This window comes from Miniopterus natalensis, chromosome 7 (assembly GCF_054644295.1).
Source record: "Miniopterus natalensis isolate mMinNat1 chromosome 7, mMinNat1.hap1, whole genome shotgun sequence".
NCBI classification, from domain to species: domain Eukaryota; kingdom Metazoa; phylum Chordata; class Mammalia; order Chiroptera; family Miniopteridae; genus Miniopterus; species Miniopterus natalensis.
Genome location: NC_142087.1, coordinates 16,542,728 through 16,613,867, shown reverse-complemented (window position 1 = coordinate 16,613,867; position 71,140 = coordinate 16,542,728). Strand labels below are relative to the sequence as shown.

The following is a 71,140-nucleotide window of genomic DNA, read 5'->3' as shown; positions in this document are numbered from 1 at the left end:
TGGCATAGGCTGTGAAGCACCTGCTACCAGGTTCCTCTGCCCCGTGCCCACCTCTGCCTAGGCCTGGCTCTCACCAAGCTCTTGGTATTTACCTCCCTGTGCATTAACCTGCCTCCAAGGCCCCCTCTAAGGGCAGGCCCTCCTCTAGGACAACTTCCAGGAAAATCTCTGCCTTGGACTTGGTGGCTCCTACCTGGGCACCATGGGTTGAAAAGAAGAACAAACTCGCCCAGCTGCCGGTCACTGTGTTTGCGGCGGGAAGAAAGCCTGGTGCTCAGCTGGTAGCGGCCAATGACGGCATCGGGCGGGCTGGTGATACTGATGGTCACTGTGTTCCCTTGCTGATCCTCCTTCACGGCTGTCCAGACATTTCCCACCTCCAGCTCCGACGTCTGGAACACAGCCTTGGTGCAGAGAGCCTCAGAAGCCTGGGGTCCTGGAGGAGAGGAGAGGGAATCAGGAGGCCCAGTCACCTCTAGGAAACCCAGCTCCCGAGAAGCAGGAAAGCTGCCTGCTTGGAAGTGAGGCCTTCGCTCTCTGAACTGCTGGGACACTGTTGCAGGGAAGGACCTGACCAAGACAAGGGTGGGCCAGCGGCAGAATGGGGTTCTCAGCTGTCCTGACTCCCACCTACCTCCTGGACCTCAGAGAAAGTGACAGGACTCTTTGAGACCAAAGTCTGCTTTTTGTCTGTCCAGGAAAGAAAAGTATGGGCTCCAAAATTGCCTGCTGATTTCCCATACCTTCCGGAGCTTCGGGATCCTTGGTGTTCCCAGGATTCCAGAGCTGCCATCTTATCTATCCCACTGTCTGCTGGAAGCACCTCCTAGCCATCCCCAGAAAGCTGTCATCAAAAGTTTCCAGGATTCAAGGCTCAGCCCACCTATAAGGATTTGTTTCCCACCAAGTCTGGGTTGATGACCACAGGGTCTCAGGTCACTGGTCACAAGACAGGTGCTTCTGACTGTGGACCAGTGGAGGTTGCTGGTGAGCTAGTTACCTGTCTCCACCGTGAAGATGAGGGTGTCCTTGCTGTCCAGGGGACGGTTCAGCTCCAGTATGAATGTGAACATCTGGCCCCTGCGAACCACGAGCTCTGGGCAGGGGTACTCCTGGGTGTGGTGGGCAGCACCATTCCTTGGCCACTGCCAGTCCACCTCGGTGACTCTGATCCCTGAGCAGGGAGAGGAGAGGGAGATGAGCCCAGCCCTTGGCACGCTTCTCATCCATGCCCTCCATCTGCTTCAGCCTGCCAGTCACGTGCTCCTGCAGCCACTATTTCTCCCATACAGTAGATTCTGGTTATTTGTGGTAGTTATGTTCTATAAGGTCTCCGTGAATGCTGAATTAGTGAGTGCTGGACACCGCTTCCAGGGAAAGTATAGGGCAGGTTCCTGGGAGCCTCTTGTCACAATTTTTTCATAGACCAATTAATACATAACCTTGTTTAGTGTATGTTTCTGTTAAAAGTCACCTTATTTAATATATTATTGTTTTGTTAACACTAAACTCATGGACGCCCGTACTATACTTCATGCCTGAATGAAGGTTATCCACACATGCTTTCTCCATAAGGCACATCGCAGCCTTCCTGTGCTTAGGAACACTACACAGCGCTTCAGCACTAGGCTGGGGGTCATTTAAACAGTGAATTTACCAACAAAAAAGACAAAAATGCAGAAAACGTGGCATTAAACGGACTGTAAAAGGACACTCATTTGTAGTACGAGAGCAGGAATAAGAAGACAGAGCTGCCATCCTGTCTTTCCACTTTGGTTGGGAGCATGCATGTTAGGAGATCCAGATCGTCTTCCATCAGTCTGCACGTGACTGTGAATGACCAGGAATGCACCAAGTGTATTGACTTGGAGTTAAAAATAAATTTTAGCAAGTAGGCCAATTTGCAAACACAGAATCTGCAAATATGGGGATTGACTGTATTTTTAAAAATCTATATTTTTTATTGATTTCAGAGAGAGGAAGGGAGGGGGGAGAGAGAGATAGAAACATCAATGGTGAGAGAGAGTCGTTGATCAGCTTCCTCCTGCCCCCCCCTCCTCCCCCCCCCCCCCCCCCAGGGATCGAGCCTGCAACCCAGACATGTGCCCTGACTGGGAATCAAACCACGATCTCCTGGATCACAGGTCGATGCTCAACCGCTGAGCCACACCAGCCGGGCTTGACTGTGTATTTTCTGTGCCAGGCTGGTGCTGGGATATACTGGTGAACAGGATAGATGTGGGCTTACCCTGGAGAGATACACAGTGAGGCTGTGTGGGTCAATGGTTATGAGCACAGCCTTTGGGATCAGCTTTTGTGGGTTCATAATCCTGACTTGGTCATCTACTGGTGAAACTACCTTCTGCTCGACCTCTCTGTGCTCCAATTTACCCATCTGGAGAGTGGGAATAATAATACCTCATGGAGGGAATGTGGAGGACAACTGCCTGTCATTTGGATCCTGAGAACAAGAGCTTTATATTCCAGCTGACACCAAATAAGTGACTCTACAAATACTAACATTTATCATTCTGAAACATGCTGTCAGGGCAAAGGACCTGGAGCTGAGAGAAAATGTAAAAGAGGGGCATGGCCTGGTCTGTAGGGCGACAAGCAAGGCTTGCTTGAGGAGGTGGTGTTTAGACTGTCTTGAACTGGACGGGGTATCTCCGGGGGAGAGGCGGGTGGTATATCCCAAGCATCCCCTCCCTCCACCCACTTCTATCTTCAGTGTTAATTCATTCAGGGGTCAGGCGTTGCGCTGGGTGCTGCAGGCTCTAGAGCCATGGAATATACGTTAGCCCTGCTACCAGGAGGTTAACAGTCCAGCAGAAGAGCAGATGTACCTTGATCATCTCAGAGCAAGCTTTGGAAAGTATCCTCATGGTATGGCACCTGGTTTTCCCCTGATCAAGTGATTCAAGAGACCAAGGTGGAAGCTGCAGTGCCTTTTATGACCTAACCTCAGAAGTTATATTCATGTCACTTCTACCGTATGCTATTGGTCAAGGCAGTTACAAAGGTCTACACAGGTTTACGGGGAGGCAAAGACCCCACCTCTTGATGAAAATGGGTCAATGTCACATTGTAAGAAGAACATGTGAGATGAGGTATATATTGATATGACCATCCTATAAAATGCAATCTGCCACACTTGAGAACCACTGAAGTAATATCATCGAGTACTCCCTGCCCAAAGGTACCTACCATGGGACTCTTGGCCCTGTTTTATTTGGTGCCTAGTATACAGTAAGTGCTCAGTAATTCTTGGCTGGACTATTAATAAAACTTCCTATGAGTCAAGCATTTTCTAAATATTTTATAAATATTAGCTCATTTAATCTTCATAAACCATGTGATGGAATACTATTATTATGCCAACTTCACAGATGGGGAAACTGAGGCTCCAAGTCACCCAGCCTGTAAGTGATGGCACTGGAAATTTGGCTCCTGAATCTGTGCTTGTTTGGAACCTCTAGGCTATGTTGCCATTACCTTTGACCCCACAGGAGTCAAAACCCCACAAGTCCCAGACTCTAAAAACACAACATGGGCTTGGTCCATGCACATCAGAGCAATGGCTCACCTGGACAATGTTTGGAGAGAGCTGGCCAAAATATTTGGCTTTTTAAAGATTCTAGAACCTTTGTATAACTTTTTGGGAAGGGAGTGGCAGATTGTATTTTCTAAAGATGCAGTAATATCTCTCATTCCATGTACTTTTCTTATGGTACTGATATACTTCCCACTGAATCTGGTAGGAATTGTGGCTAAAACAGAATGACACTTTGTGACTTCCAAGGCTGTATTGCTTCTGCCTGGTTCCCTTGAGTTGCTTGATCTTGGAACCCAGTGCCATGTCATAAAAAGAGCCAAATGGCCCATGGAGAGGGACCAGGACCTCCAACCCACAGCCCGATGAACTCCCAGCAGCAACTGGCGCCAACTTGGCAGCCAGAGGAGTGAGCCATCTTGCAAGCAAATCCTCCAGCCCCCAGTCACACTGCCCCACCTGACACCAAATGAAGTAGACACAAGCTGTCCCTGCTGAACTCTGCCCAAATGGCAGGTGCGTGAGTGAGAGAATGGTTGCTGTTGTAAGCCTCTAAGTGTTGTTGGGGTGGTTTGTTACACTGCAGTAGATAACTGTCACAGGGAGGGAGCCCTAATAATAACTGGAATGAGATTTTCCAACAAGCTGAGTGGATTCAGAACTCAAAGTTAGATTTAATTTGATTTAAGTAGTATCAGTAAATGTGACATATCTTTTGCATCCATGTTTGGGTTCTTAATTCATACGTGTTGAATTTTTCAACTTGAAATTCTGGTGTCTGCATAAATCTTTAGGACCCTTCTTCAAGAATAACATTCAGCCCTAGCTGGATTGCTCACTGGTTAGAGCGTTGGCCCATGGACTGAAGTGTCCTGGGTTCGATTCTGACCAAGGGCATGTACCTCGGTTACAGGCTTGATTCCCAGGCTGGTCGGAGGCAACCAACTGATGTGTCTCTCTCACATCAATATTTCTCTCCCTCTCTCTCTCTCTCTCTCTCTCTCCCCTTCCACTTTCTCTGAAAAAACAATGGAAAAAATATCCTCGGGTGAAGATTAAAAATAATAATAATAATAACATTCAGCTCTTCTTTCCAACATTAAAACTCAAACTTGGAGGCTGGGTAAGGCTATGCCAGGTAATGTGACAGCCACGCTACCCCCAAACATGATAATAAGAGTAATAAGATGAATAACTAACATATAATACTTACTATGAGCCAGACAATATCCTCTGATGTGGTACCTTTATCTAAGGAGTATCTCAGAAGGAAAAGAATGGGGTCCCTAAACTCTTGCCTTTTGAGGTTCGCTATCACTGGAAGCTTCTTGATCAAATGAAATGGTCTTGATGGAGGTCTGCTGCTGTTAACAACCAAGTTTATACCTCCACTCTGACTTCTCCTTTGAAATCCAAACAATGTATTCAACCATCTACCTGAAATCTCCATTTGGTGATCCTCTAGGTAAATCCAACCTAACATGCTGAACTCTTGATTTCCTCCCTCCCATGCCCAAGTCTCTGCTCTCCCCATCTTGGTGGATGGCATCCCATCTGTTCTGGGTCTCAGGGACAAACCAAGGAATCTTCTTTGATTCCCCTTTGCTCTCACACACCTTATCCAATCTATCATCAAGTTGACATGGTACCACCTCCAAAATCTGCCCCGAATCCATCCTACATCTCTTTCTGCTGCTACCCCAGGCCAAGCTACTGACGTCTCTGTCCTCTAGACTGCGAAAGGTTTCTAACTGGTCTCCACTTGTGAGAAGTGGGCTGCTGCTAGTCTCAATAACCAGGCCTGAGATTCTTGGAAAAGGCTAGTTCTGGCTTGGCCTGGGCTGGAAACGCTAGCCTGGCATCATGATTTGGGCATAATGACTGAACACATGAATAGGAACTTACACAGCTGATCTATGTGTCCCAAGCTTGGGAGCTCCTACAGCCTCCACTGTGGTGGGTGAGCAAGAACTGTGCAGAGCCCCTGTTCAACAGTGCCCCCAAGTGGCAAGAGCTGGAACAATGCCAGGGGATCCCCCCCCCATTGGCTTGCCAATTCTCACATTCGAAAGTAGGACTGAAGCCTTCCCACCAAGTTCTTGGGCAGGAACAGACCTCTCAAGTCCCAGAATTTTGATCTCTGGTAGCCTCTATTTAGTCTGAAAACACAGGCAGGAACTCCACTTGCCTTGTACATAGGACTGGCTAATCTAGTAACAGCAGCAGAGCTGGAAGGACGTTAGAAGCCCAGGTCTCCATTTTATTGACAGAAACTAAGGCCGAGAGATAGGAAGAAAGGGACTTCTTGTCTGAGGGCACAGTGAGGCTGAAGTCTATGAAGACAAGCCATGACCTATGTTGAGACAGGCCAGACCAGGATGCAATTTTTTTTTTTTTTTCCCAGGGGATGAGTCAGGAGCAGGGGATGAGGTTATTAAGTTGTAATTATCTCAACCTTGGCATGACCCAGGGGGTTACCAGAGGCGGGGGAGCGGTGTTAGGAGGTGAGGAGGGTTCATGTCCCGAGAATTCTGCCTTGGGTTCCTCTTTCCCTGTCATAGCCCAAACCAGTCCCCACCACCCTCTGGGCATCTGAAGCCTTATCACAGGGGGATAAGAGGGGTGGGATGAGTCAGAGCTGCCATTATCATCATTATCCCTGAATCTCAAAGACCATCTCCCTTGCAATTTCCTTCTGGGGTCAAGTTCTCAGGGGATACCTGATTATGGTTCTAGGTTGCATACCTGAGAGGCAGCTCATCCAACACCCAGATACTGAAAAATCCTTCTTTCTGCTAAACCAAGGTCTTTTTTCTTGCTCTATGTGCCCCCATATATCCCCACTCTGCCTTCTGTTACTGCCACAGAAGAAACACACCTGTTCCTTTTGCCCCTTGACAATCTTGCAGAGCTACTACCAAGAAACCCCAACCTGCCACCCCCACCAACTCTACACCTGCCTTATCCCAGGAGGTCACTGCTCTTGTCCCCATGTGACCTGTCCCCAGAGCTGCTCCTTTGGTGATCTAAGTCATCTGTGTTCATCAGCATCACACCCCCATGACCTGGCCTTTGTGGGCTGATAGTCAGGCCAGGATCCTGCAGGGGGAAAGCAACTGTTCTGGTGATTACAGCCAATTCTGCCCTAGCCAGCATCCTCCCCAGCCCTCATGGGGATTGATGGGCACCAGGGAGGGGAGCCGATATATAGGGCAGTTCAAGGCCAGGGTCCAGACCCCTACCAAGATAAACCCAATACCACCTCCTCCATGTGCTCAGCTTGAGTTCTGCTCTCTGAGACTATCTGATTGACCCCAAGCAATCATCAAGGAAGCCTGTTTATAGTTCATTGCTTATATGTCTCTCTCCTCCACTGGACTATGAGCCTCCTGAAGGCAAGGCCTGGGTCTCATTCTTTCTGGGTTGTTAGAACCTGACTTGGGTGGCTCAGGACCTAGGGCATAGTAGATGCTCAGTGAACAATGATTGCATGAATGAATAAATGATCCTCCCTGCCCCTTGGCTGGGATGAGAGTGTGAAAAGGGGAGCTGATGCTCACCAGCTTCTGGGCACACCCTCAAGGATCAGCGCTCACTCCCCAGCCACCCCACACACCCATAATCTCTCTCTCTCTCAAACTGTCACATTCTGAAACCTGCCCTTCCTTCCTGACTTCCCTCCTCCCACAGTCATGGGTCAGGGAGGTGGCAGAGTGTGTGGCCTTGAGTCCAGACAGGCTGACCTGCCACTGGCTCCCTGTGGGACCCAGGCTAAGTGGTTTCTCTCTGAGCCTCAGTTTTTTTATCTATGAAATGACCCAGGATTTTTAGGGGTTGGACAATCTGTGGTTTGTCCAATCTAGTGCTTCTGATACCCCCAGGACTCCTCTCAGCCCCTGCCCACAACACCTGTCTCCCCTCCAGACTGCTGACTCTGTTGTCACTCTGCACCTCAGTGGGCACCAGGGGAGGGCTGGAAGAGGCAGTGTCCCATCTGGGGACCCTCTGGTTGACAGGGCACCTGAGGCCCTGAGGACAGAATAGATGACATGTTGTCAGTCCCTGGGTCCCCACCGTGGGATATGTGGGGTGAGCTCCCAGCCCTGAACTCAAGAATCCCAGGCCTGAGGCTATGCCCCCCGGATATAGGGAGAGAGGGTTACTGTAAGAGCATTCTCTCCACCTACCTGTCACCCCAAAGCCTCTTGGTCCCCCCAGCTTTGCTACCCTCTGTCCCGTCTCTCTCCCACCTTCCTCTCTTGGCCTTCCTTTCCACTCTGCACAGCAATTAGGAGCCGGTTTTCAGAAGCACACATGAATTCAAATGCAGACTTTGCCACTTGTTGGCTGTGTGATCTGAGGCACGTGACCAAACCTCTCTGAACTTCAGTCTCCTGGTGAAAATGGGGGTGATGATAGTAGCTACCTCCTTGAGTTGTGAGGATTAAACAAAATAATTCATATACAGTACTGGCACCTATTAGGTACTCAGTAAATGTGTGTGTTATTAATCATATTATTGTCATCAGTATTTGCACAAGAACTCCTGGCTGCCGTTCCAGTGTTCTGCCAATCACTGCTATCCTGAATCTCCCACTTACTGGCTGTGTGGCTCTGGATAAGTTAATGGACCTCTCTGAGGTTCAGATTTCCTTCCCTGAAAAGTGGAAATAATAATACCTCCTTCCTAGTTTTGGGGAAGACGAGGTAATAACTATGAGTAGGGTAATGAGAAAATATATCCCCAAATCTGAAAATTCTGAGAGTGAGAGGAGAAGCCACTAATGAGCACTCTAGCACAGCAAGCTCCATGCAGGGTGAGTGGGCTCCTTACTTGCAACGTACTTAACACAGCACAGGGTCCACAGTGACGAGGTAAAAAAGACGGGCTTTTCCATTGTGGCCACTTCATCTCCCCTAATCTCCCCCCTTCTCACTGGTTCTCCCTCCCAATTCCCACACACATTGTTTTTCTTTCTACTCCACTCTTTTCACCTCTTGCTTAAAAATACTGATTGGCCCCAACAACCTCAGAACATTTTTAGCTCATCCAGTTCAATCCATCCTATTACATTGCTATAGAGGAACTTGAGCGAGGCTCAGCCAAGGGAAGAGACTTTTCCAACTGCACGGCAGTCAGCATGTCATTTTCTCTGCTCAAGAGCCATCAAATCCACAACCATTAGTCCAGCGTTCAAGGTCCTTCACAGTCTGGCCCTGCCTACCATTCGTTCCTCCCCACCCCCCAATCCCTGACAACAACTTCTCTCCAGCTCACTTGTTCAACAGCTGCCCCCAGAGATCAGCCTAAGAAAGAATCCTAGTTGGAGGAAAGGGTCTATGTGCAGAAGATTGCCTCCCACCGCCAGCCCTAGCTCACCCCAGCTGGTCCTCCTCCTGCCCTTCACCAAAGAGCTGATGATGCTCTCCTCCCCAGATCTCTGTCCCAGCCCAGGAATGGCACCCAGTGGGACTGAACCCAGGAGGTTTTGCTGAAGCCAGCAACATCCCTTAGACTCTAGACTCCACGTAATTGGTTTTTAATGGGCCCTATTATGACCCTGTCCTTAATGTACATCATGGGCACCTGACCTCCATAGCTAAATGATTAATTGGGGAGTTGCCTGGGGCCACTGCCCAATCTCCCTTTTCTTCCTGCTCCTGTCGGAAGCTGCTGGCCTCTCTTTTACCAGTAGGAAGTGGCCCATCAACTCAAACCCAATGTCCCAGCCAGAGCCAACACCGCAGAGAATATTCTTGATTCTTAGAATTTCTGAGCCAAAAGATTATTGTAATTCAACAATGGCAAAAGGGTCTCATATCAATGACTAACACTGATCAAATGGTAGGGACTACTTGAGCTATGTTGAGTATTCCAGGGCCACATCCAGGCTCTGTGGGAAAGAGCTCTGGGGTCAACTAGTGATGTCTGCATGGACAGTATGAGGGACGGGGAGAGGGAGAGCAGCAGGCAGGCCACAGTTTCCACCCAGGACCCAATGTCTGTCGTCCATGCACAGTTTGCATAGCAGGCTTTGTCTACTGCTCTGAGAGGGAGGTCCCCAAGAAGCCAAGAAGTCCCAGAAGACTGGGGAACGGAATTCAGCCTAATAGTTTATATCCTAGGTATGATGGACCTAATACTGATATTTTACAGGTGGAGAAATTGAGATTCAGAGAGAGGAACGATCACCCAGCAAATTAGCAACAGACCTGACATTGGACCCCTCATCACTGACTTTTCTCCTTGAAGGATCCTTTCTCAGCAATTAAACTTGGTCAAGTTTAAGGCTGATAGGGAAGAAGACGTCTAGGTGAGCCCTGAAAGAAGCAAAGCTAGCCCCTGTAAAGCAGGGCTAATAGTGAGAGGCCACCCCAGCTCTCGAAACTGTAGTATGGGGAGTGAGCTGGGGTGGCGAGGCCTGGTCTCAGGGAGCAGACCCATCCCAAAAGCCAGAAGGGCCCAGGAAGGCCTGTGGGGAGGGCCTGGCCCCAGACCTGGTCTGGAGTCGGCTCTTTCTCTTTGGGCCTCCATGCTCTCATGAACATGAGGGGACAGCTCAGGGATCACGCAGCTCTACAATTTTAAGAATCAATGATCAAAGTTTCATTGCACAAACCCCCCTTTTTTGAAGCTCCTCCAGGAGCCCTTGCACCCCGAAACCCACTCACCTGCCATGCCAGGGCCGGCCGACTCCTTGCTTCCTCTGCACAGCACTGTGTGGACCGTCAGGACAGTGTGTCAAGCGAGCAGCCTGCCAGACCCAGGTTAACGAGGGAGGCCTTGGAACCCTCCTGAGCAGGACAGCAGGATTCAAGAGGAGGCGTGGTCCTTTTCACCCCAGCAGCAACACCTACGAGACACCTAGTCACCCAATAATTGCCCTGGCTTGTACCTCGAAGGTGTGCAGTGTGGGAGTGGCTTCAGCCAAGAAGCCTTCCAAATTCTCTGTGGGAGAAACTAAGGCCCAGAAAAATCACACGCCTGGCAAGGAGAAGAGGAAGGAGAGGAAAGCAGGAGGGAACGGGGTTTACCGTCAGCCTTTTCCGCCCCTCACAACGTGGTTACAAGACGCAGAGCTGGCAAGAGGACCCGGTCTCATGTCATTCAGTCTGGGGCTGTCTTCTCCCCAGCTGGGTGGGATGAGAAAGTTCCAGGGACCACCGCTCTTCTCTTCTGTGTGGGCTCCAGAGGCATCTGGGGGGCAAAGGCCCACGATCCACCCCCAGGGACATGCCCCCACAATGCCACACAATGCCACACCCTGCCACACACCTGTACACACCCACCAGCAAGCTCAGCCTTCGTGGAGGAGCCCTGAGTTTCAGAACAAACTTTAGAGCCACACACACCTGAATTTGAAGACCAGCTCCTGCCCCTGGTTACCCTGTGCCTTGGGCTATGTGTGTGGTGCTCCCTGGGCCTTAGTGAAAGGATGCTTCGGGAACCTGGCTTGCCTGCCTCTCCCTGCTGTACTTTGGGAGGTGGACCATTCCTGAACTTGTCCCTCTGCCTGGGTCAGATCTACCCTGGAAATTGGGAGGAGACCCTCAGCCTGAGTTTTTGCAGTGTCTTCTGGCTTTTGGACTTGCAGGGCCTCCCTGTGACAACCCAACTGCCAGGAGTGATGTCAACCTAGGCTCTTGGGAGGAGGTGAATGAGAATGGGAAGGGAGCAGTTCTCTGGTTCAAGGATGAGGCTAATCTTCCCTGATCTGTGAGCAGGCTCCAGCTGGGATTTAGCAGCCACAGGTACCCTGTGATCTTGGACAAGACCTCTCCTCTCTCAGAACCCTGCTTCTCCACCTGTAGACGAGAGGGACTGAACTAAAGTATTCTTAAGGGCCATTACAGCTCCATGTCTAAGATTCCAGGGTTCAAAGACTCTGGACTTCAAAGCTTCTAAAATCTTATGAGCAATGAAATAGAATTTTATTTTCATGGGAGCTGGGAGGGAAATTTCTCTTTGTTGGAAGGGCCTTGAGGGGATGGCTTGGGCCCTCAGAATCTGGGTGGGGCTGGGCTAGCCAGGAAAGGGGGAGTGGGAGGGTGTGAACTCCCTGAGACAAGGGCAGGGGGGGTGGGCTATCGCTCTCTGTGAGCACCCAAACATTCGGGAAAGTGTATAAAAACCCCAAAGTGTTTGGTGTGGTTGGGTTTCTTATAGAAAGTGGTGAAGGGGTTGAGCTGTACTTGTCAGTGCGATGCAGGGCAAACATCGTTAATGGCCAGCCCAGGCCCTACCAAAGCTGCTTTTCTGCCTGTGCAGGGTCGGGCTCCTCCCCACTAATGACGGTTTACTCAGGGACCTTTTATCTTTCATTTTGGGTTTGTCTGGACTGGGGCTCCCAGCACACAGGACATTCAAAAGCACCTCCCCCCTCAACAACCCAAACAACAGTTCATACTCAGCTTCAGGGCAGAGCAGTGTAGCCTGGCTGTAGAGGCCTGGGATGAAGGCCAAGAAAGTGGGCTTGGTTATCTCTGGGTTAAACTGGCTGTGTGACCCTCTGCAAGTCACTTACCTTCTCTGGGCCTTGGAGCCCACATCTGTGAAATAAGGGTGCGGTTGAGTCTTACCAGTTCCAACAGTTTCTGATTCTAAATGATCAGGCTAGAGATGGCAGACAGGACCCAAAGAGTGGGGCAGTTCAGTACCTAGGCCAGTGCCTGGCATACAGTGGGTGCTTCACAAATTAAAATCCACACCTGTGGGATAAACAGATGCTTTAAAAATAGTTTGTTTTCTAACTGTAAAGATAATACATACTCTTGTAGAAAACCCAAGCAACACAGATAAAGCATGCATGCATATGTGAATTAATTTACACAATAAATCCCTTTGTATGGAGAAGAGAATTTGTAACTTGACCTTTTTCTTAACCACATGCTGTGCTTATAGTGTGCTCTATTCCAAATCACAGGGCATGGACACACACTGTTGTCACTGGTGGCATCTTGTGTGCATTTACATGATTTAGCTAACCCTTCCCAAATCAATGGGAAGTTAAGTTGTTTCCAGTTTTTTGTCCTTATAAAGAAATGTAATGTGCCCTGGCTGGTGAGCTCAGTTGTCTGGGCATCGTCCCACGCACTGAGAGGTTGCGGGTTCAATTTCCTGTCAGAGTACCTGCCGAAGTTTTGGGCTTGATCCCCAGGAGGGGGCTTGCAGGAGGTAGCTGATGGGTGTTTCTCTCTCTCCCTCTCCCTTCCTCTCTCTCTAAAAAAAAAAAAAGAAGAAGAAATGTAATGCTATTTTTACAGGTATTTTTGTGCACTTCCCATTTCAGGCTCCTTCACTGAAGAAGCCTTGCGGGCTTCCGACCTCTCTGTGCTCCCACCTGCTCCTTAGGTTTGGTGGAGAGGACGTCATGCTCAGGTGCCCTGTCCTTCTGGTGGGGTGAATGCAGACAAAACAGGGGCAGTGAAGGATGAGGGAGGGGCCTTCTCCAGGGCAAAGCAGCAGAGGCCTGGCCCGGACGCCTGCCCTTCAAGCAGTGATAGATTATTCACATGCTTAATAAGACCAGCAGAATGTGGGCGCCAACAACAACTAAAAAGAATAACTTACAATTAAAAAATCACAGCGATCACCTCGGGAAAAATAACAATTTTGTTGGGTTCGTTTAATTTCAAATTTACTCCTGCTCAATTATAGGGATTGTGACTTTTTCAGGACTCGAGGCATCTATCCGGCAGTGTCGGAGGCAGAGCTGTGAGTCGATGCGTGCGAGGTCTACGGACCAGCAACATCAGCACCGCATGGGAGCTGGTTAGAAATGCAGGCTCCTGGGCCTGCTGCAGACCCCTGCCCCAGAACCTGCCTTTGAACAGCTCCTCCAATGAATCCCATGCAGACTGAAGTTTGAAAAGCTCTATCCAGAGCAGCCTATCCAGAGCAGTTCTCAAAGGGAGCCCCAGGGTCCTTCAGACTCTTAAGGAATCTGTGAGGTCAAAACTATTGTGATAATACTCTTAAGGTTTTTTGGGCCCTTTTCAACTCAGTCTCTCATGAGTGTACAGTGGAGTTTCCCAGAGGCTCCCTGATACATGATGTTGGGAAAAATTTGATGCAAAAGCAGATAGGAGAACACAGCTGCTTTTCTATTAAGCCTTCTATATAGTTAATGACATTTGTTAAAAAAAGTAAAGCAGCCCTGGCGGGTGTGGCTCCGTGGTTAGAGCATTGGCCCATGCACTGAAGGGTCGCAGGTTGGATCCCAGCCCTGGGTCAGGGCGTGTACAGCAGGCAACCAATCAATGTGTCTCTCTCACATTTCTCTCTCTTGCTCTCTCTCCCCCCCATCTCCTCTTCCCTCCCTCCCTCCCTCCCTCCCTCCCTCCCTCCCTCCCTCCCTCCCTCCCTCCCATTCTCTCTAAAAATCAATGAAAAAAATATCCTTGTGTGAGGATTAATAACACAACAAAAAAAGTAAAACAGTGTCACTCTTATTAATATTATTTTTAGTTTTGGAAAATACAGTTATACTTTTTATAGATACTTGTTACTTGTGTTAAGATGCAATGGGTTTATTAGTTTTTAAATGAGTTAATGAATAAACATTTTTAAGTTTCTCAGTGTTAATATCCAAATTGGTAAATGTTCGTAGATATAACCATGGAAGCAAGCACTCTTTGGGATTCTCAATAATTTTTACGTGTGTAAAGAGGTCCTGAGACCAAAATGTTTGAGAACTGCTGGTTTAGCATATGCTTCCCCTTTTGGATTGTAGTTCTGTCCCTCAGGAGAAAATCATAAACTGAAAAGCACAGGAGAGGGGACCTAAGGCCGTGGCCTCGGTAAAGATGGGCCATGGGCCGGGAAAACTGAGGCGCAGGGGGAAGCCACAGATCTGGTGCTGCCTATGGGTGAATATCAAGGTCTGAGCAGCCAGCTAGACGTGTGTGTGCTTAGGCTGGGAGGCACCCACATTGTCTGGGAATTCACCCTCACAGGACAGTGAGTCAGAAGGAGCCACCAGAGTTAGACCTGGACTGGTCTGGTGGCAGGCAGTCTCTTCTCTCTGGGCCTCCATCAACCGGGCTGTAAAATGGGTGATACTGCTTCCCTCCACCCTTGGGCAAAGTCACAGGGCAACTAATAAAAGACTGTGAAGCTCTAATTCATCTCCACATCACCTCATACTCAGAATAATAACCACAGTGACATAGTCAGAGTTCAGACTCCGGGAGGGGATTGCTTCCCAGCCAGAAGGCACATTGCACTTCTACCATCACCAGCAAACCTTGTCATTGTCCACTGTCTGCTGGCCAGAAGCTGTGGGGCAAGCCAGCAGGTTAAAGATGGCCTCACCCTGCCCCCAGTGTCCAGGTGTTGCCCTGTTCATCCACCTACCCATCTGCCAAACATCATCAGGACCCAGAAGCTGCTATGAAGCTACAAAGCATTTAGAACTTACTGTAGTCTTGCTTTGGGTGTTCATGATCCTCTCATCTACTTATACATTCCTTCTTCATTCATTCACTTCTTCCAAAATTCATTCAACAAATATTTCTTTATGCTTACTAAAGGGCAAATCACTGTGGAGCCTACAGAGACATCAGTAGTTGTTACACTTTTTCTATCAATGTCTAAATATTGTGGGGGAGCAAAATTCGCCACCCTAAAATGTGTCACTTTGGCATATTGATTATTTTGAATTAAAGTTATCTGAGAAACAGCTGGTGCAAGAAGGACCCTCTGACCCTCCTCTCTGTCTCCTTGAAAGCAAGAAATGAGTCTCCCATGTGAAAGGTACTCTCCTTACACCACGAGGTAGAGACACATCTTTATCACCAGAGGTGGGAAATTCAGGGCTGAGAAGGCTGTGTAAACAAACTCTGCCTGGCTTCTTCACTGAACAGTACCCAAGCCTCAGTTTCTTTGTCTTGTTGGTTCTTCACAAATTTATTGTTTCTTTATTTAAAAGAATAAAAGCTGCCTGCTTTGGTTATTTCTTTAAGTCCTATATCTATGAGACCTCCATAGGTATGAAATTAAACTTCACATTCTCCTGTTAATCTGTCTCATGCTGATTTAATTCTTAAACCAGTCAGAAGAACCTAGAAGGGCAGAAATAAAATTTTTTCCTCCCCGACAATATCAACCAATTCTAGATCCCCCCCTTGGTTTATATTGGTTCATTCATTCTGGAATGGGGCTGGCATTTTTAGAGCATTTTCAGCTGTATTTCCTGTAAATTATGCTTCCCTGGGACTCCTCACCCACTAAAGCCAAGGGTTTCAGTGCTTCTAAAGACTGAGACCTAATCATAGGATTATAGAATGATCCCCTCCCCCTACACCTTACCACCACACCAGTGGAGCCCTGTTTACCAAAGTTCCTTTTACCCAGCCCAGCTTTCAACAAAAAATTAAAAGACATATTAAAAGGCAAAAATCATAGTTTGAAGAGACAGAGAAAACATCAGAACCAGACTCTGATATAGTAAGGATGTTGGAATTATCAGACAGGGAATTTAAAATAACCATGATTAATATGCTAAGAGCTCTAATGGAAAAAGTAGACAATATGCAAAAACAAGTAATGTAAACAGGTAATGTAAGCAAAGAGGTGACAATCCTAAGAATGAATAAAAAAGAAAGGGAAGAAATACTGTAACAGAAATGAAGAATGCCTTTGATGAGCTCATTAGTGGACTGAACATGGCTAAGAAAACAATCAGTGAGCTTGAGGATATATGTCAGTTGACACTTCCAGGCAGAGGGAAAAATGGAAAATAACTAGCAGATCTGAAAAAAACTATTTCTGATCTGGCAATGGAAAAACCAGGCAGTAAGGAAATCAACTCAACAGTCATTGCCGCGTCCCCCAAAAGGCTCCAGACTGACAGCACCAGATACCTCCTCAACTGGAGGTTGGGGTCGTGGGGCTTACAGTAACCAAATAAGAACTGGCTGGAAGTCTGCTTATGAAGGAGTCAGTCCCAGGACCCTTCTCCCACTCTGTGAGCTGAATGATTTCCTTTTCTCTGGCCCAATAAAGGCTGAAGCTTTATTTTTTGGAGAGAATATAACATAGACTAAAGCCCAGCATGCACAGTTGAGGGCTGGGGCACGGCCCTGAAAATAGGGGTAGTGAGGGGATTTTACATACTGGATGTTGAGATGCTGGCCCACCTCACCTCTATAGTCTTCTCTTACTTCCCACATATGCTGCTGGCAGCCAGGAGGAAACATCTCTTAGGAGTCTGACCAGCACAAAACAAAAGAATTTAAGATACTGACTTGGATCTTCCCCAGCAAAACAGCCCCAAGCTCACCCCACAATGACATTCTGGGTCTGTAAGCCTTCCCCGTGATCTTGGAGCTTCCAAACAAAGCTTTAGTCCCCACTCTTAAATATGAACAGACAAGAGTTACCAGGTATCTGAAGAAAACATCTAACATGAGAGAGGAAAAAATAAACATACTAAAAACAAGAACCTTGGAGAAAACAGCCTATTTGAGGAGAAACATTTCAGGAAAATAAACTATTCTGGATATCTTCAGAACTGTGAAAAGATATTATAAGCATGAAAAACCCCACTAGGGTATAATATTAAAAAAAGTCCTAAACAAACAAACAAACAAACAAACAAACAAACAAATGCTCTGGGAAACTACAAATATGATAGCAGAAATGAAAACTTTTCATGTAAGTCTTAGAAAATGAAGCTGAAGATATTTCTCAGCAAGTAGTGTAAAAAGAAAAACAAGAAAGACCGCCCTGGTTGGTGTGAACCAGTGGTTAGCGCACCAGCCCGAGCATGGAAGGGTTGCAGGTTCCACCCCCAGCCCTGGTCAGGGTGCATGTGGGAGGCAACCAATGGATGTGTCTCTCTCACATCAATGTTTCTCTCTCTCCCGCTCTCCCTCTCTTCCCCATTCCACTCTCTCTAAAAATCAATGGAAAAAATATCCTCGGGTGAGGATTAACAAAAACAAAGAAATAAATAAAAAAGCAAACAAAAGGAACAGATAAGAAAATTTGAAGGCCAGTCCACAAGGTCTAATATCTGATCAATTGAATTTTCAAAAGGAGATAGAGATACAGACAGAGAGATAGAGACAGAGATACACTATCAATGAAATATTTTAAGAAAAAAAATTCAGAATCAAAGGATTTGACTTTCCAGGTTGAAAGGACTCACTGAACACCAAGTAGAATGGATAATGGATGGATATGAAAATTCAGCAAGTTGTGAAATTACGTAATACTAGAGACAAATAGAACATCCTGTTAGGTCCCAGAGGAAAGCAATAGATGACATACAAAGAACTGGGAAGGAAAGTGGCTTCAATTTTTTTCAATAACCCTAGAAAGCCACATCCCAAACTTTAACAAATGTCCCTAAATCTTTATTTTAATTGAGAAAAAGTTCACATAACATAAAATTTGCTCTTTAAATCATTTTAAAGGGTACAATTCAGTGGCATTTAGTACATTCACAATGCTGTGCAACCATCTCTATCTCATTCCAGAACATTTCTGTCACATTGTAGCATGTATCATTACTTCATTCCTTTTTATGGCCAAATAATATTCCATTGTATGGATAGGCCATATTTTGTTTAGCTGTTTGTCATTTGATGGACATTGGGTTGTTTCCACTTTTTGGCTGTTGTAAATATTGCTGATCTGAACATTCATGTACGTGGTTTTCTTTTTTGAATCAAAGTCTTTAAATCTAGTCATTATGTACTGAAAAAAATAGTAACACCAGAATGCAGAAAATTCTGAGGGAAAATTATTTCCAGTTTAGAATTTTCTACCCAGCCAAACTATAAGTCAAGTGTGAGGGTAAAATAAAGACATGGGTTTCCCTCCAGGGACCGTGTCTTGGAAATTTACTGAGGAATATCCTGCAACATAAAAGGAGTGAGCCAGGTGAAGAGAAAACACATGTGGTACAGGAAAAAGAGCTCCACCAGAGGAGAAAGCAGACCCCAGGGGGACTCACGGGAACCTCGGAGGCCAGGGGGCCTCGGGCGCCAGGAGCAACCAGCTCGGGCTCCGGGTCCAGGAGGCTCCGAGAGAAGCCCCACCAGGCGTTAGGGCTGACAGAACACCGGCGTGTCTGAAAGTGTTGAGACTGTTTCAGCAATCGGCAGTGTTTGGTTTCTGAAATGGCAATAAGTGTATAGAAAATGCAGCAAATGTGAGGCCTAGATTTGAAGTCATTAACGCCAGGGACAACAAAATGTGTGCAGGGAAGGAGAGAAAGCGTGGCTTAACTGCGTGGATGTTTTAATGCGTAAGCACCACGTGAGATCTAGTGAAAGATGTGAGGACGGGGCTGGGAAGGCGGTGCTTGGGTGATGGGGTGGGAATCACGAGGACTTAACCCCCATTCCCATGGTGGACAGTCACTGGGCGGTTGTCACTACATTTCTGAAAAACACACAAAAGTAGTGATTAAATTAACCAAGCAGGTTATTTGGAGACATGGACATACATTTTCAAAAAACCAGGTGACATAAAGGTGTATTTGTTTTGTAATTCTGCATAATAAGTGACCACAAACAATGGCTTAAAACAACACCCAGGGAAAACAGTTTGGCAGCTCCTCAAAAAGTTAAACATAAAATTACCACATGACCCTGCAATTCTACTCCTAGCTCTATATTCAAAAGAGCTGAAAGCAGGTCCTCCAAGTACATGCAGACCACATCCCTAGCAGCATGATTCACAGTGGCAGAAGTGGGGAAACAGCCCAGATGGGCATCAAGGGATGAATGGGTAAATAAACGGTGAGATATGCATACGATGGAATATTATACAGCTATAAAAAGGAATGAAGCACTGATACCTGCTACAGCACGAATGAGCCATAATGCTAGGTGAAAGAAGCCAGATACAAAAGGTCACATACTATAGGACTCCTTTCACGTGAAATATCCGCAACAGGTAAAACCCGAGAGAGAAAGCTGAGAGATGGTTGGCAAGGGCTGGGGGGGGGGGGGGGGCTGCTTAATGGATATGAGGTTCTCGTTCGGTGGATGAAAATGCTTTAAAATTACAAAGAGGTGGTGGTTGCATTGTGAATGCACTAAATGCAACTGAATTGTTCACTTTAAAGTGGTTCATTTTATGTGAATTTCGCCTCAATAAAAAACCCCTATAATTGTATCATTAAAAACACTTGATCTAATTGTATGGCATCATTCTGGGTTAGTGTTTGTAGCAGCCCACTCACCTGATGAAGAGAACCTACCATGAGCTGGAATCATAACCTAATTTTCACTCTTCCGCTCCTCCCTCTCTCCCCCACCTTCCCTCCCTCTCTCCTCCTCCTTTGGCTGTTTCATTCTGTTTTTCCATTTAATTCCGTTCCAAAATATGGACTAGTATGACTTCCTTTAAAGAATGGAGGAAGGGGTGTGTTATTAATGCCTTTTGAAAATGTCCTGGGCTCCTTTAACTTGAGTAGTGAGCAAATGTGACAAGTTTATATTATCCAGCAAGGGGAGGAATATCCAAAAATTATGACCTTGTGAATGTGAAATAAAACTCTGTTTCCGGAAACAACAGCAACAACAAAACCCCACCCACCTATTATTTCACAGTTTCTATAGGTCTAGGCTTAGTTTAACTGGATTTTCTGCTGCAGGCCTCACGTGACTAAGATGAAGATGTTGGCCAGGGTTTCTCTCTCCTTGGAGGCTTGGGGTTCTCTCCCAAGCTGAACCGTGCAGTTGTGGAACTGTGGGCATTGTTTACTTGCTCGGTGTGGGGATTGCTCTTAGCCCTAGAAGCCATTCACAGTTATTTGCCAAGTGCCCCCACAGGCAGGTAGTTTGCAACACAGATGTTTGCTTTCTTCCAGGCTGGCCAGAGCAGGTCTTTCTGATTTCTTCTGCTGCAAGCAGGTGAGAAACCTCTTTTCTTTTGCTTTCAAAGGGCTCACCTGGTTAGGTCAGGCCCACCCAGAATAATTTCCCTTTGCTACATAATGTAAGACAATCATGGGAGTGATATCATGTTCATTCATGCTTATAGTTTCTATCCACTCAAGAGAGGGATTTAAAAAATATATATCTATTGATTTCAGAGAGAGGAAGGGAGAGGGAGAGAAACACCCATGATGAGAGTCATTGATCAGCTGCCTCCTGCACGCCCCCCACTGGGGATCGAGCCCGAAACCTGGGCATGTGCCCTGACCAGGAATCGAACCACGATCTCCTGGATCCTAGGTCGATGCTCAACTGCTGAGCCAGGCCGGCTGGGGTGAGAGGTGAGAGGGGCTTTTTTTGTTTTCACTTGAGGATGCGCTTATTGAATTGAGGATATGCTTATTGAATTGAGGGAGAGAGAGGAAGGAAGAGGGAAGCATGTTTATGTCTATCTATATGATCATTTGCCTCCCATGTGCTGCTGACGGGTGATTGAACCGGAGACCCTTTAGCTGGAGGGCTGACGCTCTAACCACTGACCCAAACCAGCCAGGGCCTCCTCAGGACCTTTTAATGTGCTCTCTAAGGCCCTGGCTCTAAGTCTTGAGTGCACATTGAAATCACCCAGCTTCCTGAGTCTGGTGTTTGCTTATTGCTAAATTCTGGAGGCTGGTTCTGATCTAGGTCTCCCTCTGTTGGTTATTTTTAAGATTGCACAGGCTGTCCCTGGCCATCAGCATCCTTGGGTCCTTCCTTAATATTTTAATGTCTATCCTCGTGATTCCCCAGAGGTGTGGGCCTCTGCTCCACTCCAGAAACCCCCAGAGCTGAGCTGAGCCTCAGCCTAGGTTTCTCCCTGGTGCCACAGACTCAGCCCTGATTAACCACTCTGATCAAAGGGGAAATCAAATCTCACATTTTTCAAAAACCCTCCCAATGACCTCCAGGCAGAATGATAGTGTCCTCCCTGGTACTCTCAAACCCTGGTGCTGTGAGTGGGGTGGGGAACCCCTTTGACTGAGATGATGCTTTGACCAGTGACTTACCCTGGCAATAGTAATTAAAGCTGGTCTTTAACTAAACACTTACTCTCTTGCCAGGCACTGTTCTAAGAGCCCAACAAGATTAACTCACCGATCACACATCTCTATGAGGTGGGCACTATTATTATCTGCATTGAGCAAATGAAGAAGCCAAGGCACAGAGAGCTGAAATAATTTGCCCAGTCATACAGTCAGTTGAGAGGCAGAGCTGGGATCCCCGGGCAGTCTGGTGCACTAAATAACATTATATATACTGTTTCTGTATCCAGGCACTGTTAGCTACTTGACATTCATTATCACACTTGGTTTTGCAGATGAGAAGTTGAGACTCAGAGAAGCAAGAAAATGGAGCAGACTTGGGTTTGCTCCTCTAGACCAGGGCAGCTGTGTGGGCAGAACTCATCGAGTATGCCCAGGGGATCGCCTTGATGAATTTGGATGCTGTAAAAGTGCATATGCCTCTGGATTCTGAGCCAGCGTCTTTGGGGGGTGGGTTGTGAGACTCTGCATTTTAACAAGCACACCCAGTTGATGCCGATTTACAGAAAAGTTTGAGAAACCTTACTACCCTTTCCCCTCTACCCATTAGAGCACAGTGACCTTAGATAAAAATTACTGGAGCATGTGTTGCTTTCCCTCTATAACAGTTAATGCTTTTGCTGCACGTAATAGAATCTCTGACACAACAGGCACACCTTGGAGATATTGTGGGTTTGGTCCCAGAGCAGCACAATGAAGTATCACAATAAAGTGAGTGGAAATCTTTCTGCTGGTGGAGGGTCTTGCCTTCAATTTTTAAAAACCTCAACATCTGTGAGGCGCAATAAAGTGAAGCGCGATAAGACAAGGCATGCCTGTAGTGGCTAAAATTCTACAGACCTTTATTGCTTATTTAATACAGTGCCCAGAATTGGACAGTCTCTAGGCTGGCACAGCAGTTCAGCAGTGCCATCCAGGACCTAGCTCCTTCAAGCTCTCTGTTCTGCTACCCTTGGTTGTTGGCCTTTCTTTCTCATGCTTATTGCTTCATAGTCTCAAGACGACTGTGCAGATCTAGGAACCTTGTCCAGAGTTTCCAGACTTTGTTGCAGCAAGAGCATAGTCACATGGCTTAGGCTCAGCCAAGCACATGTTCTCATCTGGAATTTTGTTTTTTGTTAATCCTCACCTGAGGATATTTTTCCATTGATTTATTTTTTTAAAATTTTTATTTCTTTTAGAGAGAGTGGAAGGGAGGGAGGGGGCAGAGAGAGAGAGAGAGAGAGAGAGAGAGAGAGAGAAACATAGATGTGAGAGAGACACATTGATTGGTTGCCTCCTGCACGCACCTCGAGCAGGGTGGGATCGAACCTGCAACCCTCGTACATGCCCTTGACCAGAAATTGAACCCATGACCCTTTGGGGCACAGGCTGACTCTCTAACCACCGAGCAACACCGGCCAGGGCTCACCTGGAATTTTTAATTGGGAGCTGGTGGCAAGAAGAAGCGGGGACAATGGGGACTCCATTCTGGGGGACAATGGTGATGGTTCTGTTGGCCATAATGGAGCCTAGTGCCATATTATTTTTAGGTCAAGCGGTGATATTCTCACTCCATGGGTTTTGTAATGTGATTTTGACTGTAATGCTCTTGGCCACCCTTTGCTCTTACCCACTTTCTGAGCCTGATCCTCTAAGCTCTCCACTGAGTGTGCGAGTTTCCTGATGTCCTTTTAATATTTTTCCTCTCCTTAATCCAGCCAGAGTCAGCTTCCACTGTTCACAGGCAGGTCCACCACACTTGGCTCCTTCAGGTCTCAGTGGATAAACAAGACTCTCCTCAGAGAGGCCTTCTCTGGCCACGGGGACTGGTAGCCTGCTATTCCCCAGGACAAATCCCGAGTCTTCGCGTCACTGCCTGGTCACAACCTGCCAGTGTTCTATTTGTTTGTTATATCTGCTCTGTCTGCTCCCCATTAGGTTGTAAATTCCGTGAGGCTATGAACCACTGTGCTCTTGTGTGTGCAGAGCAGAGCCTGGCACATAGCAGGTGTTCAAGATGGTTGTGATTGACTGAATGGGTGCATAGAGGCCTGGTGGATGCACAGATGCTTCAAGAGGCTTGTTTTGGGACAGGGCTGACCTGTGAGTCACAGATGGGCAGATAATCCCTCACCCCGGGTCACATTTCTCCCTCCAGAGTCCCCTGGCTCCCTTCCTTCATGGTAAGTGGGCGCATCACTGACTGGGAGAGAGCATCGTGAAGAGAAAACCCTATTCTTAAGCACATCATGAGGCTTGTCCCTGCCCTGGGTGGGGTGTCTGCCTCCCCAACAAACAGGCACCAGACAAACACAATGGGGAACAATAATAAAGCAGTGTTTACAGAAGAGGCTATAATTAATTTTAATGCCTGTGTATAATGCCTACTTAGACATCGATAACCCTGGAAATAATGAGAAATTAATGCTACTGGGAAATTATTCACCAGGCTGACACGTGTTGGGACTTGTTCCAGTGACCATGGTTTCATAACAAACTACCCCCAAGCTCTGTGGTATAAAACATCCACTTACTGTTCCTGTGGGCGAGGATTTCGGACGGCACTGGGGTGGCTTGCCTCTGCTCCGTGGTGTCTGGGCTCAGCTCCAAGGCTCCATGTACCTCAGTGTCTGGGGCTGAAGCCACCTGAAGCTCACTTGCTCACAGGGTTGGTGGTTGATTCTGGTTGGTGGCAGGAATTTTTGCTGGGCTTCGACTGGCACACCTACATGAGACCTTTCCATGGGGCCTGGGCTTCCTCACAACACAGAGGCTGTGTCCGAGGTGAGCGTCCCGAGACAGCGAGCCAGGCAGAAGCCATGCTGTCTTTCATGGTTCATCAGAAGAATATGGCACCACTTCTGCTGCATTGTATTCATTGGGGTAGTCTCAAAGGACAGCCCTTTGAGAAGGGAGGAAATTGGATTCCACCTTTCGATTGAGTCTGGAAGAGCATATGGAATCAGAATATTACTATGACCATTTTTGGAAAATATAATCTGCCGCAGGGTCCCTTTCCCAGCTCCATTCTGAAGTTAACTCTGGCCAGTCAGAGTCTGGCTTTTCCCAGTCCTTGTTCACCTGCCTCTCAAGCCTCATGTCCCTCAGGTTTAGCAACACATCTTCCCTTCTCATGTCTCCCCTTGCCAGGGTCCAAGGCCCCTTGCCTGAAATGAGGAAGTCTTAACATCCTCCAAGGCCAACTCACCTGGGAAGTCCTCCCTGATTGCTCTAGCCTCCCAGCTGGACCGTAAGTCTCTCTTTCCCTCTGAAACCTGCTCCTTCTTTGCAAGACTGGTGTGAGAACCTGAGACTTCAACCAAAGAAGATGGTCCCTGGACTTAGGCCAGGGTCCCAGCACAGGAGTCAGACACAGAGAAGTGGCTGATGGGGGCTGGAGTGAGCCTGGAGGGGGAGATGAAGAGCTTCCACTTCACAGTCCCGGGGCTCACCTGGTAGAGGAAGAACCAGAGGGCCGTGTTCGATGGGACCTGGAGTCACCAAATTGCTCAGGCTAACAGGCGTTGGTGTCAGTTGGATGACTCCTTTCTTCATCTCCCACATCCAGTTTCTCAGGACATCTAGTGGGTTCTTCCTTCTCCGTCACTTCTCAACCAACCCGTTGCTACCATCCTGGTCCGAGTCACCATCACCTCTTATCTGAGTGGTTACAGCAGCCTCCTCACTGGACTCCCTGCTAGTACCAGAGGATTATTTATTTATTTATTTATTTATTTATTTATTTATTTATTTATTTATTTATTTATTTATTTATTTATGTATTTACCTTTTGGACCCCTTCACCCATTTCTCCTACTCCCACCCCCTGCCTCTGGCAACCACCAATCCGTTCTATGTGTCTATGACCTTGTTTTTGTTTGTTTGTCTGTTTTTAGATTCCACATATGAGAGAGACCATATATTTGTCTCTCTCTGTCTGACTTATTTCACTTAGCATGATGCCCTCGAGGTTCATCCAAATGGCAAGATTTCATTCTTTTTTATGGCTGAATAATATTCCATTGTTCATATATATACCACAATTTCTTTATCCATGCATCCATCGACAGATTGTTTCCGTTGTAAATAATGCTGCAGTGGACACAGGGATGCATGTATCTTTTCAAGTTAGCACTTTTGTTTTCTTTGGATAGATAATCAGAACTAGAATCGCTGAATCATATGGCAGTTCTCTTTTTAGTTTTTTAAGGAACCTCCTCCATACTGTTACCTGGAGTGGCTGCACTAAGTTACATTCAGAGGGTTTCTTTTAAAATATAAATCATCCTGTCACTTCTCTGCTCAAAATCCCCCTGGGGGTTTTGCAGAATAGAAGCTAATGTCCTTACTGTAACCTACAAAGCCCTAATGGTTATGTGCCCCCTCCTGTCACCTTTCTGTCTTCAATTTGGCTACTCTCACCCTCGGTGCTCCGCTACAGGAACATCGCTTCCTTCACATTCTGCACATACACCGGGGAAATCTTCCACCTCAGGGCCTTGCCCACGTTCCTGGAACTCACTTCTTTAGATCTGCACATAGCTCGCCCTCCATAGTTCATGTCAGGTTTCTACCCAAATATTACCTACTAGAGGACCTGCCCTATCTAGACCTTCCCCAACACATATCCCATCCTGACTTTTATTCCTCACCGTACTAATAATTGATTGAATTTATACTCATTTTATTATCTACCTTCCCACATCCACTCCCATATTTCTATCTCCCCATGATGACAAACTTCCAAAAGCACAGATCATCTAGTCACAGTACGGGCTCATTAATCACGTGTGACTCAGTGAAATCTTGGCCATAGAATTTAATGGCTTGGTCACCCTGGGAGGTCACATCTTTCAGGATCAGGTGAGTTGCATTGCCAATGTCATACACAAAACTACCGAAGTCTTTCTGTGGAGTTTGCTCCCAGTCCCCACAGGCATTTTAAGTTTAAAGAGAAGGCTGGGTCTTCAGTCTGAAACACTGGCCATCAGCTGATTTTACAAAAGCCTGTAATTCCTATAATGGAACAGTAAGAGGCACCTCACTCTCATTCCTCAAGGGCCCAGATATATTGGGAAGGGCGCACACCAAACTAACAACTTGGGTGTCCTTTGGGGAAAAGAATGCAAGAGGGCTGGGCAAAGGGAACTGTCTATTTTTCCACTCTTATAATCTATCTATTTAAGGAATTTTTATACTGTGAATACATTTGTATAAAATATTTTAATAAGTGTGTCTGTATATATTTAGAATTTCTTATTTTATAAGAGGAAAAGTTAATTTATGACACAGTGGCCGTAAAATCAGAACACATAAGTAATATTACTTAATTTTGTTCCAGATTAAACCCCTACTGATTTTGTCTTCAGAGGCCTGCTAAAGGTGCAGGTTTATTCAGTGAAAATCAGAGACACTGATCACCTGAGGCAGCTGCAGGATTAATGGAATTGCCATGTTAAGGCTCCAATTTCATTGCAGTTTTGCATAGCACACAAGTTATGCTGTGCAAGAATTCGAGCACGCTGTACTTAACATGTAATGTCACTGAACATATTATATATTATAATGTGATAGCAGTAAATCATTTTATGCACACTTGCCTCTACCCTGTAGAATGGCAATCATTGACAGATAAACAAGTGATTGCAAAGAGTGCTGTAGGTTATTATAAAGGTATGCTAAAGCTAGTATGAGGGCAAAAATTGAAGAGAGCCTGCTCTAATCCTCCATTTCCCCATTGGTACAAGGTGGGTAAATAATGTCCGCTGTTGAAGGTTGCTCAGAGAAGTGACACAATGGCAGGGTGAGTCCCTGCAGCCCGAGCAATGGGCAAGTTTCAGGCCATGCTGGTTGAACCCAGCTGTCTGGGGCTGGCTCCTAGGCAGGTGTGATCAAGGCTGGGAGAAGGGATGGCCTAGAGCCAGAGGCAGGATGGGTGAAGAGACTGCTTCTGGGAAGAGGGCTCTTAGTTTCCTGCCGACAGCACTTCTGCAGTATGGAAATGAGAGAGCTGATAACTAATCATTACCGGAAAGTGGGCTGGGAGGTGGCATCCAAGAATGCCTCTGGAGGGCTGGGTGCCATAGCAGAGACAGGCTTCCTTTGGTTTCCGCATCGCTTAGTTCCCTGTCTCTTTGTAAACCTGCGATGGCATTTATCACTGGCTACCTTTGTAGGATTTGTGTAGGTAGTACTGCATAACGCAGAAGTTAGGAGCTAGAGCCAGTCTACCTGGGTGCCCATGCTGCCGTTTACCAACTCTCCTGTGACCTGATTAACTCCCTAAGCCTCAGTGCCCTCGCCTGTAAAATAAAGATAATTTTCATACTTTCCTCAAAGGACTGTTGAAAGGATAAAGGAACGCTTATGAAATGCTTTGAATAGACTTTTGGTTTCCAGCAAGTAAGAAGCTTGGAAATTGCCACTCTCTCCTAACAAGTAAAATGCTGAATGGCTCGAGAAATCAACAACTCTTCTGAGGACTGTAAGAGAAGCGGGGCCATAGAGTAAATTTCTGCCCCCGAATTGAAGAGACCGCCAGGCGAATGCAGAGAATCACCACTTAGAGGAGCAGAAGCCCGTGAGCAGCAGCCTCCATGGGAACCAGCGCCGAGCTAGGGAGCCTGAACTGTGATTGACAGATTGCTGGAGGCTCAGTGTGGACAAGTCTGAGAGCTAAAAACTCCATGGGGACCCAGTCCTAGAAGAGCCCCCACACTTCTGTGAGTTTACCTCCAGGAGCCCTATCGGGTTTTCACAGTGAAAATCAGAGAAAAATCCCCTTATGCTTCAGGCAGGGGCAAGGGGTAAGCAGCTATTTAAAAATACTCCAGAGAATTCCATTTTTCTCACCAAGGTCTGCCTTCAGGAGAAAGTGTTTTACCAGAGCTGAACCTGCTGGGGTTTTGTCAGAGCCCAGCTGACCAGAGGGAGGGAAACACCCAACTTTAGTCCTCACTAGCCTTCCATACGGGAGAAAGGAAATACACAGCTAATAGGCTATTACAGCAAAGTTGCAGAATTTAAGGTTAATGGACAAAGTCAATCATTTTCCAATATGCCAGCACTGAACAAGTGGATTTGAAATAAAACCCACTGTTTACTTTAGCATCCACAGGAGTGAAATAGGTATAATTCCAAGAAAATATGTACAAGATCTGCATAAGGAAAACTAAAAAACTCTGATGAAAAAAAATTAAAGCACTAAATATAGGATAGATATCCCATGTTCCTGGACAGGAAGACTCAATATTGTCAATTTATATGCAGAAAACCCCAAATCTAGACACAAACCACTAAGTTTCTTGGTGATGTCAATGCCTCTGTGAATGGTGGGTGTATCCTGTGCATGCCCCCAATGGAACATAACCTTCTGATGGGGGTGGGGGAAGATCTCCTGGACCTTCATAGTATGTCAACTCCAGCATGCTCACTTCCCTGAGTCTTTAAACCCCTTCCTCTACCATCTGCCATGACAATTAGTAATTTCAACTTCACTTAACATAAACCATCACTTTTTCCAGACGTTTGGAGCCAATAAACCATAAGTCTGTACCAGACCTGGTCCTTGTTGGGGTGTTAAATTCTGTATCATGAAAGAATGACCCCACATCAATAAACTTTTCCTGTTCAGGCTAATGTTCTGGCCCCCTTGATTAAGTACCTTCACATCCATTAGCCAGCACCCCCTGATCCTGCTGGCACACGATAGCTAATTTTTGCTACTTTGATGGAGTGTGGGCCCTTTATTCCCTTATCAGGCAAAGTCCATCCTCAGCTGAGTTAGGCTGCAACTTAATATTATTTATCAGCTTGGAAACCAAGAGAGGAGGTGGGAGCAGATCCTGATGGGGCTCCCATTGGTTTGCAGATGAGAGGCTTCTTCATGGTCTTCTTACATGGGGTGATACTAGATACTGTTAGGAAGGGGGTCGACCACCTCTATAGGCTCTGAGGATCCGGATGCGCCTGGAGATCCAAGGTCCTTGAGGCTGCCCTCCTGGATGTATACACTCCATATTGCCTGGGATGGGATATGGAATGAGGATGGGTTCTCATCTGCAGCTGAGTGGTGAGTGAGGCCGCCTGAGCCTCCATCTTACTGCTTGCTTTCTTATGCCATTGCTGGTGTCAGCTGTCAGTTGGATCTTCCAGGAAATAGACACTGAGATATAGTTAGGAGTTTAAGAGGTTTATTGGGGGGGAGGGGTACTGCCTATTTATTTATTTATTTTAAAAAATTTATCTTTGTTGTTGAAAGTATTACAGGTGTCTCATTTCCCCCCCCAATTGACTTCCTCCACCTCACTCCCACCTCCCCAGGCCTTCACCCCGTTATTGACTGTGTCCATGGGTTATGCATATATGCATATAACTTCTTTGGTTAATCTCTTGATTCCTTTGTTCATTAGCTTCTTCTTAAAGACCCTTCAACATTTCCTGCGGTGCTGGTCTGGTGGTGATGAACTCCTTTAGCTTTTTCTTATCTGTAAAGCTCTTTATCTGACCTTCAGTTCGAAATGATAGCTTTGCTGGGTAGAGCAATCTTGGTTGTAGTTCCATGTTTTTCATCGCTTTGAATATTTCTTGCCACTCCCTTCTGGCCTGCAAAGTTTCTGTTGAGAAATTGGCTGACAGTCGTATGGGTGCCCCCTTGTAGGTAATTAACTGCTTTTCTCTTGGTGCTTTTAAGATTCTCTCTTTGTCTTTAACCTTTGGCATTTTAATTATGATGTGTCTTGCTGTGGGCCTCTTTGGGTTCCTCTTGTTCGGGACCCTCTGTGCTTCCTGGACTTGTAAGTCGATTTATTTCCCCAGGTAGGGGAAGTTTTCTGTAATTACTTTTTCAAATAGGTTTTCAATTTCTTGATTTCTTTCTTCCCCTTCTGGCACCCCAATAATATGAATGTTGGGCCTCTTGAAGTTGTCCCAGAGGCTCCTTATACTATCTTCATATTTCTGGATTCTTTTTCCTTTTTGCTATTCTGGTTGGGTGTTTTTTGTTTCCTCATGTTCCAAATTGCTGATTTGATTCTCAGCATCCTCTACTCTGCTGTTGATTCCCTGTAAATTATTCTTCATTTCAGTTCGTGTAGCCTTCATTTCAAATTGGCACTTTATTATGTCATCGATGGTCTCAGTTGTTTTCGTAATACTCTTACTAATATGCTTATAAAAAAAATTCTGAACTCTGTATCTGTTAGCTTGCTTGGATCTACTTCATTTAGTTTCTCTTCTAGAGATTTCTTCTGTTCTTTCCTTTGTGACATGTTTCTTTGCCTCCACTTTTTGGCTGCTTCCAGGTGTTTGTTTCTATGTATTAGGTAGAGCTGCTGTGTCTCCTGGAATTTGTAGAGTGGCTTTGTGTAGTAGGTGTCCTGTAGGGTCCAGTGGCTCAGCCTCCTCAGTCACCTGAGCTGGGCCTTCTAGGTGCTCCCCTGTGTGGGCTGTGTGCACTGTCCTATTGTAGTTGAGCCTTGGTTGCTGTTGGCGTCACTGGGAGGAATTGACCCCCAGGCCAATCAGCTGTGAGGACCAGCTGCAACTACAGCCAAAGAGCTGCTGTGCTGGATACACCCCTATTGAGCAGGATTTACTTCAGTGGGGCTTTGGTGTTCACCAAGTGCACCCCTTGAGTGTGTCACTCATGGATGTGGTAGGGTTATAATCCAGCATGGTCGAGTCTGACCACCAGGTGCCCTGTCTCTGGGGCCTCCCGGAAGGTGCAAAGTCAGCCTGTGCCAGTGCCTTGCCCAGGGCCCCCCAGCATGAGCTACATAGCAAACCGTAGTTGGCTGTTACTTGTGCTGGGCTTGGAGGTGCCCAGGAGAGGCCAAGCTATGAGCCAATGCAGGCTGCCGCTAGTGCCAGGCCTGGGGCCACTTATCAAGCCATGTGGGGCCCTCTGCTGCTTGTTTGAGAGATTTTAGGAAAGTCCTAAGCAGGAGGCTGGAGAGGCCACTTGCACAGAAAAGCCCCTGGAAATGGCCTGGATGAGCTGCAGGTGGGGAGGGGCGGGGCCTCCGGGAATCACAGGGCGGGGCCAACGGTGGGAGTCAGGTGCTGGCGATTCCAATATGGCGCCTGCCTGCTGGCTGTGTGCGGGGAGGACTCGCCAAAGGAGCAATGGCCTCTGCCAGCCGGTCTGCCTGGGAGGAAGCTGCCCCTCCACCTCTCGCCCCAATTTCAGGCAGGTTAGTTCCTCCCCGAGTGTCCCAGGTCCTTTCAGGCTGCTGCCCGGCGCTGGGCTCAGAGGGAGCGTCCGAGTGAGTCCGTGCTCAGGCCCTTTAGAGGAGCTGCTGGGGCTCCCGCAGCCTCCGCGACCCTCAGCCACAGTTCCCTCTGGTTTCACAGCCCGAAGCTGTGGGGACGTCTCTTCCCGGCCTGGAGCCCTGGGCTGGGGGCTGCTGTGGGGCTGGGACCCCTCCCTCCTCTGGGAAACCTCCACCCTGAGATTCCGTCCCGGGTTTAATCGGCAGCACCGGGTGTGGGCCTGCAGCCGGGTCTCCCCAATTCAGCCCCGATCCGCCCATGTCTCCGCCCCTCCTACCGGTCTCGGTGCTTGTTCATTCCCCTGGTTGTCGGGCTTCTGTTCAGCCAGATTCCGGGAGGCTCTGAGTGATGGCGCTTCTGTATTTTAGCTGTAATTTCGGTGTGGCTGCGGGCGGCGGCGGGTGCAGCTGTTCCCTGCGCCGCCATCTTGGTTCCTCTCGGTACCGCCTTTTTAAATGGGCGAGGGAATGCTCAGCCTGCGACGCACATCTGACGGAGTTTCACCCAACACCACAGAGAGCCCCAGAGCAAAAAGAGCCACCATAGGAACCCAGTGTTGGGCAGAGATCACCAGGCCCTAGTCTCTCTGCTGGCTCAGTAATTGCCCGGGGCTACCCAAGAAGAGCATGGCATTGGTTCAAAAGCTGAGATGGAGCTCGAAGTTGCTAAAAGTGAGACAATATCTGCTAATTGCAGCCCAATGAGTTCTTTCATGAAGAAAGAACCAAGTGACACCCACCCACGGCTGACACAAGGATGGACCAGGCTTCTTCCCAGGTGGTCCTGGGGCCGAGTTCTAAAAGGGTGTGAACAGAAGCACACAAGACCCCTTGAGTCTTACTGAGGCTTCAGAATCCACCTCACTTCTACCATGTTCTATTGGTCAAAGCAAGTCAATAGGCCAGCTCTGAGTCAAGGGTGAGGAAATAGATTTCACCTCCGGGTCGGAAGGAATGGCAAAGTCTCAATAAAAGAGGTGTGCTTACAGGGATGGGCTCGATTATTGTGGCCATCTTTGCCAACAATCTACCACAGCCAATATTTTTTAATCTTTACTATGCACAAGGCATATTAAATCCTAATGAGATAAGTTCTATTATTATCTTAATTTTATAACACAGGAAAACTGGGGCAAGAGAGGTTTAATAGCTTGACCAGGCTTGCACAGCTGGGAAGTGGAGGAGACAGGTTTTGGATGGAGGCCTAAGGGATAGCAAGTGCAGTTCACAGGCCTGCACCTTTTCTGAATGACATGCTCCGTCATGGCAGAAGCTGTGACAGCTTCATCTCTGTATGTCTGGCTCCTGGGCAGTGCCGGGCGCATGGAAGACTCAGTGACAGAAGTACAAGTGAATCAGTTAGGAAGCCTTTAATTTCAGTATAAACAATGAGAACATATATTATCCCACTTAATAGTGGGCCTGGAGATTGGTAGTTTTAGAGTTGGTTAATTAAATGTCTTATCAATGTCAGAGTCCTGAGTCATTTTTTCTATTTATTTGGTTTTCTCCTCATGCTTGCACAATGACTGCCTCTGCTCCAGACATCGTCAGGGTAGGAGCCTATTCAAAGAAAAAAGGGGTGGGATTGCTCTTCCTCAAATTTCTATTTTATCAGGAGGGAAAATCTTTCCCAAACGCATGTCAGAAACTTTCCTTACATCCCATCAGTCAGAACTGGGTTACATGTCCACCTCCAAAGAAATCACTGGCAAAAAGGGAGAAGATTATCATGATGATTTTCAACCGGTGTGCAGCAAGACTTTTTAAAACATGCAACACCTGATTCTTTAGCCAGGGACACTCACCTCTTTTCCCTTAGATTGTCAAATTAAAAAAAAATGACAACAGCCAACACAACAACAGCTCTCCAGTGTGAGTGAATCAGAATTATACCTGCTTTTTTTCTGTCAGATTGGCGAAGAATACAATATACTTCCAGTGTGCGGCAGGATTTTAGTTGTTATTTGATGTGTACCACCAGATGAAAAAGGTTGAAAATCACTGGTTTAGTCAAAGTGGTTTTGAATAACAGAGGAACCGGGATTCAATTAGCAAGGACAAAGGAGAAATTACGGCAGGCCACCGAAACATCTGGCACAGTGTCATAGTGGCTTTGGCCCTGAGGGTTTTGAACCTTCAGAGAAGGGTTCGAACCCCTGTTTCTCCACTTCGTGGCTCTGTGATCTGGTACAAATAACTGAATATCTCTGAGCCTCAGTGCTAACGTGGGGGATGTTAGTATCTATCCCGTACGTTTGTTGGGAGTATTAAAACAGGTATTGCATATGAATGCTTGGCTTAGGACCTGGCACATAGCACATATTCTCAAGTGGCAGCGATTAGCTGTATATTGAACTGCATTGTCTCATCGAATGTGTAAGGGTGGGACCCAAGAAGACTGGCAGTTAACACAATAAATAGAAGGGGCTCCCATGAATCACACTGTCCTTTCAAAGGAGTCATGGGTACAAGTGCACGCTTGAACCACACACTCATTCATCCATTAGACCTTCCGTGCGCTCCCGGTAAGCACTCCTTTCCTGGTTAAATAGTGCAGGAATGAAGCAGGCCTGGCCTATGTCCTTGAGGACTTCACGGACCACTCAGAATTGCCTTCAGGGTCCATTGTGTCAGTGGTGCAGGTGTGCTGCCCAGCGCTCCTTCAGTAAAAATAATGTGCCGATTATCTGCACAGAGCGCACCCGCAGCACGTCCAAGGCCTGCCTCAGCTCTTGAGCCGAGGCCGCGATCGAGGGCAGCAGCAGCCGTGAACAAGCATGGCCATTTCTGCCCATGTGACTTCCCAAGTGGGGAAGAAGAGTGTTATTAGATATAAGACCCGTGTGCCTGGGATTGATTAAAAACTCCACATGAATTTTCAGTGTCACAACTTAGGAATCGCTCTCGAGGGTAGGAACCCAAGGGCAGGGATCATGCTGTTGTTGATTTTTAATCTCTTTGGAGCCCGTGCTCAACCCAGAGCCTGGCATAAAGTAAGCACTCAGGAAATGCTTGCTGACAAGGCTAATGCTTGAGAGAATTTAGGTCTTGGGCAGGCCTCACAGGAATGGGAGGAAATGGAAACCTCTGGATTTCTTTTTATCAGAAACCAGAGCAGAAGTCTATTTCACCCTCTCCCTCCTCACTGGGGACTGGCGCAAAGGGTCTGAGGAAGAGTGGAGCACCCCATCTCCATGGCCAAGTCAAGGGACAAGGCCCCAAGGACCACTGGAGAGAGTGGCGAAGCTTCAAGAGGAGAGACACACAGGAGAGGCCCACTGTGCTGCAGAGACTGGAGGGTCAGCTGTGTCCAGACACCAGAGCTGGCTGGAGATCCTGACATCAGGAGCTGGGCAGGTGATAGACTCAGGTTCTTGTGCTGGCTGCCCCCAGGGACATCCTAGAGATGGGAAGCTAGGGCCGAAGCAGCTTGAGATGTAGCAGGAGGAGAGGGGGTCACTGGGTCAGCTGCTTACCCATTGTTTGGTGAGGCAAGGATGTATGAGCGTCCCACGGGCAGTGGACCCCATGAAGGGACTGGGTTCAAGCATGAAAGCACCACAACTCCCAGCGCAGAGAGAGGTAATGGGGTGAACCTCTGGGGGCTGACACTGAGGGGCATGTTACCCACATCAGGGAACATGTGGTGCAGAAAGCCTGCATTCATATGCCGGCCACACAGAGGGCATTGCTGGCCACGCTGCATGGGCACTGGTTGTTTTTCCTAATTCCCTCTCTCCCTGCTCCAACTCAGAAGGAGCAGGCAGCACGTGGGAGGAGGGGAAGGAAGCTGAGAAATGGACAGTGCCTCCTTCTGCAAGCCTGTGTCGGGTTGGAGCTGAGCATAGGGCGGAAGCTTTGAGCTGGACATGAGGTTGGACTGGTCCCTTAAATTCAGAAAGTGAGGTGTGATTGCCAAAATGGGATTCGTCAGGGAAGCTATGGGATCTGCTTGGGGTTATTTCAAGGGGCAGAGACTGAGAGACCATCAGAGTGTGTGTGAAGGCAGAGAAGGCTCTGTTGAGTTAGCCATGCTGAGGCCACTGGAAGCGGCACATGCTCTCTTGGCTGCAAGAGGGGGAGTGTGGCACGAGGAGGAAAGAGCCCACATGAACAGAGGCCAGGCCACCACAGGCACCTGCTCTGCTAAAGACTTCTAGTGAAGACTCTGAAGTCCCTTCTCACTGTGACACTTGTAAAGGGCCCTAAAAGCGAGTGCTTGGCCACACAGCTCTCCAAGCCTGCGTGACAAGGAGCTCCCTCCCAAGGCAGCCTAATCTAGTTTTGGACCTCATATTAAAAAGTTTTCCTAAGATGACTTGAAACATCTCCCTAGTTTTGCATCTGGAGCCACACAGAATAAGCCCACTCTCTTTGGATGTTGGAACATGGAGAACAAGCCTTCCCAAGGTCACCCTTTCTCAGGAAGGACATGGTTCCAGCCCCTCTCTCCTTCCCCACCACCTTAGGCAAAGAAGTAGTCTTATAGAGTCAGTGCCGTGTGGTTGTGCTCTTTTTAACATTTATTTTGAGTGTAAGGGTATGAGTGCCACAATAGATGGCTAACCATCCCCTCCTCTCCACAGTGACCAGAAGGAGGAGCAGGAATGTCCCAACTGCAGGCTAGGGATCTGCAAACAGTCCAGACCGTCTTCCTCCCTGTATCCACTCAGAGAGTCGCCGGGTCAGGTGCCACTCATCCTGTTGCACTGATGGGTGAGAGTGCTGAGCAGGGCCATGGGGCTCACAAAGCAGGCAGCCACAGAGAGAAACAGCCAGAGAACTTGCAAAAGTGACCAAGTCTCAGGCCCGGGTGGAGCCAGCCCAGCCTGGGAGTGAGAGAGGGGGTATGTTGGAGGCTGGAGCTCCCTGTCCAGGCAGCCTCGGGGGATGGAGTGGGTTTCCCAGGCTGGACAGGCGAGCCCTGCCTGCTCTGTGGTACCCAAGTTTGTACGGGGCCACTTGGGCCCTTCACTCTGCCACGTCGACAGACAGCATGGCCTTGATTGCAGGGAACTTGTTGCAGGAGAAGTCAGCGAGCAGCTGCTTGGTGCCACTCCGGGTGGGCAGGATCTCAAAACGTACCCGGGACCGCTCCTTGGGGCGCAGGGTTGGCACACTGGTGGGGAAGGGCATGGATCAGTGTTGGTGAGATCCACAGACCTCAGGCTGGAGAGGCCTCTGTGGCCTCAAGTCCTGCTCTGATTGGGGCTGGGCAAGGTCATTGCTTCTTTAGCTCCCTCTAGCTGCTGCCCTGGGTCACTGGGCCCCTCCAGCCCTTGGACACATCAACGGGGGTAGTGGGGGTCTCCTGATCTCCCAAATATGCTAAACCCTGAGGAACAGCTCCAAGCTCTGGTGACTCTGACTTCCCAGGAGTTCAGGTTAGGGGAACCCCCCAACCAAATGCCAGTGTGTATGCCTGTGGGCAGATTCCCGAGCCCTGGTGTTAGAGAAGCTCTCTGCGCCCTGCTCGGGGAGGGCCCCTGACCCCCTCCTGCCCTGCCACATGGGCCCTTAGGCCTGAGACTCACTCGATCTTAAGGCTGCCCAGCAGCAGGCCGCTCCCCTCTACCATCAGCACGCAGTTCTTCACTGGCTCATCTAGCGGGTTGGAGAAGAGCATCTGCACGTTCACGGGCTTCCGTACCTGGGCCTGGTCCAGCAACTACAGGGAGAAAGGTGGGTGGAGTCACCTGCCACTCAGTGAGAGCTGACGGGCTGGGCGGGCGACTTGGTGATGGGGAAGATGTCACTGAGGACCAAGACAGGGAGGACTGTCTGTTTAGTCCTGTTAAGTGCCAGCAACAACCATGCAGGGGGTTTGTAGGAGATTGATATGACCCCTATGCTACAGACAGGACCCCCAGGCTTAGGGGGCGAGGTGGCAGAGAGCGCTTTAACCTCCCAGCCAGGTTCACAGGCCCCTTTTCCAGTTCATCCTGAGAAGGGCAACCGCTTCTTCTCAGGATGGCCTGGCTCCTCTGCAGGTCGCTCTGAGGGTTGGGAGAGGTTTCATCCTGAACTCAATGACAGTACTTTTCTTGAAACTCCGCTCACTGGTTCTTTTTCCCTTCCAGCCTGAAAGCTGCTTCCTGGGAGGCTCCAGCTTGCTCAGATCTGCTCCTCTCCACAGGACACAGCATTGGGCCGCCACCTAAATTCAGGCCATTCTCCTCTGATGACACCCAGTCTAGCAGTGTCCTTCTAAACATTTAGAGCCCGGAATGTCCCCACATGTCATGTTGTGGTCTGGGCAGGGCTCCAACATGGCACCGTCTTTGATCAGGGGCCAGAGGAGCCTAGGTTTCCGGTCAGAAAAGCAACCTGGATGGTTCGTGTGTTCCCCAGGATGAACTCTGTGAGTCTGCCAAGGAGCAGATACAACTGGGCCTCAACTTCCTCATCGAAGAACAAACTAGTCATTCCCTCCTGCCTCCTTCCGGGCTTGGAGGGACCAGGCGAGACCACGGGTGGGAGGAGAAGCTGAAATTGTGTGGCTGGTGGATTTCTTTTCTTCTTTTGAGGATCGCAACAGGGGGCTGCTTTGGCGTTTGGTTTTTCCTTTTGTCACTAATCCTCATAGCAGCCATTTTACGGTAAGAAAGCTGCAGCTCAGACAGGTTGAATGTCAGGGCCCCCCAGCTTCCAGAGCCTCTGCTCTCCTCGCTGGGCCCTGCAATGCCTACCAATAACTTGTACATAATCGAAACATTTTTGAGACCATGATCCACACCATAATCTCTCCCATGGGACTCATTTATGAATGTGACATAATTTGAAGGGCGAAGCCTAATTTTATGCCATTGGGTTACAACAAGGCTGCATTTTGCGTGTTCACATTCAAGTTGAGGTTCCTGTGTGTTTGTTTTTCTTTCTTTATTGCTGTTTACCACTCTGTCCTACTGACCCACATCTACACATGCACCCACAGCAGAGGATGAGGGCTGCCAGAAACCTGTATCTGATGGTCAGTGGTTCATGGGTTAATGAAAGGCATCACAATATTTAGATCTCATGCTCTGATTCTATAGTGGAAGGTCCTCAGTGCTAACTGCCCATCAGTACCAGATAGGATAATGGAGTTTTACCCAAGTTATTATCTTTCCATACAGATCACCCTCAGGAGTTTAAAAATCTGCACCCTGCTCTGAATGAGCTATGCATTGGTTCATTCAGTTGAGACAAGAATGTCTTGATTCTCCAAAGGCCAAAGCAGAGGGGAGAATGTGTTGGGAGGAAGTTCACACAAAGATGCCCCAAAGTAGAAAGAGCAGATGTTTTTTAACAAGATTCAATAAGAAAGTTCTCGATGGCACATTTCCGGCCTAGGTGTATTCTGATTTCCTTTCTAAAGATTTTATAGACTCTTTAAAGACAAAACAGACTTGATGTGGAGATCCCAGAGATGTAACCGAAAATGTTGAATAAAAGATAATGCTATGAGAAAAGACAAGGATATTGAATAAGGGAATATAATGGAGGAAACCTAATTTCATTTAAACACTGATCATTTTAACATGGGGTGTTTTCATAACTGGACTGGCTGCTACCCAGCCTCGTTTCCCAGCCTCGGAAGTGGGAATCAGCACTCGCTGCCCATCATGTCTACAGGGACACAGTGTTCCTCACAAATGCCCTGGGAAGTAGGAGAGGCCTTAGCACGCAGGGGACAAGCATGGACTGACAGTGAAAACGCCCTGGGTGGCCAAGAATGCACACCAGGAGCCAAGGTCTCTGTGCCAGTGGAGAGGGCTGTTTCTGTTTTACAAATACTGATTATTATCTAAGATATTCTACCAAGGGAGGCAGCGATGGGCTTGGAGCAGGGGGAGCGCCTCCTCTCCTAGAGTTTATGTCTGGTAGGAGACTGCCACCAAGCAATTGCACAAATAAAGGGATAGCTTCAACTAGGACGGATGCTGTGAGGTAAGGGGACACAGGCTCTGAGGGAGTTTAACTGGGGGCCAGGCCTAATCCGAGGAAGGGGTGGAATGTCAGGAAAGTCTTCCCTGAGAAAAGGATACCCTGCAAGGGAAGTGTTTTGTTATCCCCATGACTCAGTTGGAGCAACTGAGAAGCAGAGACTAAGGGACTTATTCAGGGTCACTGCTGATAAATGGTGGGACCTGGATACAAGGTTATAGGCCCAGCATCTGAACTACTGCCCTGCTTAGCTTTCCCCCCAACTGGCCTTCCAGCCACTGGCTCCCTAGCCTGGAGGTGGGGGACCACCCCGCTCATTGTAAAGCACAGATCAGACTAACTGGGACAGCGAAAGGGCTCAGTCACAGGCTAACTGCATGGGAGTGGGAACCCTGGGTTCCCCTGACTTCTGTCTGAAGCCAGGAATCCCTGCAGCTAGGGTGCAGCTTAGGCAGGAGTAGGACCAGGGCAGCCACAATTATCCAGCTCTTTCAGAAATCTGTGACTTGGGAGGCTGATGGCATTGTGATAGAACAGAAAAAAGCACTAACTGTCTAGACAGGTGAGGCAGGTGGTAGATACAACAGACGCCTGATCCATGAGGCTCTCTGTGGGACCTCATGGGAAGACCCCAACTCTTCTGCCCGTCCTTGCCTGCCAGTTGTCTGGCTATGGTGGCCTCCAGCCTGGGGTGGGGGCCGGTAGGACCAAGGGGCTGGAAGAGGAGGGACAGGCTTGGAGTCAGCACAAGTATTTTTGGCCTTGGTTCTGAGGAAAGGACCAAGTGGTCCTAGGTCCCTCCTACAGACCTGTAAGCTCCCACAGCCTGGGCTCCTGGGAGGGAACCTGGGAGCAGAGCTCGTAACCAGAAGGAGAGACAGAGGCAGACTCATTCTCAACCACTTTGAACATGCTGCTGCTGGCTACAGACATGCCTGGGTGCCCTGAAAAGGGCCCTGGGCTGGGAGTCCCAGGGCCTGAGGTTTCACCCTGGCTCTGCCGGTAACTGGCTCTTTCCTGCTCTTCTCTGGGCTTCGAGATGGCAGAGTATGGGTGCATGAAATTGTTTCCTAAGAGTCCACTGTTCTGTAACTCTGGGGTCTGGGGAATGGAGAGATGCACTTGAGTTGTGCCCATTTCTGATCTGTTCCACAAATGTGTCTGGGGACTGGGCTGTGGGCTCCCTTCTGGCAGGATCTGCCCCTGTGCCCTTCTCTGATTCCTGAGCCTGGCATGGCCCAGGACACAGCAGATGCTCAGAGCTGAGTGGGTGCGTGAGTGAACGGAAGAGTCTCTCCAGCCACCCCTCAGCTGGTACTCCCAGTGGGTCTAGAACTGGAACTAAAGAAGCCACAGGGCAATGTGCCTGTTTATCTCATGTCAGGGAGCAAGGATATTGGTCTGAGTGAGATCTCTTGGCTGATCCATTTGGCAGAGGCTGGACCCGAGCTGGGCCCAGTCCTCTGGCCCTTCCTGCAGGGAAGGACCTTCCTTGTGGTCTGGGAGGACAGCGGCTCATGGTGGTTGGCTGGCTGGGAGGCACCCCCTCACCACCCCTTTACCTCCAGGGTCAGAGTGGGGTTGTCCAGGATGATGTCCCTCTCCACCACCACCTCGGCCTCGTCGGAAGCCTGGCACACGGCCGTGGTCCGGATCATGTTGTCCGCCTTCAGGTACTTCTCGTACTGAGCATATGTGATCTTCACGGGCTGCATCACTTCTGCAAGGAGAAGCCAGGGGGCCAGAGTGAGAGGGAGCCAAGTTGGCTTCTGAAACCTTCTTCAGAGCTGATGCCAAGCCAAGTCAGCACTAGCCAGCCAGGAAGATCTGTAGCCCAGGGCTTGACTGAGCCCTCCCTGGGCCAGGCCCTGTAGGAAACACCCCACCCTGTCCTGTGCAGGCTCCAGGCAGGGACCAGGGAGAGGCCAGGACTCTGGCTGGCTGGGCAGATTCCCAGGAGGATGGGCTTGGAGGGGCTGAAGCTTCTTCCACATCCAGAAAATGTAGGAGGGCAGGTTTCCTTCTAAGGTGCAGGGGAAGAATGCAAATGCTAACTTATTGTCTAGTGGCGATAACGATAATGATGACGGCACAGTAATAACTAGGAAGGGAAGCCAGGGGTTGGCAAAATGAGTGCTTAGGGGCCTCTCAGGTCATCTAGTAGCCTGGGATTCTATTGTGGCAGCATCCGAACCACCTCCCCACCTCTGGTCTCTCCTGCTTCCTGTCTTCCACACACATCAGTGAGACAAGCTCTAAAAGAAACCTCCCCCCCCATGTCACTCCTCTTCCACGTCATTTCAAAAATCTTCCGTGGCTCTTTGCTGAATAAAGCTCAGACGCCTCAACCTGGCCCTGCATCACTGAGCCCTTCACCTCTCTCTTAAAAGAACCTCTGGCCTGGCTGGCATGGCTCAGTGGTTGAGTGTCAACCTATGAACCAGGAGTTGGGGGGTTCGATTCCCAGTCAGGGCACATGCCCCAGTTGCAGGCTCGATCCTCAGGTGGGGGCAAGCAGGAGGCAGCTGATCAATGACTCTCTCATCACTGATGTTTCTCTTTCCCTCTCCCTTCCTCTCTCTGAAATCAATAAAAACATACTAAAAATAATAAAAAAAGAATCTCTGTGCTCCTCATTGTTCCTTCTACAAAGTGGGCAATTGTCACCTCCCTGCTTTGACTCACACAGTTCCCTCAGATGGAAAAGCCTTCCCCAGCTTTTCTCCATTTATCTGGCTACTCCCCAAGCTTCAGGGTCCTCTCTGGCACTGCAGACCACAGGCACCTCTTCCTCCTCTGTGGTCCAGGGCACTCCCACCTCTACTTCATGTGGTCATGCTGGGTGGCTGAGGGGTGCCCCAGCACCCAGTGTCATATACCCTCTGAGGTAAGACTGAGGAGGAAGCTGCCTCTGTTTTAGTGCTGGGGGAATGTGCACAGTCAGCCCCAATGTGGGGACAACAGGCCCTTGTGCCACTGGTCCAACCCTCTCAGACAGTGAACACCTAGCTCCCTCCTGAAAAGGGTGGGGGACTAACAGGGTCACCCAGAAAGTAGGTTACAGCATCAGGCCTCCAAGACCACTTTATCTGCTTCCTCCCCCTTGCCATGTCACTCTGCTACCTCTTGCAGAAGTATGTAATTTTTGGAACCATTTCCTTCATGTGAATTATTTTTGGTCTATAAAACTAGCCTTGAGCCGGAAAGTAAACAACAGCCAGGCAGCTGCTTCTGGTAAAATTCTGCAAGAAGTCAGGTTGCTGGGGGAATGCTGCCCTCTGACAGGTGTGACACGTCTCAGGTTCTCTGCAGACAGAATTCTTTCAAGATGGGCTGTATAATTAACCAGCTTTTATTAGTTCCTGCTGTGGAGCAAAGAGCTACCCCACCCTTGTTAAGCTGCTTTGTAAATTCCAACTTTTCATAACAGCTTTAGAGATTTTGCCAATGTGGGCACACCTGCATTCTAATCCCTGCCCGGTACCAGGCTTTCTCTGCTCCACCTGTTCCCTTTTTGTCTTTGCTACCCAGGAGCAAGGAGTCACCGTTCCTCCCAAATCCTCAGACCTCCAAGGAAATCCATCACGGTCATCGGGCAACTCCACTCACCCCCTCGCAGCTGTGGGGGGACGTTGGGCGAGGGTTCAAGACCCCATGGAATATTGCAAGCCTTCTAGGGTCAAACCTTAAAATTGATTCATCGTGGGGTAGGGTGAGTGTGGCAGCTACACATCCTAGATGATGAGGTTAGCACTGGACCAAGACCCTGGCATTGTCACTTACTAGCTATAACACTTAATTTCTTAAGCGAGTCATAATCTCTCTAAGCATCAGTTTTGGCTTCTGTAAAATGGGGATACTGGAATCTATTATTTTTTAGGTCAAGTGAAGTAGTATATAAGGAAGTACTCTGCACACTGTGGGAAGTGGTATAAACCTGTGAGGCAGCGATTTTCAACCTTTTGCATCTCATGGCACACACAATTAAATTACTAAAATTCTACAGCACACCAAAAACAAAATTACATTTTTTGCTGACCTGACCAAAAAAAAAAAAAATAGGTGTAATTCTGATTCATTCATACCAGACGACTTTGCTGTTTTGGTTGCTGTCATTTTTTATTTGGCAATCTAAGGATCTAAGGGGAAGGAGGTCAGTGTTAAACAGGTACGGCATGTTTTAAAAATTCTTGCGGCACACCAGTGTGCCGTGGCACACCAGTTGAAAATCGCTGCTGTAAGGGATAATGCGGTATGTCTATTACTTCCCAAGCCTCCCTCCTTCCTTGCCCAGGGCATAAAAGAATTTGGGTTGGCACCACCCTGACTTGCACTGTTTGCCGCAACAGCAATTTCCAAAACCTCAAAACCCAAGGCTTGCCTGGCCGGGCGTGGCTCAGCGGTTGAGCATCAATCTAGGATCCAAGATCGCAGTTCGATTCCCGGTCAGGGCACATGTCCAGGTTGCGGGCTGGATCCCCAGTTGGGGGCGTGCAGGAGGCAGCCGATCAATGACAACTCACTCATCATTGATGTTTCTCTCTCTCTCTCCCCCTCTTCCTTTCTCTCTCTCCCTCTCTGAAATCAATAAAAGATATATCAAGAACAAAAAACAAAACCAAACAAAAACCTTAAGGCTTAACCACAGAGACTGTGGGCTGCTCCATCCCTAGACGACTGAGTCAGTTCCAATACGAACACTCCAACCCCAATAGAATATCAGTGACCTTGGCTACATGGTGCCTCAACCACCGATAGGACAAGTTACCTTCTTCAGGGTCCAGAGAGATTGTGATGGAGTCCTTCCACACCTCGTGGACAAGTGTGCCGTTGTAGACAATGGTCCAGGCCGTCATGTTCACCGTCACGGTCTTTATGTCACGTGTCAGGTTTTTGAGCATCAGGGCCAGGTTGACTTCTTTGCCCACTGCCAGAATGCCAGTGACCTTGAACACCCCAGAAATGCTGGGCTCCCGCTCGTCTCTTTCGACCTCTGTTGCAGATGTTGGGCCGAATGTTCTGCTGGGTTTAAGTTTCCCCAGTGCCTTGTCAAACACTTGTCTTTCCTGTCTGGAGCCTGTGTAGGGGAAAGAGAAGCATGTCAGAGACAGGGTGGCAACTTGGACAAAGGACAGCGCCCCGTCTGGAAAGGTGGCCTGGGACGAACACTGGTCCTACTGCTAAACAAAGATTCTGGCTGACCTCTCCAGGCCTCTGTTTCACGCCCTGTAACTTGAGGCTCACAGACCAGCTGGTCTAGGGCGCTTTTCCCATCAGCTCTACATGTCCAGGGAGCTCTATCAGCAACTGTGTAAGATTACTCTCTGACTCGATATTTTACTTGCTTAGGCCAATTAAGTTAGATTTATTTATTTACTTTTGGATAGAAAGTCTCTTGTAAGACTTAAAGAACAAACAGATAATTTAAAAATAAATAAAAACTGAGCTGAAAAGGTTAGAATGAGTTCATAAGCAAAAAAAGGCTATGATTTAGCATCGACTTCATTAAATTTTTTTTCATACCACTAAACCATGTTGCTCTGCTTTGTTTCTGGAGGTGCTTTAGGAGTTGAAGAGCAGCATTTTGTCCATGCCAATTGACAAGAATGTCCCATGGTTGGAATGGTTCCAAGTTATGATTGGTTTAAATTGGCAAGAGGGTTCAGGTTTCAAAAACACAAAGGACTGCTTTTCTGACTCTGAATCGTATTGTGGATCCTGCTGAATGTGATGGTATAAACAGCCTCAGGAGAATGGCCATGATGTGCATTCGAGATCATGGCTGTTAGGCACCGAGAGCTGCGTAGCCAGCTCCACACATCCGAGCCAGTGTTGACAGCTCGGTTCACATTGGGCTCCCTGCCTTGACCTGAAGACAGATCCACTATCAATGAGAAGGCATTGACCTTCCAGGAACACGAAACACGGAACACAGATAGAGGTCCACAAAGAATTACCATGTTTATATCTGCAGACCATACTCATGGCCCCACCTTCCCAACCAACCTGTGAAATTTTTAAGACACCAGATGACTTATTATAAGCACTTTACAACTTAATGAGGTCTTTCCCATAAGTTACATGGCTGAGACCTCAGGCCCACTCATTTAAACCCATCACGTTAGAATTAAGGTGCTAATAGGGGAAGAGACTGGCCCAAGTGATAGTCTAATCCGGGGATTAGAGGCAGAGAGAGAGCCAGTCCTCAGGACCCACAGCCCAAGGTTCCTCCCACACACCCTTCTGAAAAGGAGGCAGGCAGCCTGATTGCCCAAGCTGATAGCTCCTGGTGGGCTGGGTTTCTTTTGGTGCCTTCCCAGTGTCTAGCTGAGCTGTAAGTCCACACCCAGGGCTGATGTCTATGTCGGAGCGGAGCCCTCTGTGCCCAGGACCTTGAAGCAGGCGTGTTTGTACAATGAGGTTCCGAGCCCAGATACCTATATAGGTCACCTGCTGGGCTTACTCAAGACTAAGCTTCCTGCTACTGTTTTCTCCTTTGGTGTTGCTATTGTGCAAATGCTTAGCAACCCATTTTATGAGCTCTTCCTCCCTGGGGCCCTCAGAGACAAACTGGCATCATTAGGTAAAGAAAACTGGGCAACAGCAGGCAGGATGATGAGCCCCGCTGTCACGAAGGGGCTAGAGCGCTGCCAGGAGTCCCGCAGGGATTCCCCAAACCTAGCTACAACCTGTCCCCATTCCATTGCTTAGGAGGTTGGACTGGGACAGCCAGAGCATCCAAGATGTGACAGTAAGGTAAGACGCCCCACAGAATCATATATCCATGTAAGCGGTGCACTTCAAAAGTCACCTTGGGATGTCATTATTCCAGTGAGTCTGCAGATGTTTACGTTGTTAAAACTCACCACTATTTATTAAGCCCTCACTCTGTGCCAGGCACTGCACTTGGCAGTTTATTGACGGCTCATTTGTACTGATGACAGACATTGCTGCTCATTTCACAAGTGAGGAAAGGAGGGCTCAGGGATCCTAAGAACCCTGCACAGTTCTGAGTGGTAGGACTGGGGTTCACTTCCTGCTGTGGGTGATTTGTTCCCGGGCTTCTACACTTGTTTCAACATCATGACATTGTAGAAAATGCTCATCCTAGCTCTGCCTTCTCCTGGCCTGTGAGCCCTACAAGGGCAGGGCCCCCATATGAGCGATCTTTGTTGCCTCCCTAGAGCTGAGCACAGAGCAGGCACTTGGGAAGGTCTCAGTCCATGTTTATCAACTGAGAGAAGGGTCATTTGACCCCAACAGTAGAGACAGATGGGGCCAAATTGAGGCCACCAATCTCATTGCCCTAGAGTTGTGCCTCAAAACGTCCACAAATACCACTGCCCAGAGGGTCATCTGCTTGAACTTGGAGTCCGACCCCGTCTCCTGAGCTCAGCTTTCCTCTTAAGAAAATGGCAGCCAGCAGTTGCACAAGCTAAGGTTTATTCGGAATGTACTGTGGGCACCCTTACGAAAGCACCTTTCTTCACCTCAGAACCAACTGGGAGGATCCCCTAAAGCTGCTATTTCAAAGTATTTTAGAGAGAGTGTAACACTGGCCCTACTAAGGAGCCACTGCGGCCTGCTACAGCAAGCGCTGATTTACTTTCGGCTATTTCTAAAAACGAACATCACCTTCAAATGTAGAACTTTTGTCACTATTGAGAATTCTCAAAGAGATAGGCTGCTGACTCCAACAGCAATTTTCAAAATAGAGCAACAAATGTCATTTGAGATAAAGGCGGCCTCACAGTGACTAGTCTACAGTGACTTTGGGGGTGGGCAGCACCCACATGGATGCTGATTTCGGGGACTCGGGCATTCTCCTCACAATGCAGTCCCACCTCCTCTGGCTTCTTGGGAGGCCTCTGAAGTGTACAGAGCAAAGCCCTGTGTCTTTGGGGTCTTTGTCCAGGTCTTTGTTCAGATCGTGTTTCCTGCCTGCGTTTCTTGGAGGCCAGGGGAGTGGGCTGGCTGAACACTGCCTCCTAAAGCCCCCGGGGTTTCCCATGAGGCGATCTCTCTCCCTGTGTGTTCAATCACAGTGCTGTCACCCCATTTGTGCAATTGGCAAAAGAACAAGGCTGGAGATGAGCTGGAATGAGAGCTGCCTATGCCCTGTGGCAAACTTCTGCTGGCGCCAGTCTGCCCATGACGGTTCTGTCCCCACTAGATGCAGTCTGGGGAACTGGGCGTTAGGTGGAAGGGCGCAGTCCTACCATTCAGGCAGAACTGGCTGAGAATAAGGGAGGAGCATGTGGCATTTTACCTTCCCCACCCTAAAAGCTGTCTCCCCACCAAAGTCCTGAGTGTACAGCCCCACCAGCACCCCTCCTACCTTCGGGGTACTTGTACTTCTCGGTGACGTCCATGCGGGAGTAGCTGCCTACCGCCTTCGTGCTGATGTACCTGCCGATGGTGTCAGTTTCCGAGGAATTCTGCCTCTGGGAGTTGCGGCGGGCATCGTAGATCCAGGTGATGCGGTCGGCATTGACCTCCGCGAAGATGAAGGGCATGTCGAAGTCCAGGTGCACATCGCCCTCTCGGACAGCCGTCACCGAAGCGGGGCCGCACTGGAACACCCCTAGGGGCAAGGGTGCAGGGGTTGGATGCATGCAAAGCCAGGCCCATCTGCAGCAGCCCACCCCCGCGCCCTGGGGGCCATCCGCAACCACCCAATTCCCCTGCCTCTACCCTGCAAACTCCTTCAGCCCTTACGGTCCAGTCTGCCCCCTTCATGTTGGCACTCAGCACAGATTGTCCCAGGCCACCATTATCTTCTGCAATGGCGCCCTGGTCAGACTCCACCTCTTCAGAAGACTGGCTCAACCCTGCATTCTGTGGGTGTGTAACTCATGCTGACCCACTGCCCTCGGTCTTGCTCTCTTGCACTCAGGATTGCCTCTTTTCTACATCTGCAAATTATTCTTCCCAATCATCGCACCTCTATTCCTGGAAGACTTCCCTGAACACCGAGCCCACAGGAGTCTCTTGCTCCTCTGAGCTACCAAGCCCTGACCGTCACCTCCTTTCTGTAGCACTAGGGTGGGTAGTTAGCTCCAACAGATAGATAGAGAGACAGAGAGATAAATAGATAGACAGATAGATGGTAGATGGATGGGTGGATAGGGAGGTAGGAAGATAAGTAGATGGTAGGTAGATAAGTAGATGGGTAAGTAGGTAGGTAGATAAATAGATAATAGGTAGATAAGTGGATGGATGAATATAAATTAGATATATAGTTTCATTCATGAAGTGCACAGCTGGAAAAAAACAAGGAGCAACAGAGTAGAAAGAAGGGTATTATCCCATTTGTATTTACAAAACAAATAAAAAAGAAACACACACTTTTATGTGCTTAGAACAGTCACCTTCAAATGTTTTTTGTTTTTTTTTTAAACCATGACCTCTAGAAATAGATTTTACACCTTGGCATATATACGAGCCTGAAACAGAAGTTTCACATGACAGGGCTCACTCTTACTATGTCCAATGCCTCCTGCTATTTAATTTATTTTATTTTATTTTCCTTTTCTTCCCCCAACCCCTTTCCATGCCATCCTATTTCATTTCCTAAAATGATGGTCACAACTCACTAAACTTGATTTTTTGTTGTTGTTAACCCTAACCCCAGGATATTTTTTCCATTGATTTTTAGAGAGTGGGAGGGAGAGAGGCAAGGGGGTGTGGAGAGAGAGGGAAAGAGAGAAACATTGATGTGAGAGACACATCAACTGGCTGCCTCTTGAACGCGCCCCACCCGGGCAGGGGATCGAACCTGCAACCCAGGTACTTGCCCTGGACTGGGAATAAAACCTGTGATCTTTTGGTGAGGGCGGCCAATGCTCTAACCACTGAGCCACACCGGCCAGGGCCCACTAACTTGATTTTATAACCATTAATGGGTTGCAGTGAAAAGTTTGAAAAACAGTCATCCGGAAAATATCTGGAGGGTTGCTGTCCCCTCCCCAAATCGCCCAAATCTGGTTGCATTCGTTGCTTCTGGTAGAGAGGCTGCAGCTGGGGGACTTCATGTTCATTGTAATGGTTTGAAAAAAATTTTTTAAAGCATGCGCACATATTACATGTATAATTAACTTTTTTAAGTTTGGGAGAAATAAGGAAAAATGAATATAATAGACAATCTTGTGCTAGGAGGGACAGACTACTAGAGGCGGTACAAGAAAGTCACTGCTGGCAGAGGACGGCTTCTTTTCCTGTTGCCTGGCACGCGCCAGGGCCCCCGCAGCAGCGAGAGCAGCTGTGTGGGCACAGGGAAGGCACCCCGTTAAATAGCAGCCTAAGCCCGGCAAAATTAGGACAGGAAATCTACTTTGGAAATATATATATTTTTTATCCCATTGTGACCCAGAGATGGAGAGGACTCAGGTGACTTTCCGATGCCACTGTCCATTACTGTAAAGAATTGAGAGGCTGTGACTTAGAGCCAAACCTAGAGAAGGGGGCCATCAGTGGGCCAGCAGGGGGTTACCTTGGCTCCTCTCTTGCGGGGTGGCGTCCAGAACCTGCCATCCATTGTACGTGGAGCCCAGGTCATTCCGCACAAACCAGGCTTCATTCCAGACATGGAAATTCCTGCAGACAGAAACAGAGTCTGAAGAGCTTGCCCAAGGTCACGTAGCAGGTGAATGGTAAAAACCATATCTCTGATCTGACTGTGCAGGGCTCTGATACTCATCAAGAGAGTGTGTCCTGTGCCAGCTATTGTGCTAAACTTTGGCAAGCATTATCTCACTTAAATTCTCACAGCACTTATGAAATGGGTATTATTATTTTTTAATCCTCACTGGAGGACATGGTCACTGATTTTAGACAGAGAAGAAGGGAGAGAGAAGGAAAGAAACATCGATGTGATAGAGAAACATTAATCAGTTGCCTCCCTCACTCATCCTGACCAGGGATTTGAATCCACAACCTAGGTATGTGCCCTGACTGGGAATCAAACTCGCAACCTTGTGGTACACAGGGTGACACTCCAACCAACTAAGCCACCTGACCAGGGCTGAAATTGGTACTATTTCTATGCCCGTCTCACAAAAGGGGAAACTGGGCTCCGAGAAGTTAAGCAGCTAACCATGACAGAATCAGTGTGGACCCAGGTATGCCTAACTCCAAAACCTAGGTCCTTGACCACCATGTTCTCCTGCCTTCTTGAGGAGCAGAGCAGACCTAGGTTAGAGCCAGTGAAGCAGCAGGTAAACCCACACAGCTTATTCTTGTGTGTCCTGTTAGGGCACGCTATTATATTTTGTGTGGGCTGAAAATGAACGGGGCTGCAGTAAGAGTGACATGTCTTGATAGGAGCCACAAAGCCTGTGGGCTGAGATCTGGACTGAAGAATGGCCAGTCCTAAAATGCTCTTTATCAGCGACATTCCTTTGTCTCCCAGTTGGTAGGTCTCGGTCACTGGTCGCCTCCCTCACCAGGTATTGCCAGTTGGCCAACCTCTTACTCATCCTCGGCTCTGCCCTCTTCTTTCCTCTCCAGTCCCTCAGCAATGACATTAACATTGGGTTTGGCAGTCTGAGGTTCAACTAGAAGAAATTTTAAGTCTAACATAAATCCAAGTTCTATCCAACTTAAAAAAACAATTTCTTTTTGGTGGTCATGAGATGGAGAAGACAGTTTTAGGCAGAGTACTCTGAAGAGTGGCCAACTTCAGAAGCCATAAAGGAAAACACTGATACATTTGACTATGTAAAAATATTAAACTTGCATATACCAAACAAATAAACGAACAACACACAAACTGTGATTCTGTTTCCAACCTAGAGGAGTAAGTTCATAGCAGATAGTCCCCTCTGATGATAACAATAAACTGAAAACAATACAAAGGACAACACACTGAGAGTGAAAAAAGTGGACAGACTTTGGAAGGCAGTCAAAACCTGGAGGAAGGGGATAGCATGGGGAGAGTTGCACTTTTGGTGATTTTGCCCTAAGGATAGGCCACAGTTTGGATAAAGTGCAGGGCAGTAAAAACTCCAACAGACAGCCCACATCTTTCTGACCTGAGACGGTAAGAAATAGAGCCTGGGCCAAGCAAGGACACTAGAGAGTGAGGGGAAAGTCTTAAAAAGGAAAGAATCAAAGAAAGAGAAACCCTAATTTTTATATAAACTCTGCCCAAGCTTCTGGGTGACTTCTTAACCATGTATGTATGAGGCCGATTACAAGCAGCCCAGCTAAAGACAAAGGTACACTGAAACTTGAGTTGCTGCTTCCCACACGTGAGACAGAGTTTGCAGTCTGGGTCCACCCCAGGTAGACTGCTAAGACAAAATATCAGAATCCAGACATACCCAATGTTCAGGATACAATTCCAAATTATTCAACATACAAAGAACCAGAAAAGCATGGCTTATCCTTTAGGGGAAAGACAAGCAACAGTGATTCATCCTTAGATAATCCAGATGATTAGACAAGGACTTTGAAGCAGTTGTTATAACTATGTCCAATGAAATAAAGGAAAGTATGCTCACAACAATTAAAAAGAGGAATTCTTATCAGAAAAATAGAAACTATATATAAAAAAAAACAAGCTGAAAATTTTAGCTGGAAAAAGAGACCAACGTCTGAAATTAACTCCCTGGCTGGGCTTATTAGCAGACTAGAGATGACAGAGGAAAGAGTCAGTAAACTTGAAGATAGATCAGTAGAAATTATTTAATCTGAAGAAGAAAGAGAAAACAATTGAAAAAAATCAATAAAGTGGGGAAAATACATGCAACATATATGTTAGACAGAGACTTACTATCATCATATAAAGTAGTTATAAATCAATAAGAAAAATACGCAAAGTAAAAAGTCAAACACGCCAATAATGGCCAGTGAGCAGGCAATTTTCACAAGAAATACCAATGACCACTGAACATGTGAAAATAGTTTTAACTTCACTACCATTAAAAGAAAATGAAAATGACAAAGAGATACCAATATACCTATGAGACTAACAAAAACAAAAGCATAGGATAATATGCATTGTTCTATGATACTCATTCCAGGTGTGGGAAAGCCAGCACTGCTGTACACCACCGGTGGGAGTTTACATTGGTATGACATTTGTGAAGGGCAAGCTGGCAGTGAGTATGAAAAACCTTTAAAAATCTGTGGATGCAATGAGCCAGTAATTCCACTTCTAAGAATTTCTCTTATTAAAAAAAACTCTCATGAGTACACATGATGCTCATGGAAAGATGTTCACTGAAGCATTGTTTTTAGTAGCAAAAATAATGGAGGAAAAGTTCATTAGTAAGGGACTGGTCAGATAAATTGTGGCACAGCCATGCAACTGACTATCGCACAGCTGTTCAAAAGAATGAGCAACATCAGTCTAGCACATACAGGGAAAGATGTCTAAAATACATCCTCAAGTAAGAAAAGCAAGTTACAAAACATCGTGTAGGTAATAAAGTATATGTATAAGTTTATAAAAATATGTACAAATATCATGGACCTATTTGGATTTAGAAAATAGTACATTAAAAAATCAGCAAATGTTAGTCCCCAGTAATTCTATTATCTTAGATAACCACAGTTTAGATAACAGTTTGGTGTATATATTGTGCATATGAACAGATTTTGGTGCATATTAAACTAAGTTTTCTGTCCATCACCCTTTATCCCCCTTATACACTCCTCTACTCCCCCCACCCCCTGCAGTACTCAACACACATCCATCTAATGTGTGTGAATATAAACAGAATGAAATGTCTAGAAGGATCTATCTCTAATATTGTTAGCATTTTTCTTTGGGCAGTTATATTACTAGAGACTCTTCTTATTTATTTACTTATTTTCTATTATTATCAGGGGAATAATTGTTTTCATTTTGCACATTTTAAGAGGCTTCCTGTGGGGACCAGCGGATGCGTGTGCAGGAGGGAGTTCTACACTGTACAGCTGTCAGGAGGAGTTAGAAGTGCTCCTTAAGTACTTATCAGGTGGATACGTATAAATACTTAAGGACTGTGACCCTGCTACATCTTTCGGGGAACAGGGAATGAAAAAGTCATCTCTGAAACAAGGCAGAGAGGGATGAGGCCATAAGAGGTGAACAAATAGATAATTAAAAATAATACCAACCAATGATATGAGTGGGAGGAAAGAATACCCTTACTCACTACTGTAATGAAACATGGGTTTTTACAATCTTTCTGGAAGGCAGTAGATTTATATGCTCAAGATTTATACATAAGAATGCTCACTACTGTGTTATTTATAATAGGAAAAAGGGGGAGATAGACAGGTAACGTAGGGAATGGAAAATAGGTAAGAGCAGGGAAAGAGATATGGTTCAACCACTCAGTGGAGTATGATACATTTAAATCTTATTTTTGAGGATTATTTAATGACAGGGAACACGTTGATGTTTTGTAAAAAAAATACATGATTTAAAACTGTTTTTGAAGTGGTTGATTTCCAAGAATGGGAAGAAGTAGGATGCATCTATCACATGCTTTGTCTTGTACCCATGCCACGTAAAATGTGTAATCCCAATTGTATAAACAACAAATAGAGAAAAGATTGGATAGAAAATGATCAGATATTAAAAAGTATGTTAAAAATCAGATTACAAATGATTTATATATTCTGAAATTTGTATAACTGTAAAAAAAAAAATCATCATAAAAATGATCTCTAAGAAGACCCACAAAATGTCTTTTTGATCAGTTAGAATTTACCCAAGAGAAAGCAGGAGTGTGGGGAGATGATCCCAGATGGATGAAAGAGGCAAGAGAGGGGTGAGAAAGCAGTAACAGTACTAAGTTTCATGTTTATTTTCTTCCTGGCAGAGAACCCTAAGGGAAGGGCGGCTTGATTAAAAAAAAAATTGTTAAGTAGCTGTTCTAATACTACTTGTAAGATGGGAATCTGAAAGAGCGGGTAATGAACAACAAGTCCTGGCTCCTCCCTCCTTCAGGAGCCAGCACCTTACTCACACTTCTTTGGGACGTGCGTGCCTTTCGGACGCCCGAAGGCAGTGCCACCATGGAAATTCTGGTTTGTCTCTTGGTGCTGCCACCCCCGGGCCTCGGTTCCCGTCTGGAGACTTTTAGTGGTAGGAACTCAGGAAAAGGACAGGCTGCAGGTGTCAGAACTGCCCAAAGCCCTGCTGAAAGATGCATTCCTGCCCCTCCTCTCTCCCTCCACCCAAGTCAACTTTAAGGAAATCTTTGAAGTCTATAAACCAGTGCCCTGGAGACAGCAGCTCAGTTTTGCTTATCTTTGAATTTACAGGGTTAAGAGACCAGGTCTGGAAAGGGACCCCCCAACCCCTACCCTTGCCACTGGTAAGCTCCTATTTGTCCTTCCAAATGCAGCTGAGAGTCTACCTCCTCCAAAAGCTTTTTTCCTGACGTGCCTAGTGAGTGCCAACCATACCTTGTGCCATCTCCGAATCTTGCCCATTCGGCCCCTTTTACTCCATAATTGCCCATCTCCTCATGCAGCCATGAGCTTCCCCAGTGTGGTTCCTTCATCTCACTGCTCTTGGTGCCCAGTGCCCAGTGCAGGGTCTGGCACACAGTACATACTTAATCATGTTTTCCGTATTGAATTACTGTGGGGCCTGGCCACCCTTGGAGCCTTGGTTTCCTTGTTACGGATCTGACTGAGGTGTTCTAGGTACGTTGGGGGCTGGCTAAGTATTAGTGGACACTAGTGGCCACAGAAAGACTGCATTGGGAGCCAGGGCCTAGGCTGATGGGTGGGGTGTCAACAGCTCTTCTCTGGAGCTGGCTGACTCCACCTCCCTGGTGACAGGGCAGGGCAAGCTCATGTGTCTTTCACCTGGAGCTCTATAAAGGCTACAAGTAGAGTCAGGTCTGTGACTCCAGAAATTGAGGAATCATGTCAAATAAATTAAGAAGACAAGTCTGAAATTTAAGATAAAGATAACTTGGCAAGCTGTTCCAAATAATTTGGTTGCTGAGCAGTCCCCAGAGACCTGTATAGTGGTCCAGAAGGGAACTCTTATAAAAGAAGGATCCCAGACTTAACTCCCTACAGAGCATCTCTGCTCTCAAGAAGTGATCACTCCAAAGCCTGGTGCCTCTTACACAAACCACTGTTATGAGCAGAATGGCGCAGAAGAATGTAATTTAAAGAAAGATCTGGAAGAAGTTGCTGAGGTCACCTAATCTAGCCCTTCATTTTACAGATGGGAGCTGAAGGAACAGAAAAGCTAAGGAACTTTAGTGGAGTCATACACTTACTTAGAGTGCCTACATGTCCTTAGCTGTTTACTTTTCTCTGGGCTTTTGTTTTCTTATTTATGAAACGAGCAGGTCCTGTCTAAGGTCCCTTCCAGTCCTAATGTTCTTTGACTCTGGAGAGTCCTGTTGAAAGAGCTTGGACACTAATTCATGGTTTAACCTTGGGCAGATCACTTCTCTTCACTGAGCCCCTGAGACAGGGTTTAGTCTTACAGAGAAGTGACATTTGCTGCCTAAATGGGAACCCAAGAACCCAGCTTCTTGTTTGGAATGGGTTGGACAGCACCCAATCTCACCAGAGCCCTGGTTGGTGTCCAGCCAACCCCTCTGAAAAATCTCAAAGTAAGCTGTCAGATTTTTCAAACATGAGCCAGGAGTAATCATAAAAATATTCTTAGGCATCTCTCTGGTGCTCCAGAGTTTACAAAGCTGCCTGGGTTCAAAGCCCAGCTTCACCTTTCCCTAGTTGCATACCCTGGGGTAAATGATCTGTGTCCTGGTTTCCTCAACTATAACACGGGGATGATAGTGCCTGCCTTGTCACTTTTGAAGAGTAAATGTAAGCACTTAGAAAAGTACCTGGCACACATCAATTGCTCAATGAACTATTTATTAGTTGTTGCTGTTATTATTAAGTATTTTCAGATGCTTAACATCATTTGATTTTTACATGCTAATACTTTAGGAAAATCTGGACAAGCTTCTAAAAGCTTTCAACATACAAAGATTCAGATTAAAGGCTTTCTGTCCAAACCCTAATTGTCCCTATAATAATAGGTTAATAATTTCACTCCGGGCAGAGAATGACTTGTGGTTTAACTCCCCGCCCTGGATGGGATCCATGTAGAGGGGAGGGGAGAGCTCCCTTGGAAGAGGTAGCTCTTGTACAAAACGTGGGGTGAGCTGAAGTGGCAGAGAATCAAAAGACTAAAGCTGGTAAGGAAATTAAGTGAACATCTAGTTCTAGGCCAACCCTTGTAGCTCACTGATGGAGAAACTTGGGACAGAAAGGTGAGGTGGCTCACATAAGTCCTAGAGCAAGATGGTGGTGGGGTTGAGGCTAGGACTCAGGACTCTGTGTCCTCAGACCATCCAGGAGGGAAAGGGGTGGGAGAAACATCAGCGTCCACTGCTTTCTGAGGTTGGTTCACAAAAGGCTAGTGGGTCTTGGAAAGGTGAGGGGTGATGAGACTCCCAGCAAAAGTCAGAGCTTTGAGGCCTAACACCCTCCAATGATGGGGAAAAAAAAGATAGTAGAAACACTGGAATGTCTCCATGGGCCCATATTTGCCCCACTGTGATTATATTTGATATGAATTATGAAGCTAATGTGAAACAGTAACCAAGAGATCTGGGTTCTAATTCCAAATTCAGTGTAGAAACCCCACTTTCCTGCTCCCAGGAAAACTTTTTTGATGACTCCCTGAGTTGTCACACTGTCTGTCACTCACCTGGTGCTCCATACACCATCCCCAGTCCTTAATCAGCCTCTGCTAATGCTTTGCCCAAGCCCTGCTCCCTAACAGCACCAGAAATGCTTTTGGTAGAGCGACCGGGTCTTAAGCTTCCTGGTCTCTCTGCAGTTTCTAGCTTACAGGATAATCACGGAAGGATTATGCCAAAAGGGACCCCCCCACCTGCCACCAAATCAGTCATCTTGTTAGATCAATCATCTCCTCTAGTGAAGGAAACCAAGGCCAGGAATGGCACTGCCCCAACAACCAGAACAGGTTGCAGTAGGATTTTGGACAAAGCAACAAAAGAGAAAACCAGGGAGAAGAAAAGATATTCATTTAAGAGAAGCTGGAAAACAAAACCTTGCCATAAGTAGCAATGTCACTGGAGAGAAATTTGTGTACGTGCAGATCAAGAAAGAACATCCTGAAATAGGCTTTCTCTCCCCCATTAGCACATGCGACCTTGGGTGAGTTACATGAGCCTCACTGTCCTTCAGAGGGGAGCAGCTGCTTATATTATGCACTTCTGTTGTTGGCGAGGGGTTGTGTTTGTTTTGACAGTTATCTCCATTAATTTTAATTTTCCTTTTACTTGGCTCCATTAGTTACACTATACATATTTCAGAAAAGTTGGACCTACTTTTTCTGGGAATAAGTAATAAAGCATATTTTATATAGATTATCTCAAAGTTGAAAGTCTGAAAATAAGATGGCATCCGCATTCAGGTTATCTAGCATATCTCTGTGTGGGTGATTGTGTGTGTGTGTCCTTTGATATGGATTAAAACAATGGATTACTGACATATGTGTGTCCTTTATTTATAGACACGTCGATACCTATGCTCAGAGAGGGTTAGGCACTCACCATACGCTGTCACTGCCTTTGTCCAGGGGATTTCCCATGGGGTCGTAGTACACATCCACGCTGAGGTTCCTGTCTGTGTCATGAGCGGAGTTGAAGTTGGTGATCACCCGGGAGGGAATCCCAAAAGACCGCAGCACTGCAAGTCAAGGGGCAGTGTGAGACCGTGGGTGGCAGTGGGGATGATACCTGGAGCACCCCACTGCTGCCCACCGACCCAGCAAAGGCACGTCACACCCAGAGTACCTGTGTTGAGGGTCCCAGCAAAGACCCAGCACTGGCCATATCGGACTGGCCTGAAGCCAGAATTCTTCCAGTCCTTGAGAATCTCCACACTGCCGTTCCAGTTCCTGGGGTCCCGGCCACCTGTGTAGTTGCCACTCCAATTCCCAGCTATCACACCATTGTCATCATTGCTGTTGACCTGGGCAGGAGGAAAAAACCTCAGATGAGTCAGCGGAGAGTGACATACGAGTTCAGGGGACAGGGTGGGGAGATGAGGAAGGAAGCCAGGGAGCCATTGAGTGGATTTCCTGTGTCTTTCTAGGTGATTCGAGGATGATCACTGTTACAATGTTCCCTTAGGGGTATTAAGTAGTTTATGAATTTAAAAGTGCTTTAACGGGCCATGTTTGATCGCCCCTGACCCATGTATTAGTTATGAGCAGCAGGCTCACATGAGAACTGAGGCTCTATGGCTTGTCAGTGGTAAAGCCACGTCAGAATCCAGCCTGCAGAGGGCTTCTTGCCTCAACTCACAGGCTATTGCATATATCTGACTTGGGGTCCAAGGTTTGAAACTCTCTTTTGGTGTACTGGTCTTCTAAAAGATCACTTTAGAACTTTAGAAACTAACTTCTTCTTGGAAAGAATAAAGATGGAATATTGTTCTTCATTCATTCAATTTAAGGCATGATTCTTGTGCAAGTAACACAACCAGTGTGAAAAGAGCACTGCACTAGCCATTGAGAGACCCAAGTTCCATTGTCTTTTAGAGATACATATTGAAATATTTATGAATGAAATGATGTAATATCTGGGATTTATCAAATAATTTGTGGGCGAGGGGTTCAGAGATGAAACAAGACTGGTGAGAAGTGGGTAACTGCTAAAGCCAGTGATGCGATATAGTTCATTTTACTTCTCTCTCTACTTTTGTGAAAGTCTGAACTCTGTGTTATTAAATTCCATAATGCAAAGTTAAAAGAGAGAAAAAGAGAAACCTGGGTAACAAGCCCGGCCTTGGCACTGTCAGCTCAGTGACTGTGGGCAAGTTAATTCACTGATCTGGGCCTTAGCTCTTCACCTTCCGATACAGGGAAAACTAGAAACAAATGAGTTCTCGGGTGTCTTCTAGCAGCCAGTTTTCAAAGTTTATGACATTGTCACCAACATTTATCCAAACCTTAGCGAGAGGCTGGACCAGGGTCTCTCAGCTTATAGGCCCTGCCCCCCTCTTTGTGGGGGTCCACAAGTGGCAAAGCCTATGAGAACAGACAGCCTGGGAGCAGAAGGATCCTCACCGAGGACAGGCTAACTCGGTCCCCATGGCCCCTCCGGGTGGTGGGTGAGCTCCCGGTGCCCTCCAGGAGGGCCTGGGCTGTAATGGCAGGGTCAAGCAAGAAGGGGCCTCCTCCAAGACGGAAGACTATGCAGCCCATTCCCATTTCCTGAGTCACAAAGCTCCAGCCACCAAAGTGGTAATCAGCAGGGTCATCTCTGGCTAAAGCTGAGCATTTCGAAGCCCTGCACAGGCCATAATTAGCTCGAGGCCCAGCCCAGTCACGAGATATGGAGAGAGCAGCAGGGAGGTGTAGCTGAGGAAATTGGCCCTGATGTAAAGTGGTTTGTCCCGGGGCTGAGGGTGAGTCAGCAGCTGCTGGAGCCGGCTGGCCTCACCCATCCTCTCCTGGGCCAAGGAGGCTCAGCTTCGTAACTCACCTGACCGCCAGCTTTCCTTAACCTTGGCTTTGGCTTTGATCTCACCTTTCCTGGTCACTTGGTTTTCAAGGTTCAGCCCAGGTCCCACTTTCTCCCTGTGTCTTTCCCAGCCGCCCTGGCTCCCACTCATCTCCTCAGTGCCTCCACATGCCCTGGGCCTCCTCGCTCCTTTCCTGCAAGGTTCGGTTTGCGACTCCACTCTTTCAGGAAGCCCTCTCTGATTACCCCCAGATATTTATCATCCAGTCAGAAGGTTGTTCAAATTTCTAACCACATAATTAGCGTGGATTCTCCAACTCCAAAGTAAAGAGACTGGGACATGTCTAGTCCATTAAGAAAGAAGTTAAAGACACCTCTGTGGTAATTATTTAGTTTCAGAGGATTAAAGATCAAGAACTCTCTGACTTTTAGCTTTTTAATTTGTACCCCTTGAGCAAGTTAATCCCATATTTGGACTCTTGCTGATGGAGGCGTTCTCTACACACTGAGTACAGAGGAAGAGATTCTTCCAGGGTCCAGAGTGTGTGTGTGTGTGTGTGTGTGTGTGTGTGTGTGTGTGTGTGTGTGTGTGTGTTTGGAGGAGGGCAGGTCTCTCAAGTGGACAGGCTGGGTGAGTGAAAAGGCCCTGGGTGGCCAGTACGAGGCTTTGTTCTGGTTTGACTCACAGGCTGCACGCTGTGAACAAGTCACTGAGATCCTTGGGCTTCAGTTTCCCCACGTGGATATTGAATGGGTTGGCCTCTGCCTCTCTCCCCTGACATTCAAGCCCTCTGTGCTGGGGAGGGGATGGATCAAAGCAAAGGAGCTTAACACTCCAGGCTCAGGCAGGGACTTTCCTCCTTCCCAAGCAGGCCCAGGGCAGAGTAAAGCCTCAGCTTTGCATCCTCCCAGGTCTGATGGACACTAAAAGGGCACGTCCTCCTGTCATCTGAGAAAGGCCTCATGATACAGCGGAGCTGGCTCCAGCCCAGCTTCTGCCACTCCCTCACTGTGCCATCAGGCAGGTCCTTTCACTAGAGGAGCCTCACGCTCCACGTGTGCAAAATGGGGATGGTAATAGCCACCCACTGCATTTTGTGAGGCTCCAGTGAGATGACATGCGTAAGAGCGCATGTGCCTAACCCGTACTTGGGTTTGATACATGGTAACAACTAGTCATTATGGTTTTCTCATCACTCACCATTGCACTCAGCACCCGGCCAACGTATTTGGGGTCCCCTCTGCGGGCCACGTCAGTAGCAGGGTCACGGCGGAAATTCAGACTGCTATCCAGGATCGAGAGGCAGATGTTCAGAATGTCTCCTTCAAACTGTTCGAAACGGAACCATATATCATGATGACAGAAATGACAAGTAGTGTCAGCTCCTTAAGGGTACTGGGGCTACGCTGGTGAGAACAAGGACAACTGCCCGGGGCCTTCTGCCCTGTGGCCTCCTGAGCTGAGAGCTACTGAGGAACAAGTACCTCACCCAGCCTTTAATCCTGCAAACTCGTCCAGAGCGCTCACGATACATGGAGGCCCTGTGCTGAGGTCCCCAAATGAACAGGACTCTCAGTGTCATGAACTTGGGAGCAAATCATTTAGCCTGTCTGGGCCTCGATTTCTCTCTCTGTATATCAGAGGATTGGCCCAAGCTCATCTCAGAGTTTCCATCGAACTCTGACTGTGATCTTGAGCATATTATTTAGACTCCTGGGGAAGTGATAATAAAGATAAAATGCCTCTCTAAAAGAGGTATTTAGAGCCATTTTCTCAAAACAAGACTTGTTTTTAGTCAGTGCTTTTCAAATGGAAAAAGCCAAGCTCTCACTTGCCTTAGGGTCTTTGTAAGTTTTACTCCTTCTGCCCCAAATATCTACCTGACTCCCTTGCCTCCTTCAGGTTTTTGACCAAAAGTTCCTCCCAGGAGAGGCTTGCCCAGACCATGCCATCAAAAACAGCCCCTTTCCCACTCCTGGATGCAGTCTATGTCCTGACCCATTTCCCCCTCTTTTCTTTCTTTCAATGAAATTCGACACAGTACCCCAACATAGAAAATATATCGCAGACTTGCTCGGTTTGACTATAGAATGGGGTCTGGGGGTAGGCAGAACATGCACCTTCCTGCCTCCCCCTGCGTATCCACAGCATCCCACCCAAGTTACCTCATTCTAATGCCTTTGTTTATCCCCTAGAAGAGAAATGGTGGAGGGAATCCCTGAATGTTTTCTAGGTTGAGCAGACCTAGAAACTCTGTGGTCTCAGATGGAGGGGTGTGTGTATGTGTGGTCACAGGAAGGTCACCATTGGAAGGTTAAATGCACACAGCAAGGAAGTTTCATCACATTCTCACATGGAATGAGTGAACAGAAAAACTGCATTTTTGTCCCAAGTGTCTCTCCTGGGCCTTATCCTCATTTGTGGATCATGGCACCAATACCACATCATTGCATCAGTTTAGTTACAAGTCTCTCTTGCCCACTAGACTGTGACCGTCTCAAAGACAAGAAATCTGCTGTATTCATCTCCTGTGGCCTTACTATGCAGCCAGGGCCTGGCACATAGCAGGTGGTCAGTAAATGTTTTCTGAATGAATGAATGGAAGGACAGGCAAATAGACAGATTTGGGGACTTCTGCCTGTCTGTGGGGCCAGCTGCTGAGCTTCTTGGGTAATAAGAATATCAGCCCCAGCCTCCCTCTGACCCTTTTACCTGTCCGAAGTTCCAGCCAACCATGCTAATTCGATTTGTGCTTCCCACAAAAATGGCACCGGCATCTTGCAGAACATACTCCTCTCTCTCAGCTTGGTTATTCATAAAGACACTATCCGCTGTTTGATACAAAAATCAGATACTAGGGATGAGAATCCTACAGAGGGCTACAGAGACCAGTCCTCCCACTCCTGAGTACTGGCCTGAGAGCTGGAGCAAGCCATGCCTGCAGCCTCCCCACCGTCAGCCTCCACTGGGGAAGGAAGCTTTGGGCTATAAAGCTTCCAACTCATACAGTGGGAACTATGACTTTGAAAGAGAAGCTGGGATGATCTGAGAGTCTGGAAATGAGACCCTAGGAATGGGACACTTGCTCCTTTAGGAAAAAGGCTATCTCTGTGTTACAGAATTGTACTGTGGTCATCTCCCCTATAATTACATCATACTATGCAGTTTGTAAAAGATCATGAGATTCCTGCAATACCCCCAAAGGAAATAGCAGGATGTCCATTTTATGATGAGCAATTTGAGCTTCAGAAAGATAGAGAGGCTGCCCAGACTCACATAGCTGGTTAAGTGGCAGGGCTGGGACTCAAATCTATGGTTTCTGACTTCTAGCTTCTATGCTTTTTCCATATCCCACAAACTTTACCTGATCAAACCTGAGCCCATGAAAACCACTCCCCTCATCTCCTTTCCCTGGGCATTGCTTAGCTGATGGCTGGGAGTGTGGGTGGTTAGGCATGTACCTTGTGACCAGGGGTTAAAGAGCAGTATAAACATCCCAAGCTTCAGAGTAAAGTTGTTGCCCTGGGAGGAGACCTGCAGGCTCAGCGTGTACCATCCTATGGGTGCACTGGCAGGACTGGAGATGGAGATGGTCAGAGTATTGTCCCTCTGGGACAGGAGCTGTGCATACCAGCTGCCACCACTTGTCCCACTGGAGAGTGGAAACACAGCCTTCGTTTTGGCCGATTCTGATGGGGAGGGCCCTGGAAAAGAAGAAGAGGTCAGTGGAAACCAAGGAGCGCTAGCTAGACTATGGAGAGAGATCAGATTCCAATACAATCACAGGGGCCCTTCAAGGGACATCATCCAAGGAAGCACCACATTATAGTGCTGGAAGCAACTGGAGAGACAGACCATGTAGGCCAAATTCCTCTTGACTTGAAGACTAGGACTCTTGAGCTCAGAGACAGGCAGAAACTCGCCCAAGGCCACATGGAGTCAATGGCAGAGACCCCAGAGCCCAGTGAACCCAGGGTCACCATCACCCCCTCTTGGATGCACAACCCCATGGGCTACTCTGGCGTGTATGTGGGAGGGGGAGCAATGAGCAGGTACCTGTGGAGGCGATGAACCCCAGACTCTCTCCAGATCTAAGAAGTCGGTTGAAAGTCAATGAAAAGGTGAACGGTTGACCTCTTCGCAAGATGAGCTCCTGGCTGGAGTACCTGTCTGTGAGATGTGCTTGCCGGTTGGCAGTCGTCTGCCAGTTGATATTCTGGGGTTTTAAATCTGTGAGACAGAAAAGAGAGGATTATAGGTCCTCTGTGGCATGGGATAGTGGCATGGGGAAAATGTATGTTACCAAAGGGATAGCTTTTAGGCAAGACTAGTAAGGGCGGAGCCAAACTTCTAGGAAAAATCACGTTAAAATCAATAGACCTTGGTTGAGCATAGCAAGAACTTCACAACTTCACAACCTGTTTCCCTCCGCCCTTTCAGGCAGCTGGACCTCTGCATACACTGTTGGAACCCCTGTGAATATCTCCCCCCTCTGTCATGCTGTCACTCAGCCCTCAAGGAACAGGCCAGGTGTTCAGTGTAGCTTCACCCAACCAGCCAGGAGAACTGCGTAACCAGAGCACCCACACTCTGTCCACTTGTAGCACCATTCCTTGGTGGGTGGGGGCTCAAATAGAATTGGGAGGAGGCTACTTTCCTGAAATCCACTTCCCTGGTTTGGCTTGTCTGCTTTCCCCTTTGCACCTCCCAGATTCCAAGTGCCTTTTTACCACTCCAACATCCAGTAAATGCTTACTTGTGTATTCTGTACTGTATACGTGCAACACCTTGGTGTTGGCCTGGGCCTCTGATGCTGACGAGAACAGCATGGCTCTGAGCAGCATTCATGGGCCCAGAGCCTGGACTTTCAAATACTCACTGGCAAGAGCAGTATGAAGGAGCAGGCCAAAGGCCCATGAGATCTCTGGATGATACCCCGAATGCAAACACCTCGAAATTCACTGCCTCCCCACCTCTTCTCACATGACTGTGGAGGTGACGGAGCTACACTGAGAAGTTTATGGGAGGCACCATGAGGTATGAGGAGTTTAGCTTCTATAAATCTTTAAAGTGTTTCATTCCTCTGAGCTATGCTTGAGATGTTTCAACATCCATGCCTCTGCAAACCAAACTGATTTCTGTCTTTATGATGAGACCACAGCTACGAGACTGTGGAGGCACATCCCAGCACCAGGCAAACATCTCTTTATATGTGTCTGTCTCTTCATCAGAATGGGCCTTCTTGATTTTTGCGTTCTGATGCCTAGTACATTGTTGACTACATTAGGACAACTAGGTCAACAAGGGAATGAAGGAGTTAAATGAACAAACAAAAACTAATGTCATGCAATGGCCATCATGGCTATGGGGCATTCATTCAATAAATGCGTGGAGAGTACCTATTATCTGCAGGACACTGGGGGGGGGGGGCACAGTGTTGGCAATATAAGAAGTGTGAAAAGAAGTTTAACCCTCAAAGAGCTTCAGCAGTGGGTAAGACAAGCACATTATAAGCGATGGAACAGTTTATCTATGAATGAAGGGACGGGCAAGGGAGGAATGAAGAGACAGAGGGAGGGAGGAGAGAAGATGGATGTTCCTGTACCTAAATATCGAGTGAAGACAGCCCAGGTCCTAGACTCTCCCTGGCGACTCCGAGCGCTATGTCTTGTAGATACTAGTCTCTCTAGGGTAATGGCCCACCTTTCAAACCTCTGCCTCCTCCCCAACCTTGCTCACTACCTGCTGTGCATCCCCGTGAGCAGGGATTTGGTAGAACTTTATTCCTTGTCTTGTTTTAGAAAAAAGAAGAGCCATAAGGAACATGTGGGTTCGGATAACATGAACCCTTAGAGATTCTTCATCTACCTCCCAAATGCAAAAGGATGCATGTCTTCCCCCAGGTGAAGCTCGCCATTCCAGACATGAGCTCTTTGAGAGCAGAAAGAATGTCCCCAGACAGTCTCTGCCAAACACAGGCATAAGGAAAGAGGGGTGCAGGGTTCCACATCTATAGCTGGCATCTGCCTCCCCTTCAACAGGTCCACACCCTTCTGTGTTCTGCCAAGGGTTATGCACTACATGCTGTAGCTGTGCCAATAGCGGAGGTGTCCCCATTTCATCCCAGAGGCCAGTGGTTTGTCCATAGGGAAAGTGACAAAGGAAAGACTGAGCTCCAGGGTTCCTTGGCTGCAGAGACACAGAAAGGAGATGAAGGGCACTTGGCATGTCCCTACTAGGTCATTTCTGTTTCTCGTGACACCAAACATGAGCCCCGGCAAGAAGGAGCTTGCTCCCCATCAGAGTGCTTGTGGGATATGCAAGGCTTCTCTGGGCTGGAGGGTGAGGAAAAGCAGGACTCACATTTGCCATCAATCTATTGTATGTCAATTTGTACTTCTTGCTCCCTTCACCTTTTCACCCAGCCCCCAAGCATAATGTCTTCAAGGTTCATTCATGTGGTAGCATTGATCATTAGAACCTTGAACAACATGGGGGTTAGGAGTGCCAATCTCCTGCACAGTTGAAAATCTATGTATAACTTTCGACTCCCTCAAAATTTAACTACTGATAGCCTACCGTTGACTGGAAGCTTTACTAAAACATAAACAGTCAGTTAATGTATATCTTGTATGTCACATGCATTACATATGGTATTCTTATAATAAAGTAAGCTTCAGGAAAGAAAATAGCATTAAGAAAATCATAAGTAAGAGAAAATATATTTACTGTATTTATTGACAAAAATCCACATATAAGTGGACCCCAGCAGTTCAAACCTGTGTTGTTCAAGGGCCGACTGTATGTCAATTTCCCATATTTTGTTTACCCATCCATCAGTTGAGACACATTTGGGTTGTTTCTCCCTTTTTGCTCTTATGAGTAGCGCTGCTATGAACATTCATATGCGAGCATTCGTTTGAATGCGTGTTCTCAGTTCTTTTGAGGAAACCTCTTTTTCAAAGCAGTTGGCAAATACCCTCAGTCTGCTTACCTCCCTCTTCTTCCATCCCACTGCCCGGGCTGCGGGTGGTCATCCTGGACCGTGCATGCCCGGGGCCAGCAGCCTGGGGACTGCACAGGGCCTGGGCCCCGGGACGCGTGCAGCTGCTTCCCTGCCCAGAACTGCCTGCATGCAGGTCTACTGTGTAAGGAAAGAGTAAACTCCCCTCTTGTGTATTTCTCTAAGCCTTTGTTATTTGGGGATGCACTGATTGTATGTGATCAGCCAAACCTGATCACATATACCCGATGATGTAGCCCCCGACTTATTCTGGGTCCACCTTTGGCAGAGGTAACCTGAGAAGCACGGAACCGGCTCCAGACTGTGCGTGGGGGTTACTGTCAGCGTCTCAGTCCTTATCAGCTGGGCCCTGTAACCGGGTCACCTGCAGCAGGCAGGTAAGGCGGACTTGGCTGCCAGTGAGTGACTGGAGCTCTCGCCTCCTGTTCTTGGGGGGGCCACAGCATAGAGTTGCTGGCAGATGGCCCAACACTACATAACCGATGCTCCGGTGGCTGTGTCTCCCCACCTGCCCAGGCCTTATTCCTTGTCTCTTCTCTAGGCAAAGACATACTTTTATCCTACAGGGTTCTAGAGTTAATTAGGGCTGGTAAACATATTAAAAATCACCCAGCCGAGCATCTTCCAGCATTTTTTGAGACCACATTGTGAAATACATTTTACACAGTGTCTCCATACATGGGTCCATACCTAACACGAAGTTTCACAAAACAACACTCACTCTTCCTGCTATTTTTCTCTTCTACTTCATTTTAATTGCTGGTCATAATCCACTAAACTGATTTTACAACTTGCAAATGGGTGACAAATAGCAGCTTGAAAAACAGTGATGTGATCCCACATTCCCATATTATAGGTAAGAAAACTGAGGTTCCCCCAAGGGGAAACCATCTGAGGTTACAGAGTAGTTTAAAAAGCAGAACTTGGCCCAGAATCCAGGTCTTAGATCCTGGTCACTGAGGGGCTATGAGTCATACCCAATGCCCCCCGGGCACAGGGAACATCTCCAACTCCTGTCCAGCCCCACCACTGGCCCCAAGAAACAGATTCTTTCCTCTCAGCTCTCACTGCACCTTTCTCTCTCTAGCCTGTGCCATTTCCCTTTATCTTCCCTCCACATTCAGACATTTGCAATTCCTGTGCAACACAAGTGGTAGGATTGTTTGGTACCCAGCTGGTAGAGAAGCTGGGGGGTTCAGATGGTAGCTGAGTGAGGGACTGGTGAGGCTCCCTGGGATAAAGTGAAGGAGCCCTGGACTGGTGGTCTGGAAGGCTGAGGCCTTGGGCAAGGTCTCAGTGTTTCTGGAATGCACTTTCCCCATCTGTAGAAGGAGAATGAAACCTGCACATCCTGCCTTGTGGGGTTATTATTGGGATCCAACATGTACTCATCACTAGCACTTGGGCCTCTAGGAGTTGGGGGTGCAAATTCCTTGGGATCCCACACACAATGGCAAAAGCAACATAGGAGGGTTTGAGATTTTTTTTTAGGGGCTGCCATTGAGGATGTCAGCTGTGCCAGGCACTGTGCTAAGCATCGTACTTGTCCTTTAATAGTTCCCAAAACTATCCTTACAATGTTATTATTCCCATTTCACAGATGAGGGATTTGAAAGTCCAGTCAGGTGACATCACTTGCCAAATATCACACACTCAGGCAGAGCCTGGACCAAGCCCAGGCCAAGCCCAGACTGGAAGCCAGTTTTGTCTGACCACATATGACTCCAAGATGCCACCCTGCAGCCAAGCAAGGTGGTTGGAGTGGCAATGACTTGGGATGGTTCCAGGAAACTGCCAGAGAGAAAGGGCCACTCATAGCCCACTGCCTGTCTCGGCATCACGTGGTCAGGGTGAGTGGAGAGGAAGGAGGAAGGACTCCTGGACAAGTTCACTTCCAAAGAGCTTAGCTTAGACCCGTGTTTCCCACCCGTGCTGCACAGGAGAGTCACCTGGACGGTCTAGATTGGCCTGAGCCCCACCATGGACAAATTAAATGAGAATTTCTAGGTTAGGCACAGCATTTTTTTTTGTGCGTTTTTTTTGTTTGTTTTTGTTTTTTAAAAAACCTCCTGTTGATTCTAATAAGCACCCAGGACAGAGACTGACTACCTTAAGTTGACATGTCATTTTACTCTTATCAGAACTTTTCCACATTATCTCACCTGAGCCAAACAGCAGCTCTGGGAGGATGCAGAGGGAGACGCACTGCCTCCTTTTTACAAGGGAGGAAATAAGGCCAGGAGAGGAGAGTGCCCATTCCTTCTGAACCCATCTCTCAGCTCCCACCCAAGATCCTGGGGCCTCATTTCCTCCAATCGCAAGAGACAGGGAAAATACTTTCCTAACTTCAGCTCACACCCCAGGCCGGCATGTGAGCCCTGGGGAGGAGAGCGGCTGCCCCACCCACTGAGCATGGCCCAGCAGGGTGGAGGCAGAAGGGAGAGTTATCCCAGGTGAACAAAAACAGCTCACTGGGGACCTGGAAATGGGGGGGGGGGGGGGCCGGCAAGGAGCAGGGGAGGCTCTTAGTGGGAGAGGTTCCCCTGGATTAGAAAATGGACTTTATCTCATAGGGTTTTTCTTTAGTCTTGTGAAAAGTTCCCCCAAATTAGTAAGTGTGTGGACTGAGCACCTATGAGGTGGATTCCACAACAACCCCATTCTAGAGATGAGGAAACCGAGACACTTAGGTTAAGAAACCTGTCCAGGATCACTCAGCTAGGAAGGGACAGAGCTGAGATTCAGTCCAGACCTTGTCCCTGGACGTGTACTCGTAACCCTTGGGCTCATCCGCCTCTGTACACAATCCTAGGTAACAAAGTAGGAAAATGGGCAGCCCTGGTCCCAGGTGGAGGCAGCTGCTGGCAGATCGGTCTGCTGATCAGGAGCAGCTGCCGCCCCAGATGAAAGAAAGCGGGCAGGGCTGGGGGGGCAGCTTGTCCTATCACCAGCGCTGAGCACCTGAAGCCATGACCCTCTGAAGCCATGACCCTTCGAACCCTGGGGCTCTCTGCTTTCAGAGACCGTGGGTACTGCTGGGGTCCAGGTGGCTGAGCCAAGAAGCTATTGCCCAATGTGAGGAGAACCTGGGCTGCCCCGTTCCTGATTTCCAGGCCAGAAGGAGACAGAGCCCCTGGTATCCCAGCTCCCAGGAAAAACGCTTTGTGGCAGACCCAAGGCCTAGAATGGCAGGGTCCTCTGCGGATTGGGAAAAGAGACCAGAGAAGGTAAGTCCCTGCAGCCAGGACAGCGCTTTGCCCCACAAAACTTATCCCGAGTGGCGGTCCTGGCCTTCCACAGGTAGAGGTTTGTGGTTCATCTTTGAACCCTAAGGACTTGGCCTCTGACCCAGGGCCTCCAAGTTGATTTGGGGTTGGGGAGTGAGGCTCCCACTCTACAGTGGACCCAAAATCTGTGTTCACAGACTGCATTCCTGTCCACCATGGGCTCTGGACTCCGTGGGTGGCAGACAGAGGGCACCACACTGCAGCTGGCCCTTGAACAGCACAGGGTTGCGGGGGTTAGGGGTGTTGGGGTTGAGGGGTTAGGGGTTAGGGCTGCCGGCTGCCCTCACAGTTGAAAATCCATGTATGCTTTTGCACACATGGATTCCCAGCTGAGGAGCTGACCCTTGAACAGCTCAGGTGTGAACTGTGCAGGTCAATTTTAAAACTCTGCGTATAAGTGGACCCTGTTCAAACTCACGGTGTCCAAGGGTCAACTGTACTTCGTGCGGACCACCACCAGGCCCTCCTCCATGCCATCGCCTTCACTGTAGCCAGGCTGCGCTCTCCTCCCGGAGCACAGTATCTGAACCCCCGCCGATTCCAACAAGAAGCTTAAACTGGGAGCTGGACACAGTCCTCTCCAACCAACCCACATTGATCTGATAGTTCCCCGGGTCACACCTGCTGACCCACCCACC

General features: G+C 47.8%; 2 protein-coding genes across 2 annotated transcripts in view; both read right to left on the bottom strand.

Moving 5' to 3' along the window:
* TGM6 (transglutaminase 6) overlaps positions 1-1,581 on the bottom strand; it is an 18,571-nt gene extending 16,990 nt beyond the window's left edge. The window contains exons 1-3 of the mRNA XM_087819292.1: positions 1,527-1,581; positions 1,001-1,174; positions 194-436 (exon numbers count right to left, since the gene is read on the bottom strand). Of these exons, the coding sequence (XP_087675418.1) occupies positions 194-436; positions 1,001-1,174; positions 1,527-1,581 (472 nt within the window). The remainder of the gene's footprint in view (positions 1-193; positions 437-1,000; positions 1,175-1,526) is intronic.
* A 35,177-nt stretch (positions 1,582-36,758) lies between these two features.
* On the bottom strand, positions 36,759-67,228 carry TGM3 (transglutaminase 3). The gene is made up of 14 exons (XM_087819291.1): positions 67,186-67,228; positions 64,948-65,004; positions 64,248-64,424; positions 63,653-63,895; positions 62,904-63,022; positions 61,392-61,520; positions 58,517-58,694; positions 58,274-58,409; positions 50,206-50,309; positions 48,052-48,297; positions 44,482-44,790; positions 41,276-41,433; positions 37,322-37,455; positions 36,759-36,906 (listed from the first exon to the last, which is right to left on the bottom strand). The coding sequence occupies exons 1-14, from the start codon at positions 67,226-67,228 to the stop codon at positions 36,759-36,761; spliced, it is 2,181 nt and encodes a 726-aa protein (XP_087675417.1).
* Positions 67,229-71,140: the final 3,912 nt, after the last annotated feature.

Excerpts from the sequence above, each read along its gene's own strand:
- TGM3 (XM_087819291.1), bottom strand. The coding sequence starts at position 67,228 with ATGACCACCCGCAGCCCGGGCAGTGGGATGGAAGAAGAGGGAG. Across the intron at positions 58,695-61,391 it reads GCCGGGTGCTGAGTGCAATG|GTCAACAGCAATGATGACAA; the intron begins GTGAGTGATGAG and ends CCTCCTGCCCAG. Across the intron at positions 41,434-44,481 it reads CTCTCTGGACCCTGAAGAAG|AAGTGATGCAGCCCGTGAAG; the intron begins GTAACTTGTCCT and ends TTCTCCTTGCAG.